The sequence below is a fragment of the Petromyzon marinus genome, chromosome 9 (genome assembly GCF_048934315.1).
Source record: "Petromyzon marinus isolate PM22_M1 ecotype Great Lakes invasive population chromosome 9, UKy_Petmar_22M1.pri1.0, whole genome shotgun sequence".
In the NCBI taxonomy this organism is placed as follows: domain Eukaryota; kingdom Metazoa; phylum Chordata; class Hyperoartia; order Petromyzontiformes; family Petromyzontidae; genus Petromyzon; species Petromyzon marinus.
The window spans coordinates 1585111-1655683 of record NC_133675.1 but is presented as its reverse complement, the minus strand read 5'-3'; the positions used below and the strand labels follow the sequence as shown (position 1 = coordinate 1655683).

General features: G+C 51.1%; 1 protein-coding gene across 1 annotated transcript; it reads left to right on the top strand.

Moving 5' to 3' along the window:
* The first annotated feature begins 21083 nt into the window (after window positions 1–21083).
* NKX1-1 (NK1 homeobox 1) lies at window positions 21084–34619 on the top strand. Its single transcript, XM_032950895.2, has 2 exons — window positions 21084–25082; window positions 32435–34619. The coding sequence occupies exons 1-2, from the start codon at window positions 24599–24601 to the stop codon at window positions 33163–33165; spliced, it is 1215 nt and encodes a 404-aa protein (XP_032806786.1). The 5' UTR covers window positions 21084–24598; the 3' UTR covers window positions 33166–34619.
* The last annotated feature ends 35954 nt before the right edge of the window (window positions 34620–70573 follow it).

The following is a 70573-nucleotide window of genomic DNA, read 5'->3' as shown; positions in this document are numbered from 1 at the left end:
GCTGTAGATACGGCTGTAGGTACAGACAGAGCTGTAGGTACAGCTGTAGTGTTGGTACAGCTGTAGGTACGGCTGTAGGTACAGCTGTAGGTACAGCTGTAGTGTTGGTACGGCTGTAGGTACAGACAGAGCTCTATGTACAGCTGTAGTGTAGGTACAGCTGTAGATACGGCTGTAGGTACAGACAGAGCTGTAGGTACAGCTGTAGTGTTGGTACAGCTGTAGGTACGGCTGTAGGTACAGCTGTAGGTACAGCTGTAGTGTTGGTACGGCTGTAGGTACATCTGTAGTGTTGGTACAGCTGTAGGTACGGCTGTAGGTACAACTGTAGGTACAGCTGTAGTGTTGGTACGGCTGTAGGTACAGCTGTAGTGTTGGTACAGCTGTAGGTACAGCTGTAGGTACATCTGTAGTGTAGGTACAGCTTTCGGTACAGACAGAGCTGTAGGTACATCTTTAGTCTAGATACGGCTGTAGGTACAGACAGAGCTGTAGGTACAGCTGTAGTGTTGGTACAGCTGTAGGTACATCTGTAGTGTTGGTACAGCTGTAGGTACATCTGTAGTGTAGGTACAGCTGTAGGTACATCTGTAGTGCTGGTACAGCTGTAGGTACATCTGTAGTGTAGGTACAACTGTAAGTACAGCTGTAGGTACATATGTAGTGTAGATACGGCTGTAGGTACGGCTGTAGGTACAGAGCTGTAGGTACAGCTGTAGTGTAGGTACAGCTGTAGTGTTGGTACGGCTGTAGGTACATCTGTAGTGTTGGTACAGCTGTAGGTACGGCTGTAGGTACAGCTGTAGGTACAGACAGAGCTGTAGGTACAGTTGTAGGTACAGACAGAGCTATAGCTGTATGGACACTAACCCCCAAAACCCGCTCGGTGTAGGAGGCGCCTCATCCAGCAGTGGAGAACCACCACTGTATGTGTATACTGTAACGAACGTGTACTGTATGTGTATACTGTATGTGTATACTGTAACGAACGTATACTGTATGTGTATACTGTATTGTATACTGCAAGTGTGCACTGTATGTGTATACTGTATGTGTATACTGTATGCGTATACTGTATGTGTATACTGTATGTGTTTACTGTATGTGTATGCTGTAATTGTGTATACTGTAAGTGTATACTGTATGTGTATATTGTAAGTGTATACTGTATGTGTATACTGTATGTGTATACTGTCTGTAAAGAGAGTACTCGCGGCTTCACGGTTTAATGAACCCGGTGTAGACACTCACTGCTCCATCATCATCAGCAGCATCATCACCATCATCATCAGCACCATCAACATCATCATCACCACCATCAACATCATCAGCAGCATCATCATCACCTTCAACATCATCAGCAGCACCATCAACATTATCATCACCATCAACATCATCAGCATCATCAGCAGCACCATCAACATCATCATCACCATCAACATCATCAGCAGCACCATCAACATCATCAGCAGCATCATCATCACCATCAACATCATCAGCAGCACCATCAACATCATCAGCAGCACCATCAACATCATCAGCAGCATCATCATCACCATCATCAGCAGCATCATCGCCATCATCATCAGCCTCATCATCATCCCCATCATCATCACCATCATCACCATCATTACCATCATCAGCCTCATCATCATCGCCATCATCATCACCATCATCACCATCATTACCATCATCAGCCTCATCATCATCACCATCATCAGCCTCATCATCATCGCCATCATCACCATCACGCCTCCTCTAGGCGGCGCTGTGGGGCGAAATTAGTTCACTTGGTGTGCCGCGTGTCTCCCATCTCACACTCACACATCTCACACTCACACATCTCACACTCACACATCTCACACTCACACATCTCACACTCACACATCTCACACTCACACATCTCACACACATCTCACACTCACACATCTCACACACACACATCTCACACTCACACAGCTCACATTCACACATCTCACACATCTCACACTCACACATCTCACACTCACACATCTCACACTCACACATCTCACACTCACACATCTCACACTCACACATCTCACACACATCTCACACTCAAACATCTCACACACATCTCACACACTCACACATCTCACACATCTCACACACATCTCACACTCACACATCTCACATCACACACATCTCACACATCTCACATCTCACACACACACATCCCACACTCACACATCTCACACTCACACATCTCACACTCACACATCTCACACTCACACATCTTACACTCACACATCTCACACTCACACATCTCACACTCACACATCTCACACTCACACATCTTACACTCACACATCTCACACACACACATCTCACACTCACACATCTCACACTCACACATCTCACACTCACACATCTCACACACATCTCACACTCACACATCTCACACACACACATCTCACACTCACACAGCTCACATTCACACATCTCACACTCACACATCTCACACACATCTCACACTCACACATCTCACACTCACACATCTCACACTCACACATCTCACACTCACACATCTCACACTCACACATCTCACACTCACACACACATCTCACACTCACACATCTCACGCTCACACATCTCACACACATCTCACACTCACACATCTCACACACTCACACAACTCACACATCTCACACTCAAACATCTCACACACATCTCACACACTCACACATCTCACACATCTCACACACATCTCACACTCACACATCTCACATCACACACATCTCACACATCTCACATCTCACACACACACATCCCACACTCACACATCTCACACTCACACATCTCACACTCACACATCTCACACTCACACATCTTACACTCACACATCTCACACTCACACATCTCACACTCACACATCTCACACTCACACATCTCACACATCTCACACTCACACATCTCACACTCACACATCTCACACTCACACATCACACACACATCTCACACTCACACATCTCACGCTCACACATCTCACACACATCTCACACTCACACATCTCACACACTCACACAACTCACACATCTCACACTAAAACATCTCACACACATCTCACACACTCACACATCTCACACATCTCACACACATCTCACACTCACACATCTCACATCACACACATCTCACATCTCACACACACACATCCCACACTCACACATCTCACACTCACACATCTCACACTCACACATCTCACACATCTTACACTCACACAAATCACACTCACACATCTCACACTCACACATCTCACACACATCTCACACTCACACATCTCACACATCTCACACACACACGTCTCACACATCTCAGACTCACACATCTCACACTCACACAACTCACACACATCTCACACACTCACACAACTCACACTCACACATCTCACACTCACACATCTCACACACATCTCACACACTCACACATCTCACACACACACATCTCACACACCTCACACACCTCACACATCTCACATCACACACATCTCACACACACATCTCACACACATCTCACACACTCACACATCTCACACTCACACATCTCACACTCTCACATTTCACACATCTCACACCTCACACTCACACATCTCACACTCACACATCTCACACCTCACACTCACACATCTCACACTCACACATCACACACACACATCTCACACACACAGCTCACACACATCTCACACTCACACATCTCACTCACCCACATCTCAAACTCACACATCTCACACCTCACACTCACACATCTCACACTCACACATCTCACACCTCACACTCACACATCTCACACTCACACATCTCACACTCACACATCTCACACACATCTGACACACACATCTCACACTCACACATCTCACACACACACACGTCTCACACACTCACACAACTCACACTCACACATCTAACACTCACACATCTCACACACTCACACATCTCACACTCACACATCTCACACACATCTCACACACTCACACATCTCACACATCTCACACACTCACACATCTCACACACACATCTCACACACTCACACATCTCACACTCACACATCTCACACATCTCACACACATCTCACACATCTCACACTCACACATCTCACACACTCACACAACTCACACAAACATCTCACACACTCACACAACTCACACTCACACATCTCACACTCACACATCTCACACATGTCACACATCTCACACTCACACATCTCACACTCACACATCTCACACACACACATCTCACACATCTCACACTCACACATCTCACACACATCTCACACATGTCACACTCACACATCTCACACACTCACACAACTCACACACACATCTCACACACTCACACAACTCACACTCACACATCTCACACTCACACATCTCACACACATCTCACACACTCACACATCTCACACATCTCACACTCACACATCTCTCACACACACATCTCACACACACGTCTCACACACTCACACATCTCACACTCACACATCTCACACACACGTCTCACACACTCACACATCTCACACACACACATCTCACACATCTCACACTCACACATCTCACACACTCACACAACTCACACACACACATCTCACACACTCACACATCTCACACTCACACATCTGACACACTCACACAACTCACACACACACACATCTCACACACTCACACAACTCTCACTCACACAGCTCCAACTCACACATCTCACACACATCTCACACACTCACACATCTCACACTCACACATCTCACACACATCTCACACACTCACACATCTCACACTCACACATCTCACACACATCTCACACATCTCACACTCACACATCTCACACACATCTCACACACTCACACATCTCACACACACATCTCACACTCACACACGTCTCACACACTCACACATCTCACACACACATCTCACACATCTCACACACTCACACATCTCACACACACACAGCTCCAACTCACACATCTCACACACACATCTCACACACTCACACATCTCACACTCACACATCTCACACACATCTCACACACTCACACATCTCACACTCACACATCTCACACACATCTCACACATCTCACACTCACACATCTCACACACATCTCACACACTCACACATCTCACACACACATCTCACACTCACACACGTCTCACACACTCACACATCTCACACACACATCTCACACATCTCACACACTCACACATCTCACACTCACACATCTCACACACACACACATCTCACACTAACACATCTCACACACACACACATCTCACACTCACACACGTCTCACACACTCACACATCTCACACACACACATCTCACACATCTCACACACTCACACATCTCACACTCACACATCTCACACACACACATCTCACACTAACACATCTCACACACACACATCTCACACTCACACATCTCACACACACATCTCACACACTCACACATCTTACACACACACATCTCACACATCTCACACACTCACACATCTCACACACTCACACATCTCACACTCACACATCTCACACTCACACATCTCACACACACACATCTCACACTAACACATCTCACACACACACACATCTCACACTCACACAGCTCACACACACACACATCTCACACACTCACACAACTCACACACACATCTCACACACTCACACATCTCACACACCTCACACATCTCACACACTCACACATCTCACATCACATACATCTCACACATCTCACACACATCTCACACACTCACACATCTCACACTCACACATCTCACACTCACACATCTCACACTCACACATCTCACACACTTACACATCTCACACACACACATCTCACACATCTCACACATCTCACACAATAACTACACATCTCACACAATCTCACACATGTCACACTCACACATCTCACACACTCACACAACTCACACACACATCTCACACACTCACACAACTCACACTCACACATCTCACACTCACACAGCTCACACACATCTCACACACTCACAGATCTCACACATCTCACACTCACACATCTCTCACACACACATCTCACACACACACACGTCTCACACACTCACACATCTCACACTCACACATCTCACACACACACGTCTCACACACTCACACATCTCACACACACACACATCTCACACATCTCACATCTCACACATCTCACACTCACACATCTCACACACTCACACAACTCACACTCACACATCTCACACTCACACATCTCACACACATCTCACACACTCACACATCTCACACATCTCACACTCACACATCTCTCACACACACATCTCACACACACGTCTCACACACTCACACATCTCACACTCACACATCTCACACACACACGTCTCACACACTCACACATCTCACACACACACAGCTCCAACTCACACATCTCACACACATCTCACACACTCACACATCTCACACTCACACATCTCACACACATCTCACACACTCACACATCTCACACTCACACATCTCACACACATCTCACACATCTCACACTCACACATCTCACACACATCTCACACACTCACACATCTCACACACACATCTCACACTCACACACGTCTCACACACTCACACATCTCACACACACATCTCACACATCTCACACACTCACACATCTCACACTCACACATCTCACACACACACATCTCACACTAACACATCTCACACACACACACATCTCACACTCACACACGTCTCACACACTCACACATCTCACACACACACATCTCACACATCTCACACACTCACACATCTCACACTCACACATCTCACACACACACATCTCACACTAACACATCTCACACACACACATCTCACACTCACACATCTCACACACACATCTCACACACTCACACATCTTACACACACACATCTCACACATCTCACACACTCACACATCTCACACACTCACACATCTCACACTCACACATCTCACACTCACACATCTCACACACACACATCTCACACTAACACATCTCACACACACACACATCTCACACTCACACAGCTCACACACACACACATCTCACACACTCACACAACTCACACACACATCTCACACACTCACACATCTCACACACCTCACACATCTCACACACTCACACATCTCACATCACATACATCTCACACATCTCACACACATCTCACACACTCACACATCTCACACTCACACATCTCACACTCACACATTTCACACTCACACATCTCACACACTTACACATCTCACACACACACATCTCACACATCTCACACATCTCACACTCACACATCTCACACATCTCACACATCTCACACACACATCTCACACATCTCACACTCACACATCTCACACACATCTCACACATGTCACACTCACACATCTCACACACTCACACAACTCACACACACATCTCACACACTCACACAACTCACACTCACACATCTCACACTCACACATCTCACACACATCTCACACACTCGCACATCTCACACATCTCACACTCACACATCTCTCACACACACATCTCACACACACACGTCTCACACACTCACACATCTCACACTCACACATCTCACACACACACGTCTCACACACTCACACATCTCACCACACCCCCCACACACCCCTCCCCCCTCACACTCACCCATCTCACACCCCCCCCCACATCACCCCCACCCCTCACTCACAAACACCACACCCACCACCACACATCCACACACCCACATCACACACCCCTCACTCACACTCACACACCCACACAACACCACCACACTCTCACCACATCACACATCTCACACTCACACATCTCACACACACTCACACCTCACACATCTCACCACACACTCACACTCACACACTTCACACTCACACATCTCACACACACACATCTCACACACTCACACTCACACATCACACACACACACATCTCACACACTCACACATCTCACACTCACACATCTCACACACACATCTCACACACACACATCTCACACTCACACACTCTCACACACACTCTCACACACTCACACATCTCACACATCTCACACATCTCACACACTCACACATCTCACACACTCACACATCTCACACTCACACATCTCACACTCTCACACATCTCACACACACACATCTCACACTCACACATCTCACACACATCCACACATCTCACACTCACACATCTCACACACACACATCTCACACACTCACACATCTCACACACACACATCTCACACATCTCACACATCTCACACACATCTCACACACTCACACATCTCACACTCACACATCTCACACACTCACACATCTCACACATCACACACCTCACACACACACATCTCACACTCACACATCTCACACCACACCACAGCTCACACACACACACATCTCACACCCTCACACACTCACACACACATCTCACACACTCACACATCTCACCCACACCACCTCACACATCTCACACATCTCACTCAAATCAACACTACACATCTCACACTCACACATCTCACACCTCACACTCACACATCTCACACTCACACATCTCACACCTCACACTCACACATCTCACACTCACACATCACACACACATCTCACACCACCATCTCACACACATCTCACACTCACACATCTCACTCACCCACATCTCACACTCACACATCTCACACCTCACACTCACACATCTCACATCCACATCTCCACACTCCTCACACTCACATCTCACACTCACACATCTCACACATCTCACACACACATCTCACACACTCTGACACACACATCTCACACTCACACATCTCACACACATCTCACACTCACACATCTCACACACATCTCACACTCACACATCTCACACTCACACCATCTCACACACACACACACTCCACACACTCACACACTCACACTCACACATCTCACACTCACACACATCTCACACACTCACACATCTCACACTCACACATCCACACACATCTCACACACTCACACATCTCCACACATCTCACACATCACACTCACACACACACACTCTCACCCACCACACATCTCACACTCACACATCTCACACTCACACACGTCTCACACACTCACACATCTCACACACACACATCTCACACATCTCACACACTCACACATCTCACACTCACACATCTCACACTCACACATCTCACACACACACATCTCACACTAACACATCTCACACACACACATCTCACACTCACACATCTCACACACACATCTCACACACTCACACATCTTACACACACACATCTCACACATCTCACACACTCACACATCTCACACACTCACACATCTCACACTCACACATCTCACACTCACACATCGCACACACACACATCTCACACTAACACATCTCACACACACACACATCTCACACTCACACAGCTCACACACACACACACATCTCACACCCTCACACAACTCACACACACATCTCACACACTCACACATCTCACACACCTCACACATCTCACACATCTCACACTCACACATCTCACACTCACACATTTCACACATCTCACACCTCACACTCACACATCTCACACTCACACATCTCACACCTCACACTCACACATCTCACACTCACACATCACACACACACATCTCACATCTCACACACACATCTCACACACATCTCACACTCACACATCTCACTCACCCACATCTCACACTCACACATCTCACACCTCACACTCACACATCTCACACTCACACATCTCACACCTCACACTCACACATCTCACACTCACACATCTCACACATCTCACACTCACACATCTCACACACATCTGACACACACATCTCACACTCACACATCTCACACACATCTCACACTCACACATCTCACACACATCTCACACTCACACATCTCACACTCACACATCTCACACACACACACGTCTCACACACTCACACAACTCACACTCACACATCTCACACTCACACATCTCACACACTCACACATCTCACACTCACACATCTCACACACATCTCACACACTCACACATCTCACACATCTCACACATCTCACACACACATCTCACACACTCACACATCTCACACATCTCACACACATCTCACACATCTCAAACTCACACATCTCACACACTCACACAACTCACACAAACATCTCACACACTCACACAACTCACACTCACACATCTCACACTCACACATCTCACACATGTCACACATCTCACACTCACACATCTCACACATGTCACACCTTCCCCGCACGTATATCTCCCTCTACACACACCCCCACCACCCCCCACACCCTCTCACACCTCTCACACATCCACACACTCACAACTCACACATCTCACCACACACACACATCTCCACACAACTCACACACACTCACACACACACTCACACACTCACACACACTCACACACTCACACACTCACACACATCTCACACTCACACATCTCTCACACACACAGCTCACACACACGTCTCACACACTCACACATCTCACACACACACATCACACACACACACGTCTCAACACACTCACACATCTCACACACAACAACTCACACACATCTCACACTCACACATCACACACACACACACACTCACACACACACATCTCACACACTCACACATCTCACACTCACACATCTCACACACTCACACAACTCAACACACACACATCTCACACACTCACACATCTCTCACTCACACAGCTCAAACTCACACATCTCACACACATCTCACACACTCACACATCTCACACATCTCACACACATCTCACACACTCACACATCTCACACATCTCACACTCACACATCTCACACACTTCTCACACATCTCACACTCACACATCTCACACACATCTCACACACTCACACATCTCACACTCACACATCTCACACTCACACACGTCTCACACACTCACACATCTCACACACACACATCTCACACATCTCACACACTCACACATCTCACACTCACACATCTCACACATCTCACACACACACATCTCACACTAACACATCTCACACACACACATCTCACACTCACACATCTCACACACACATCTCACACACTCACACATCTTACACACACACATCTCACACATCTCACACACTCACACATCTCACACACTCACACATCTCACACTCACACATCTCACACTCACACATCTCACACACACACATCTCACACTAACACATCTCACACACACACATCTCACACTCACACAGCTCACACACACACACATCTCACACACTCACACAACTCACACACACATCTCACACACTCACACATCTCACACACCTCACACATCTCACACACTCACACATCTCACATCACATACATCTCACACATCTCACACACATCTCACACACTCACACATCTCACACTCACACATCTCACACTCACACATCTCACACTCACACATCTCACACACTTACACATCTCACACACACACACATCTCACACATCTCACACATCTCACACTCACACATCTCACACATCTCACACATCTCACACATCACACATCTCACACTCACACATCTCACACACATCTCACACTCACACATCTCACACATTTCACACTCACACATCTCACACTCACACGCCCACACCTCGCCCTGGGCTTGAACATTGTGTGGTTGGCGTTGTGGTTGTGACGGTGGTTGTAGTTATCGCGGTTTCCATAGTTGTGGCCACGGTTGTTGTGATGATTGAAGTTGTCGTTAAGGATTTGTTTAAGAATTTGTTGAGCCCCAAGACGACTTTGAACGAGGGTGCTGCTACATTAGGGATGTTGTGGCCAATTCCTCTTTGATCGACGTTTTTTTTGCCGATGGAGGAAACTGGAATTCCTCTGCACAAAGCCCCGGAGGGGAATGCTCAGAGAACCGCACAGACGGGTTCACGAACCCGCTTGCTGTAGCGCCATCTCCAGGCCACCTCGCGTGTGGCCTGGCGCGCTATTGTAGTGGCTGTGGATATCAAGGTGGTGGCGGCGGTGGTGCTTTGTTGTTGATCTGTCTGTGGTGGTAGTTGCGGTAGCTGTAGCTATGGTGGTGGTACGTGGTGGTGGTGGTTGTTGTTGTTGTTGTTGCTGCGAAAGTTCCTGCAGATGTCGTGGTTGCGGTTGTTGCTATGGTTGCTTATGTGGTTGTTTTATCTGTAGCGGTTGGTGGTGGTGGTGGTTGGAGTAGCTGCACGTGCAACTATAACTGCGGTGGTTGCCGCGGTTGTTACTGTTACGGTGTCTTTAGCCGTGGTTGTGGTGATTGTGGTGGCTACGGGGTGCGGGATCTGGCCTCCTCCCCCCACCCCTCCCCCCACCCCTCCCCCCACCCCTCCCCACACCACCTCCCCCCACCCCGGGGGACCCCGTCCTTTCGCGGGGCAATCACCGCCCCTCGCCCCGTGCAAATGACATCTGATTGTTTTGCCGATCCCTTCACAAAACTTTAATTTTTGCCTTGGAAAGGATCATTGCCTCCGGTAATTGCTCAGCCCCGTCCTTGGCCAGAGCTCCCCCTCTACAGCTGAGCTGAGCCCCCGGTCCACGGCGGAGGGAGGAGGAGGAGGGGTGGGGGGCACAGGGAAGGGGGCGGTGCAGCTGCACCGCATCCCGAGTGCCCCCTGCGTCCGTCTCCGTTTAATTGAAACGTAGCTCCAATACAGTGGCGTGTGACGGGAGGGGGGTGATGGGGCGTGAGATGGAGGTGTGTGTATGATGGGTGATGGGGCGTGTGATGGAGGTGTGTGATGGGTGTGCGATGGGTCATGGGTGTGCGTGATGTGTGTGTGTGTGTGCGACCAAGTGATGGCCACGTGCGACGTGTTTGTGTGACGCGCGTGTGAGCGTGGTGCGTGTGATGAGTGATGGGGCGTGTGATGGATGATGGCTTTGTGTGTGTGATCGCTGCTGTCGGTGCCACGCTGCGTGGCGGGTGTGGTACCGTGTGGCGCTCGGTGACATTTCTCTGGCAACCTCGTGGGGCATTCGGAGTGGGGAAATCGGAATGGCCCTCGACCCCGCGTCCGTCCGGGAATTCCCCCCTCCCATCTCCTCCCCCCCCCTTCGCTCACGTATCCTGCTCCATCTGGGCCACTTGCAGCCCTAGCGGGAGTCCCTGTCAGAGCCCCCCCATCCTCAAGCCCACGTCTTTAGTTCATTGCTGTGGCTGTCCTTCCACTCCTCTGACTCTCCCCGCACCCCCCCCCCCTCTCTCTCTCTCCTCTCCTCCGTTGCTCGTCTCTGACCTCTCTCCTTGCCCTCCTCTGCCTCACTCTCGTTCCTCTCTCCACTTGCTCCACCATCTCTAACCTCGCCTCTCTCTCGTTTCTCTCCCCACATTCCACATCTCCCTGCGCTCTCTCCAGTTTCTCCCCTTCTGTCTGCCCCCTGCTTCTCCATTCTCTCCCCAATCCTCCCGTCTCAACTCCCCCCTCTCCTCTCGCTCATCACGCCGTTTCCTCGTCTTCTCCACCCCCTACGAATTCTCAAACGTTTCCCCCAAATGCCACGCCGCAGGCTATCGGCGCCGTGCCATGCGGAGCTCTCTCGCAGGGCGAGTGAGCGGCCCGTGGAAGTTGTTATCACAGAGCTACGTCTGAGATCGGCTCAAGCTACCTCTGTTCTACGTAGTAAGGGGCAGCACTTTCACCACAGCCACGTTAGCGCCTCTCTCTCCCCACCACTCCGTTCCTCTGCTCTGTCGCCACGCACCCCACGTCGCCTGCGTTCGCTCCCCCCCGCCAACCCTCGTAGCTTTGACTCCTCGCGATGTGGGGGCGCGCAGGCAGTGCTGATGATCACCAACAGCGGGACTCCTGCTCGCGTGTCCGTGCGCGGAACGTCGCTGGGTCTGGGTCTGAGACGCCGCCACCCACGAAGCCTCCTCGAGTGCTCTCGTTGTTATTGTTGTTGTCGCGTGTTGTTGACGCGTGTTGTTGTTGCGTAGTGTTGTTGTTGTGCCTTGTAGTTGTTGTCACGTGTTGTTGTTGTGCCTTGTAGTTGTCACGTGTTGTTGTGTCGTGTAGTTGTTGTCACGTGTTGTTGTGGTGTCTTGTAGTTGTTGTCACGTGTTGTTGTTGTGTCTTGTAGTTGTTGTCACGTGTTGTTGTTGTGTCTTGTGGTTGTTGTCACGTGTTGTTGTTGTGTCTTGTAGTTGTTGTCACGTGTTGTTGTTGTCACGTGTTGTTGACGCGTGTTGTTGTTGTTGCGTAGTGTTGTTGTTGTGCCTTGTAGTTGTTGTCACGTGTTGTTGTTGTGCCTTGTAGTTGTTGTCACGTGTTGTTGTTGTGTCGTGTAGTTGTTGTCACGTGTTGTTGTGGTGTCTTGTAGTTGTTGTCACGTGTTGTTGTTGTGTCTTGTAGTTGTTGTCACGTGTTGTTGTTGTGTCTTGTGGTTGTTGTCACGTGTTGTTGTGTCTTGTGGTTGTTGTCACGTGTTGTTGTCGTGCCTTGTAGTTGTTGTCACGTGTTGTTGTTGTGTCTTGTAGTTGTTGTCACGTGTTGTTGTTGTGTCTTGTAATTGTTGTCACGTGTTGTTGTCGCGCGTGTTGTCACGTGTTGTTGTTGTTGTTGTGTCTTGTGGTTTTTGTCACGTGTTGTTGTTGTGTCTTGTGGTTGTTGTCACGTGTTGTTGTGTCTTGTAGTTGTCACGTGTTGTTGTTGTGTCTTGTAGTTGTTGTCACGTGTTGTTGTTGTGTCTTGTAGTTGTTGCCACGTGTTGTTGTTGTGCCTTGTAGTTGTTGTCACGTGTTGTTGTTGTGTCTTGTGGTTGTTGTCACGTGTTGTTGTTGTGTCTTGTAATTGTTGTCACGTGTTGTTGTCGCGCGTGTTGTCACGTGTTGTTGTTGTTGTGCCTTGTGGTTGTTGTCCCGTATTGTTGTGCCTTGTAGTTGTTGTTATTGTTGTTGTCGCGTGTTGTAGTTGTTGTTGTCGCGTGTTGTAGTTGTTGTTGTTGGTGTGCGTGTTGTACTCTACACAGAAGGTGCTGGCGCTGTGATGTTGATTCTCATCTCAGCCTCTCGCTCGCTCCGCGGGGATTCGCCCGGGACCCTGGGGACTCGAAGCGCAGCGACTCCGCGTGTCTGTGTGTGAGTGCGACTGTGTGTGTGTCTGTGTGTCTGTGTGTGTGTGTCTGTGTGTGTGTGTGTGTCTGTGTGTCTGTGTGTGAGTGCGACTGTGTGTGTGTGTCTGTGTGTGTGTGTCTGTGTGTGTGTGTCTGTGTGTGTGTGTTTGTGTGTGTGAGTGTGTCTGTGTGTGTGTGTGTCTGTGTGTGAGTGCGACTGTGTGTGTCTGTGTGTGTCTGTGTGTGTGTGTCTGTGTGTGTGTCTGTGTGTGTGTGAGTGTGTCTGTGTGTGCGTGCGACTGTGTGTGTGTCTGTGTGTGTGTCTGTGTGTGTCTGTGTGTGTGTGTGTCTGTGTGTGTGTCTGTGTGTGTGTGTCTGTGTGTGAGTGCGACTGTGTGTGTGTGTCTGTGTGTGTGTGTGTGTCTGTGTGTGTGTGTGTCTGTGTGTGTGTCTGTGTGTGTGTGAGTGTGTGTGTGTGTCTGTGTGTGAGTGCGACTGTGTGTGTGTGTCTGTGTGTTTGTATGTCTGTGTGTGTGTGTGAGTGTGTGTCTGTGTGTGTGTGTGAGTGTGTGTGTGAGTGCGACTGTGTGTGTGTCTGTGTGTGTGTCTGTGTGTGTGTGTCTGTGTGTGTGTGTCTGTGTGTGTGTGAGTGTGTGTGTGAGTATGACTGTGTGTGTGTGAGTGTGTCTGTGTGTGAGTGCGACTGTGTGTGTCTGTGTGTGTGACTGTGTGTGTGAGTGTGTGACTGTGTGTGTGTGACTGTGTGTGTGTGAGTGCGACTGTGTGTGTCTGTGTGTGTAAGTGACTGTGTGTGTCTGTGTGTGTGTGACTGTGTGTGTCTGTGTCTGTGTGTGTGTCTGTGTGTGTGTGTCTGTGTGTGTGTGTCTGTGTGTGTGTGTGAGTGTGTGTGAGTGTGTGTGAGTATGACTGTGTGTGTGTGAGTGTGTGACTGTGTGTGTGTGACTGTGTGTGTGTGTGAGTGCGACTGTGTGTCTGTGTGTGTGAGTGCGACTGTGTGTGTCTGTGTCTGTGTGTGTGACTGTGTGTGTGTGAGTGTTGTGTGAGTGCGACTGTGTGTGTCTGTGTGTGTGTGACTGTGTGTGTCTGTGTGTGTGTGACTGTGTGTGTGTGAGTGTGTGTGTGAGTGAGTATGACTGTGTGTGTGTGTGTGCGACTGTGTGTGTGAGTGAGTATGACTGTATGTGTGTGTGAGTGCGACTGTGTGTGTCTGTGTGTGTGTGACTGTATGTGTCTGTGTCTGTGTGTGAGTGCGACTGTGTGTGTGCGACTGTGAGTGTGACTGTGTCTGTGTGTGAGTGCGACTGTGTGTGTGTGAGTGCGACTGTGTGTGTGTGTGAGTGCGACTGTGTGTGTGTGAGTGTGTGTGCGACTGTGTGTGTGAGTGCGACTGTGAGTGTGTGTGAGTGCGACTGTGTGTTCGACTGTGTGTGAGTGCGACTGTGTGTGCGACTGTGTGTGTGTGCGACTGTGTGTGTGAGTGCGACTGTGCGTGTGTGTGTGCGACTGTGTGTGTCTGTGTGTGTGTCTGTGTCTGTGTGACTGTGTGTGTGTGAGTGTGTGTGTGAGTGAGTATGACTGTGTGTGTGCGACTGTGTGTGTGAGTGAGTATGACTGTATGTGTGTGTGAGTGCGACTGTGTGTGTCTGTGTGTGTGTGACTGTGTGTGTCTGTGTCTGTGTGTGAGTGTGACTGTGTGTGTGTGAGTGCGACTGTGTGTGTGAGTGTGTGTGTGCGACTGTGTGTGCGACTGTGTGTGTGAGTGCGACTGTGTGTGCGACTGTGTGTGAGTGCGACTGTGACTGACTGTGTGTGTGTGCGACTGTGTGTGCGACTGTGTGTGTGAGTGCGACTGTGTGTGTGAGTGCAACTGTGTGTGTGTGTGTGACTGTGTGTGTGAGTGCGACTGTGCGTGTGAGTGTCTCTGTCAGTGAGACTGTGTGTGTGTGTTTGTGTGAGTGCGAGTGTGTGTGTGTGAGTATGACTGTGTGTGAGTGTGACTGTGTGTGTGAGTGCAACTGCGTGTGTGTGTGAGTGTGACTGTGTGTGTGAGTGCGACTGTGTGTGTGTGTGAGTGCGACTGTGTGTGTGTGAGTGCGACTGTGTGTGTGTGAGTGTGACTGTGTGTGCCGGCCTGCATAGGTGCTACTCGCTAACAGCACTTGCCCCAACATTAAGGCTATACGGAGTTTATGAGTGTGTGTGAGTTTATGAGTGTGTTAGTGTGTGTGTGAGTATGTGAGCGTGTGTGTGTGAGTATGTGAGTGTGTGTGATTATGTGAGTGTGTGTGAGTATGTGAGTGTGTGTGAGTACGTGAGTGTGTGTGTGTGTGAGTTTGTGAATATGTGTGTGTGAGTTTGTGAGTATGTGAGTGTGTGTGTGACTTTGTGAGTGTGTGTGAGTTTGCGAGTGTGTGTGTGTGAGTTTGTGAGTATGTGAGTGTGTGTGTGTGAGTTTGTGAGTGTGTGTGTGAGTTTGTGAGTGTGTGAGTGTGTGTGAGTTTGTGAGTGTGTGAGTATGTGAGTGTGTATGTGAGTGTGTGTATGTGAGTATGTGTGTGTGTGAGAGTGTGTGAGTGTGAGTATGTGAGTGTGTGTGTGTGTGTTTGTGAGTGTGTGTGTGTGAGTTTGTGAGTGTGTGAGTGTGTGTGTGTGAGTATGTGAGTGTGTGAGTATGTGAGTGTGTGAGTATGTGAGTGTGTGAGTGTGTGTATGTGAGTATGTGTGTGTGTGAGTGTGTGAGTGTATGTGAGTGTATGAGTATGTGAGTGTGTGTATGTGAGTGTGTGAGTTTGTGAGTGTGTGTGAGTTTGTGAGTGTGTGTGAGTGTGTGAGTGTGTGTGAGTTTGTGAGTGTGTGTGAGTTTGTGAGTGTGTGTGAGTTTGTGAGTGTGGGTATGTGTGTGTGTGAGTGTGAGTATGTGAGTGTGTGAGTGTGAGTATGTGAGTGTGTGAGTTTGTGAGTGTGTGTGAGTATGTGAGTGTGTGTGAGTGTGTGAGTTTGTGAGTGTGTGTGAGTATGTGTGAGTATGTGTGAGTTTGTGAGTGTGTGTGAGTTTTTGAGTGTGTGTAAGTTTGTGAGTGTGTGTGAGCTTGTGAGTGTGTGTGAGTATGTGTGTGTGTGAGTGTGGGGAGCGGTAGTGTAGCGGTTAGCGCGCTGCGCTGTGAACCTGGCGACCCGGGTTCGATTCCCGCTCACGGCCAACACCAGTGACGATTATCTGAACCGGTCCCGGGCCTCCCCTAGGTCGACTCAGCCTCAAATGAGTACCTGGTGCGGTGTGTAAACATTGCCACTGGGGAGACAAAGGCGGTCGGGCGTGGTGCTGGCCACCCACCCCCTCGTGTACCGTTCCGGCCTTCATAGGTGCTCGCTAACAGCACTTGCCCCTACAGTCTGTTGAGGCTATACGGGGGATCTTTGGATCTTTGTATCTTTGTATCTTTGTGTGAGTGTGTGAGTATGTGAGTGTGTGTAAGTTTGTGAGTGTGTGTGTATCAGGGCCGGCGCTAGGCGAGTACTGGTATGGGCCCTGTCGCCCCACACGTCCCTTTTGGCTACCCAGGTTCACGCCCCTGAGTGGTACAGCTCTGTGATGATGGCCCCCCCTCGCCCTCATCCGGGAAGAGCTGGAGCCAGGACCGCGATGCATGCGTCTCTCTGTGCCTGTGTGTATGCGGCTGTGGGTACCTGTGTCTGTGTGTGCGGCTGTGGGTACCTGTGTCTGTGTGTGTGCGGCTGTGGGCACGTGTGTCTGTGTGTGCGGCTGTGGGCACGTGTGTCTGTGTGAGGGCGGCTGTGGGTATCTGTGTCTGTGTGTGTGCGGCTGTGGGTACCTGTGTCTGTGTGTGTGCGGCTGTGGGCACGTGTGTCTGTGTGTGTGCGGCTGTGGGCACGTGTGTCTGTGTGTGTGCGGCTGTGGGTACCTGTGTCTGTGTGTGTGCGGCTGTGGGCACGTGTGTCTGTGTGTGTGCGGCTGTGGGCACGTGTGTCTGTGTGTGTGTGTGAGTTTGTGGGCAGCGGTAGTGGAGTGGTTCAATTCCCCTTCACGGCCAACACCGGTCACAATTAATTAATTGAACCGGTCCTGGGCCATTCCCTAGGTCGACTCAACCTCAAATGAGTAGCTGGTGCAGTGTGTAAACATCGCCACTGGGGAGACAAAGGCGGCCGGGCGTGGTGTTGACCACCCACCCCCCCCCCCGTGTGCCATTCCGGCCTTCATAGGTGCTCGCTAACAGCGCTTGCCCCAACAGTCTGTTAAGGCTATACGGGGGATCTTTGTCTTTGTGTGTAGGTGTAGCGAACCGGCGGTTGTTGTTGTATCGGGCCGAATATGTAAATGCTGTGTGTGTATGTAACTCTATGTGTGTGTGTAACTGTGTGTGTGTATGTAACTGTGGGGAGCGATAGTGTAGCGGTTAGCGCGCTGCGCTATGAACATTACCGTATATATGTGAATGTCCATGCACGTGTGTGTTTGTATCATGGGGAGCGGTGGTGTAGCGGTTAGCGCTACGCTGCGCTACGAACCCAGCCACCCGAGTTCGATTCCCGCTCACGGCCACCACCGGTGACGATGATGAAAACCCGGTCCTGGGCCTCCTCCCCTAGGTCAACTCAGCCTCAAATGAGTACCTGGTGCGGTGTGTAAACACTTGCCCCAACAGTCTGTTAAAGCCTTGCGGTGGTGGTGGGGGGGTCTTTGTGTATGTATATATGTATGTATATGTGTATGTATATTTGTATGTATATGTGTACGATTGTATGTGCTGTGTTATGTCACCCCACGTGCGCATGCTGCAGCGACTCCACACGCTCCTGCGTCATCCTCCCCCGGTCTATTCCGCGGCGTGCCACTTTTGTGTTGCCTTTGGCTTCATTTTGTGTTCACCTTGTGGTCGTTTTGTGCTCGCTTTGTGTGGACCGAAATTCAATTAAATTATTGAGTCATTATCAGCCGGCGCGGCAATAGGGTGGAGGAGAGGGAGAGAAATTTAACACAAAATACAACTCGCCAATTTGTCTCCAAGTTCCATGCCACACAACATATATATAGAGAAAGATCCCCCGTGTAGCCTTTAACAGACTGTTAGGGCAAGTGCTGTTAGCGAGCAGCTATGAAGGCCGGCACGGCACACGACGGGCTGGGTGGCCAGACACATCCATACTGAGACACGTAGACACACCATGCACACTGCCACACACAAGGAGACACACACATTGATCAAACACTCCGCTCGTTGTGTTCAGTTTGTTGTCCTTCCTCAGCACCTCCGATTAGCGCGGTTGGCTGCGTACGGTGCGAAAGAAGTCCAACAACATACACACACACTCTCATACACAGAGAAACACACGTACACATGGAGACAAAGATTCCCCGAATAGCCTTGACAGACTTTTGGGGCAAGTGCTGTTTGCGAGCACACATACACAAAGAGACGCATACATACTGACGTACATAAACACATACACAATGACACACACACACGGAGATATACACATACATACACAATGACATATATAGACACACTGACATACACATAGCGACACAACACAAACAAGACAAAGATCCCCCATATAGCCTGTGTAAGGAAGCTCCTATCAAGGCCCGCATGAACACGAGGGAGTGGGTAGCCACCACCATGCCCGGCCGCCTTTGTCTCCCCAGTGGTGATGTTTAACGCACCTTACCAAATACTGTACTCGTTTAAGAATAAGTAGTCCTATGAACTTACACACACATATACACAAAGACAAAGATGCCTCGTAAAGCCTTAACAGATTGTAGGGGCAAGTGCTGTTAGCGAGCCCCTATGAAGGCCGGCACGGCACACGAGGGGGTGGGTGGCCGGCACCACGCCCGACCGCCTTTGTCTCCCTAGTGGCGACGTTTACTCTACACCGCACCAGGTGCTCATTTGAGGCTGAGTCTACCTAGGGGAGGTCCAGGAATGGTTCAAATAATCATCACTGGCGGTGTTGACCGTGAGCGAGAATCGAACTCGGGTCGCCGGGTTCATAGCGCAGGGCGCTACCGACGACACTACCGCTCCCCACACAAACATATATACACACATGCAGCAGATACAGCGAGACGGATATGCGTACACACTGAAATAGATACAAATCCTGCCTAGACAAATACATAGGTACACACATGCGTGCGCACAGTGAGACATACAAAGACATACAGACAGACGTACAGACACAGGGGGACACGCAGAGGCGCGTACAGACACATGAGTCATACATGGAGACATTTAGCACACCTACTTACGCAAATAGTGAGCTGCAGACACACATATAGATATACAGACACCCGCAAAGAAACGCAGACACACGCGGACACACACAAAATACAAAGATCCCCCATATAGCCTTAACAGACTGTTCGGACAAGTGCTGTTAGCGAGCACCTATGAAGGCCCGCACGGCACACGAGGAGGTGGATGGCCAGCACCACGCCCGGCCGCCTTTGCCTGCCTCGTGGCAATGTGTTTGCACATCGCACTAGGTACTTATTTGAGGCTGAGTCGACCTAGAGGAGCCCCAGAACCGGTTCAGATAATAGCCACTGTTGTTGGCCGCGAGCAGGAATTGAACTCGGCTCGCCGGGTTTGTAGCGCAGCGCGCTAACCACTACACTACCGCTCCCCACAGTAGCACTTACACAGACACACAGAGAGACACACACAGACACACACACAGACACACACACAGACACACACAGACACACATCAACTAATAGTCGTCGTCTCGCTAGGGAGGTGAAGTCGCTGTCTTGGTTCGTGAAGACTTCGCCGCAAAATTGTGTAAGAAACACCAACTATGATGTGTTAGCCGGGTGTTTTTGGCTCAGCGAGAAGGACAAATACACGTAGTCGGAGTATCGTTTAAAAGAAGCCAGGAAGGACGCACACAGGATCTAGCCACAGCAGTTAACCAACCACAGCAGTGATGCAGCCAACAGCAGTGAGTCAGCCCCATCAGCTGTCATTCAGCACAGCAGTCATCATCGTCATAATCGATGTTAAACGATGCATCCCCCGGGAAGGAGTTGATAACGGGAGGCGCCAGAGGTTGTGCTGATGCCTGGCTTGGTGTGAAAGCACCCTCTGTCCGAGTGAGTGAGTGATTGAGTGGGTGAGTGTCTGTCTGAGTGAGTGTGTGATTGAGTGGGTGAGTGTCTGAGTGAGTGTGTGATTGAGTGGGTGAGTGTCTGAGTGAGTGTGTCATTGAGTGGGTGAGTGTCTGAGTGAGTGTGTGATTGAGTGGCTGAGTGTCTGTCCGAGTGAGTTATTGAGTGGGTGAGTGTCTGAGTGAGTGTGAGTGTGTGATTGAGTGGGTTAGTGTCTGTCCGAGTGAGTGAGTGATTGAGTGGGTGAGTGTCTGAGTGAGTGTGTGGTTGAGTGGGTGAGTGTCTGAGTGAGTGTGTGAATGAGTGTGTTAGTGTGCAAGTCTGTGTGTAGCGTGTATGTGTGAGTGAGTGTGTAAGTGTGTCAGTGTGCAGTGTGTATTCGTCTTTGTGTAAGTGTGTGCAGTGTGGACACATGTGCATAATTGTGTACATATACACACGTGGGTATTTATGCAAATAATGTGGTGTAAAAGTGTGTTTCGTAACTTGTAAATATATGTGTATATGTAACGTGTGTGTTGTGAATTGTTCATATATTGGGTGTGCGATGTGTGTATATGTACGCTTACGCAAACACACTCACCCATTCACACAAACGCATAAGTGAACACCCATCCATAGACAAAGATCCCCCGTATAGCCTTTAACAGACTGTTGGGGTAACCTCTGAAGGCCGACACGGCACACGAAGGGGTGGGTGGCCAACGCTACCCCTGGCCGCCTTTGTCTCCCCAGTGATCACGTTTTATAAAACGCACCCGGTACTAGGGGAGGCCCAGAACCAGCTGATAATTCGTCACTGTTATTGTTGGTGAGCCGGAATCCAACCAAGGTCGCCGGGTTCGTAGCGCAGGGAGCTAACATCCGCGCCACCGCTCCCCACACGCACACACACGCGCGCACACACGCAGACACACACACGGACACACACGGACACGCATTCACACAAACACGTCCGCGCATACATAAACAACCATTTATCCACACACACACACCCATCCAGACACCCATCCAGACACCGATTCATACACGCACGCGCACACGAATACATCCACACCTCCATCCATCTACACACACGCACGTGGACGAGCACACACGCACATGCTTGAACACACACACAGACGCACAAACACACACGCGCATATACAATCACACACGCGCGCACACACACGACGACACCCAGACACACGGACACACACGCGCGCACACACGCAGACACACACACGGACACACACGCAGACACACACACGGACACGCGCGCGCGGCTAAAGTTGCTGCTGATACCCGGGCCGCTGCGCGGGGAGTCGCGCGTCGCCGGGACGAGAAGGAGCGACACGGGGAGAAGCAGCAGCGGCAGCAGCAGCAGTCGTCACCTTGGCGAGCCGAACCGATCGCTCGCTCTCTCTCTCTCCCCCTCTCTCTAGCGCGCTCTCTCTCTCCCTCTTTCTCGCCTCCCTCTCTCGCTCGCCTCTCCAGCAAACAAGCGAGTAAATAATAAATAAATAACGTCGCGGGCCAGGTGGATCAAGAGGCGCCCACCGCCTCCTCCACACTCCCGCGTCCACCTCCCCGCGGACAGGAGCGGCGGCGCTCAGCCACCGACCGCCTCCTCGGCGGCCTCCCCCGCGGAGCGTTCAGCGCCGCGCGCAGAGATGGGCGGCTCCGGGCCAATTACCGAGACGCGGGACCAATCGCGAATTCATAAATAATCGGCGCGCGGGCCCCGCGGGGAGACGCGGCGACGACGACGAACGGGAGGAGGAGGAGGAGTAGGGAGAGGAGTAGGGAGAGGAGGAGGGAGAGGAGGAGGGAGAGGAGGCGTCCCGGATCAGCTGAGTTTCGCGATCTCTCGTGGTGAGCGCCGTTCGGCCGCTGCCGCCCGCCTCCTTTTGGAACGTCAAAGTTCAGAATCCTCACCGGGGGACTCGGACGAGGCGCCTCGTGGCCCCGACACGGAACAATTCCGTCGTTCGACTTTATTTCTTTATTTAGAAGTTAAGAAATTAATAGAAATAAAACGGGATTTTTATTTGTTGGGGGGGGGGGGGGTGGTGGTCGGTCGGTGGAGCACGTGGCGTCGCGAGTGGGCTCTCCGGGACCAAGGAGGTGAGGCTCACGGCGCAGAAGGAGCAGGAGGGAGAGGCGGAACGCGAAGGAGTAACGGGAGAAGAATCGTGAGAGGAGGAGGTGGGAGAGCAGCAGCAGCAGCAGCCAGAGGAGGTAGAGACGAAGAGCGAGAGAAGGAAGAGGAGGGTGTGAGCAGGAGCAAAAGGAGGGGGAGGAGGAGGTGGAGAAGGAGGAATTGTAGGGACAGGCAGCGGAGGAGGAGGAGGACGAGGAGGAGGAGCAGCAGTCTCGGCGCGGCGCGGCGGAATGAGCTCGCACCGCGAGGACGCGCTGCCGCTCGCCTGCGAGGCCACGCTGCCCGCCGCGGTGCCGGGGAAGCTGCCGCCCCCGCTGCAGGCGTTGCCACTGCTTCAGGCCGGGGCCCGCGACGGGCTGCCCCTGCTGCCCGCCGAGCCCGAGCCCACGGCCTGCAGCGGGGGCAGCCCGGGGCGCTCCCCGCCGCCGGCCGCGGCCCGGCCGGACGCGCAACTCGCCGCGAACGCGCACCGCACCACCTCCTTCTCCGTGCTCGACATCCTGGACCCCAACAAATTCACGGGCCGCGTCCGCGCCCTGCAGCAGCAGCAGCAGATGCAGCAGCAGCAGCAGCAGGCGTCCCTGCTGGAGCCCCTGCTGCAGGGAGAGCCCGAGGCGCGGAGCCCACGCAGCGCAGAGCGAGACGCGGGCGCGGACGGCGCCGCCGATTCGGGGAGTGCGCAGCTCCGCGAGAGATCCGGGCCGGCAGAGACAGGTACCAGGCTCGCCGCGCTCGCGCTGGTGGCGGGGGCAGTGGTGGTGGTGGTGGTGACATTCCGATAGTGGTGCTGGTGGTCATATTGCTGGTGCTGATGTTCGTTGTAGTGGGGGCTTTGGAAATAGTGAATTTGGAGATTGTTTACATGGCGTAAGTGGCAGAGGTGGTCACGGTGTGAACATTGGTGAACGTGGTTGGTCACATAAGATGTGGTGGTGGTAGTGGTGGTGGTGGTAAAGATGTCATTCACCGCAGCGGGGATGGAACAAGAGTGTACCGAGTGATGGTGTTCGTGGTGGAGGTGATGGCACAGATGCGTACGGTGGTGAACGTGGTTCATGTTGTAACCCACTTCGTTGAGCTGTCACCTGTGACGAGGTCGCTTCTGAAAAAGAGCTACTCAGCTCAGTGGGCCTTACCTGGTAACATAAATGAAATATCGTTTCGCTTTTAGTTTAGTTTGGTGCTGGTGGCGGTAGGGATGGACGTAGTCGGTGATATATTTGTGTGTGGCAGTGAAGACTCTGCTGAGTAGTGGTACTCGTGACAGGGGAGGTGGTGTTGGTGGTAGCGGTGGTGGTGGTGGTGGTGCCACTGCAGGTGGTGGTGTTGGTGGTAGCGGTGGTGGTGGTAGTGGTGGTAGAGGTGGTAGAGGTGGTGGTGGTAGTGGTGAAGAGGTGGTGGTAGTGGTAGTGGTGGTAGAGGTGGTGGTGGTAGAGGTGGTGGTGGTAGTGGTAGTGGTGGTAGAGGTGGTGGTGGTGGTGGCACTTCAGGTGGTGGTAGAGGTGGTGGGGTCGATCGTCGCATAGAGGCAGTGAGGATTTTGCGCGAACTTCAACGTGGACATCACGCACGTCATTTCACTACACAGGTGTGATTCCAAAGAATCGACGACGACGACGACGATGATATCTGCCCAAGAGTCATCGCACTCATCACGCCATGAAACCGTTCGTGTGGCCCCAGTCTGGGCCCGGCGCGCTCCGCGCGGCCCCCCTGGCGACTCCACGGGGCCGAGCGAGAGACGACGCCGAGACGTGGACAGAGCCCGAGACAGAGAAGACGCAGAAGAGACAGAGAGAGAGAGAGAGACATATGAACAGGGGCTCAGAGGGAGACGTAGAGGTCAACGATAAACATCGGATGATCTAGAGACGGAGACGCTACAGGGGAAGACGGAAGAGACACAGACACAGACGGCGAGACAAATCATTAATCAGGCATCAAAACAAAAACGTTACAGAGAGAACAACGAGAGACGGGCCTAGACATCGCTAGAGAAAGAGAGACATGCAGAGGGAACAGAGGAAGAGACAGCGAATCAAAAAGAGGGACAAAACACAGAGAGACTCACACACGTTAAGACTCGTGCACAGCGATACTCGTGCACAGAGAGACCCACACATATACACTCATACACAGAGACTCATATCCAGGCAGGCACAGAGATTCATATAAGACTCACATGCAGAGAGACACAGAGACTCACATGCAGAGAGACACAGATACTCATATACAGAGACTCGCGCACAGAGGCTCGCATAGAGACTCACACAGAGACTCGTACACAGAGAGACATAGAGACGCATTCAGAGAGACTCATACACAGAGAGACACAGAGACACACAGAGACTCACAGAGACACACAGAGACTCACAGAGACACACAGAGACTCACAGAGAGACACAGAGGAAGGCGGAGACAGAGACAGAGCGACAGAGAGACGACATCCATAAGTCTCGGGCGCCGGGGAGACGTCCCGCCCGCCCGCCCGCCCGGAACTCCGTGGCCTCGAGTCCAAGAGTTCCTGAGCCACGGTTCAATTCCAGATTCATTTGTGGTGCAGGAAAGGTCTGGGGGGGGGCGAGCTCTCCACTCCGCGAGGCCTCGACAGCAGCAGCAGCGGGGGACTGCCCGGGGAGCCTCATTACTCGCCGTGACACATCCAATTTTCTCCTTATCTCCCCGTTATTCAAAGCGAATCGGACTAATTGTACTAAAGTGGGGGGTTATCTCGCAAAAATTAACAGCCTCTCCGGTGCGTTTAGAGCAGCGGCGGCGGCGGCGGCGGCTCGGAGCCGTGGCGGTGACACCGCCTCGGAGTGGCAGGCGCAGATTCTCGGATCGATATCCCATTATCGACTTCCCCGTATCTCCTTCCTGCAGCTTGCAAACACTCCTCCAACGTCTAAATTATAAGATCAGGAATCAGATAATTGCCCGATTAAAACTTATTAGAGTTATTAGCGGGGGTATTGATCTGGGCTACCTTTCGACCCGCGCTCCTAATCACGCCTCTCTCGCGGCCACTGTAAATTAAAAAGGGACTTTAATGAGAAATGAAGGTTAATCCATCTAAACAAACATCAGCAGAAAAGCGCCGCGCTCCGCTAATGGACCCCCCCCCCGGCCCCCCACAACGCTCTCCCCACTCGCGATAACCGAGCTGGGAGACGCTGCCCCCCCCCCTCACAGGGAATTGTAATTGGGGAGGGGGGGGCAATTAAATGACGATCAGATGGGGAGGTTTTTTTTTTGTGTGTCCGGGTGTTTGAGTGCCATTACGCGGGCGAGAATGAGGGGATATGTGAGCGTGTGAGTGGATGAGCGTGTGAGAGAGTGAATGAGTGTGAGAGAGTGAATGAGTGTGTGAGAGAGTGAATGAGTGTGAGAGTGAATGAGTGTGTGAGAGAGTGAATGAGTGTGTGAGAAAGTGAATGAGCGTGAGTGGATGAGCGTGAGAGTCAAGTGAATGAGTGAGTGAGAGAGTGAATGAGTGTGAGAGTGAATGAGTGAGTGAGAGAGTGAATGAGTGAGTGAGAGAGTGAATGAGTGTGTGAGAGAGTGAATGAGTGTGTGAGAGAGTGATAGTGCGTGTGAGAGGGCGAGTGGGCCTGGACCTCCCCTAAGTCGACTCAGCCTTAACAATGAGTACCTGGAGCGGTGTGTAAACATCGCCCTGGGGAGACAAAGGTGGCCGGGCGTGGTGCTGGCCACCCACCCCTTCGTGTGCCGTGTCGGCCTTCATAGGCGCTCTCCAACTGCACTTGCCTCAACAGTCTGTTCAAGGCTTTTCTGGGGGTCTTTGTCTTTGTGTGTGAACTCATGAGTGTCTGTGAGCGTTTGGATGTTAGTGATTGTTAATTGGCCTTGTGATGGAGTCGGCGCAAGATTCCTCTCTTGCCAAGCTCTGCTGTCCTATATATATCGAGGCGTTATCGGCCATTTAACGAGAGATGTTTTTTGTTATATATATGGGAGATAAACCGCAGCGACCGGAGAAAACCCGCGCATGCATGCGAGGGTGCAACGCTCTATCCCGTACAAACAGAGCAGGTGGAATTCATAAACTCCTGGCGAGACCGAGAACGACTCCTCCTCGACGCCCGCGGCAAGCGAGTCGTCTCCCCCATCTTTATGTGACCCACCAACCCTCGCCTCCAAAATGTCACCACCACCACCCGAGTGTGCGTGATGTTCGGTGTGAGTTTGAGTGTAGGTGCATGTCCACCGAGTGTATTCATGTGCGAGTGTGTGAGTGGTGTTGAGCGGTGGTACAGCGGTTAGCGCGGGCCTCCTCTAGGTCGACTCGGCCTTAGATGAGTTCCTGGTGGTGCCGTGTGTACAAAACATCACTGGGAGACAAAGGCGGCCGTGCGTGGTGTTACCAACACCACCCCAATGCACAGTGCCATCCAGCATTAATAGGTGCTCGCTAACAGCACTTGCCCCAACAGCCTGTTATAAACTATACGGGGGATCTTTGTGTTTGGGTGAATGTTTGTGTGTGCATGTGCGTGTATGTGAACATCAGTGTGTATGTATGTGTGTGTATGTGTGTGTATGTGTGTGTATGTGTGTGTCGCAAGCGGGACAGCGCTTTCACCAACAGTCTGTTCAGACTGTAGAGGGGATCTTTGTCGGTAGTGAGCGCACTGCGCTACGAGTCCGTCCTAGAGCCTCTCCATAAACGAGTCCCTGGTGCGATGTGTATAAAACATCGGCAATGGAGAGATAAAGGAGGCCGGGCGTGGTGCTGGCCACCCACCCCCTCGTGCGCCGTGTCAGCACTTGTTTGTTAAGGCTGCAACGGGGGATCTTTGTCTTTGGTGAGAATTGCGATCTCTAAGTGCAGAGCGGAGACGTCGCGGTTTAGAGCCGCGGGCGACTGGCCCAGAGTTGAGACGCGAATCCTTTACACAAAGATCCCCCGTGTAGCATTTACAGACTGTTGGGGCAAGTGCAGTGAGCGGACACCTATGAAGGCCGGAACGGCACACGAGGGGAAAGGGTGGCCAGCACCACGCCCGGCCGCCTTTGTCTCCCCAGTGCTGTTTCCACGCCGCATCAGATACTCATTTGAGGCTGAGTCGACTTAGGGGAGGCCCACGACCGGCTCAAATAATGGTCACTGGTCTTGGCCGTGAGCAGAACTAGAACTCTGGTCGCCGGATTCGTATCGCGCAGCTCACCGCGACACATCAGACACACACCAAGCACTCACGGAGATGCACACAGACGCGCACACAAGGATTGTGATTACGCACCATTATTTATTTTTCAGTTTCGTCACCTCCGACATCAATGACCTTAGAGCAATAGCAGTTGACCTCAGGGGCTCACGTTCGAGCTGACACGCAGAGTGACACATTAACTAACAGGTATTGTGACACACGGACTAACACGCAGAGTGGCACAGACTGACACGCAGGGTGGCACACGGACTAAAACGCAGGGTGGCACACGGGCTGACACGCAGGGTGGCACACGGACACGGGCTATGGCATCGATTCTCCGCGCGGTGCCCAGACCCCAATGTCCAACGCCTCGCGCCAAAACCTATCGACGCCTCTGTTCCAATAATGAACACACACACCACCAGCACAACCCCGTGTCTACACACACACACACACCACCAGCACAACCCCGTGTCTACACACACACCACCAGCACAACACCATGTCTACACACACACACCACCAGGACAACCCCGTGTCTACACACACACACCACCAGCACAACCCCGTGTCTACACACACACACACACCACCAGCACAACCCCGTGTCTATACACACACACACACACCACCAGCACAACCCCGTGTCTACACACACACACCACCAGCACAACCCCGTGTCTACACACACACCACCAGCACAACACCGTGTCTACACACACACACCACCAGCACAACCCCATGTCTAAACACACACCACCAGGACAACCCCGTGTCTAAACACACACACACCACCAGCACAACACCGTGTCTACACACACACCACCAGCACAACACCATGTCTACACACACACACCCATGTCTACACACACACCCGTGTCTACACACACGCACACGCACGTGTCTACACGCACACGCACGTGTCTACACGCACACGCACGTGTCTACACGCACACGCACGTGTCTACACGCACACGCACGTGTCTACACGCACACGCACGTGTCTACACACACACGCACGTGTCTACACACACACGCACGCACGTGTCTACACACACACGCACGTGTCTACACACACACGCACGTGTCTACACACACACGCACGTGTCTACACACACACGCACGTGTCTACACACACACACCCACGTGTCTACACACACACACCCACGTGTCTACACACACACACACACACACGTGTCTACACACACACACACACGTGTCTACACACACACACACGTGTCTACACACACATGTCTACACACCCGTGTCTACACACACCGTGTCTACACACACCGTGTCTACACACACACATGTCTACACACACACACACACGTCTCTACACACACACACACGTGTCTACACACACACACACGTGTCTACACACACACCGTGTCTACACACACACACCGTGTCTACACACACACACCGTGTCTACACACACACCGTGTCTACACACACACATGTCTACATACACACACGTCTCTACACACACACCGTGTCTACACACACACACACACACGTGTCTACACACACACATGTCTACACACACACACATGTCTACACACACACACACACATGTCTACACACACACACATGTCTACACACACACACACACATGTCTACACACACACACACACGTCTCTACACACACACCGTGTCTACACACACACACACCGTGTCTACACACACACCGTGTCTACACACACACACACCGTGTCTACACACACACCGTGTCTACACACACACATGTCTACATACACACACACACGTCTCTACACACACACACCGTGTCTACACACACACACACGTCTCTACACACACACACCGTGTCTACACACACACACCGTGTCTACACACACACACCGTGTCTACACACACACACACGTCTCTACACACACACACGTCTACACACACACACGTGTCTACACACACACACACGTGTCTACACACACACACACACGTGTATACACACACACACACACACGTGTCTACACACACACACGTGTCTACACACACACACATGTCTACACACACACACGTCTCTACACACACACACCGTGTCTTCACACACACACCGTGTCTACACACACACACCGTGTCTACACACACACACCGTGTCTACACACACACACACCGTGTCTACACACACACACACCGTGTCTACACACACACACACCGTGTCTACACACACACACACCGTGTCTACACACACACACACCGTGTCTACACACACACACCGTGTCTACACACACACACCGTGTCTACACACACACACCGTGTATACACACACATGTCTACATACACACACATGTCTACATACACACACATGTCTACATACACACACATGTCTACATACACACACATGTCTACATACACACACATGTCTACATACACACACATGTCTACATACACACACATGTCTACATACACACACGTGTCTACACACACACACGTGTCTACACACACACACACGTGTCTACACACACACACACGTGTCTACACACACACACACGTGTCTACACACACACACACGTGTCTACACACACACACACACGTGTCTACACACACACACGTGTCTACACACACACACGTGTCTATACACACACACACACGTGTCTACACACACACACACACGTGTCTACACACACACACACACGTGTCTACACACACACACGTGTCTACACACACACACCGTGTCTACACACACACACGCGCGCCCTGTGGTGTTCACCCGCAGCACCGAGGTGCGCTTCAAGACGACGACGGCACCGGGGCCACTCGCGGAGCTCTTTTTGTCGTCACCGAGTGACACCGCTCCGCGCTCACGAGAGTCGCTGCCCTTCTTTGCCCCCCCCCGCTCCTCCGTTGGGCCCCCGTGCCCGCGCTTCTCAGGGTTTCAGCTCCACGACGACTCGGAGCCCGAGGGACGCGGGCTCTGCGCGGGGACCGGCCGGGACTGCGCTCCCGAGGAGGATCGCGGCGCCGAGGCAGCGGTGGCGGCGCGGGACAAATCGTGCGGCAGAGACGGCGCCGGGGCGGACGGGGATGATCGAGGCGGCGGAGGCGGCGGAGGCGGCGGTGGCGGCGGCGACGGCGGCTCCGAGGATGGAGGAGGCGGCGGCGGCGGTGGGATCAAGGGGAGTGGGGACGGCACCGGGGGCGGCGCGCAGAAGCAGAAGCGCAAACGGTGCTCGTCCGAAGCCAAGTCGGGGAAGCCGCGCAGGGCGCGCACGGCGTTCACCTACGAGCAGCTGGTGGCGCTGGAGAATAAGTTCAAGTCGACGCGATACCTCTCCGTGTGCGAGCGCCTCAACCTGGCGCTGTCGCTCAGCCTCACGGAGACGCAGGTGAAGATCTGGTTCCAGAACCGGCGAACCAAGTGGAAGAAACAGAACCCCGGAGCCGACACGAGCTGCCCCGCGGGAGGGGGGCTCGGATCGGGGTCGATCTCCCCGCCGATGCCGCACCCCCTCTCCATGGGCCCCCCCCACTACTCGGGCCCCGCGGGCCTCGTGTGCGCCGCCGCGCAGCTGCCCTTCATGTCCTCGCACTCGGTGCTGCCCCCGTTCCTTCTCAACTCGCCCGCGTACGGCGGGGCGCACTCCTTCTATCCGCACATGTGAGGGACCCCCCCCCCCCCACGCCTTCTGTACACCCCGAAGAGACCCCCGAGGAGTCCCCCCGCCCCCCAAAGGAGACTCCCTCATCGCTGCACTCCTCCATTCTTCACGTCCCCCATATCGGGTTCCGGACCCGGGTGGCTCCTCTGACCTCCCACCTTGACCCCCTTACCTTCCACCTTGACCCCCTTACCTCCCTCCCCCTTCCCTGCCCCCCCCGGCCCCTTTGGACGTGAGGCCCCCTCTACGATTACTTGAACGCGGCGCGGGCGGTGGAGCCGCGCAGACTCAGGGAAGAAGAAGATGAGGAAGAGGAGGAGGAGGTGGTAGAGGAGGTGGCAGAGGAGGAAGAACCGCGGGAGTCGCGCGGAGTCGCGCCGCACGCGGGCACCGCCGCACACATCGAGGGAAGGGCGGAGGAGGAAGTTCAGTCGGCGCTCAGGAGTTTGAGGAGTCCGCGCTTCTTCTCGATGGAGAGCGATGAAGAGGGACGAGGAACGCACGTGGCGTCTGTGAACTCACACACCACACGTGCGCACGCGCTGTGTCCACACACTTGTACATTGTCTATACACCCAGGTGCACATGTACACATGCGCGCTCGCACACACACGTGTACACGAGTGTACGTGCTCTGTGCGTAAACACGTGCAACTTGCTGTCTACATGTGCACACACGCACGCACAGAGTTCACGCCATGTACACACACACGTGTACCCACGAGTACACACTCTGTACATATCACACTCGCGTGCATGACCGCGCCGCCGCCGCGAGGATGAGGAGGAACAGCTTCGTCTCCGTCGCCCGCGAGTTGAATCTTCACCGAGTTCGGGTCCGGAGCGAGGCGCCCTCTCTGCTGTTGCTGCTGTCCGTGTGCGATTCTCTGCTCTCCGTGTACAGATCCGTGAGCGAGCGAGTACGTGAGTGAGTCAGTGCTTGAGTGAGTGCGTGAGTGAGTGAGCGCATGAGGGACTGTGTGAGTGCGTGTGAGTGCGTGATTGAATGACTGTGTGCGTGCGTAAGTGCGTGCGTGTGTGAGTGCGTGAGTGAGTGCATGAGTGAGTGCGTGAATGAGGGACTGTGCGAGTGTGTGAGTGCGTGAGTTTGTGAGCGCGTGAGTTTGTGAGCGAGTGCGTGTGTGACTGTGTGAGTGTGTAAGTGCGTGAGTGTGTGAGTGTGTAAGTGCGTGAGTGTGTGAGTGCGTGTGTAAGTATGTGAGTCTGTGAGTGCGTGTGTAAGTATGTGAGTGAGTCTGTGAGTGCGTGAGTGACTGTGTGACTGAGTGTGTGTGAGTGAGTGTGTGAGTGAGTGTGTAAGTGTGTGAGTGAGTGTGTGAGTGTGTGAGTGAGTGTGTGTATAAGTGTGTGAGTGAGTGTGTGAATGCGTGAGTATAAATAAACGCGTCGCGATGCACGCTGTAAGATAATCACCCCGCATTAAATTTTTAACTCCTTGCGCTCGTCCCTCGTTTGTATTTGACGCGTGGCGGACTCGGGCGCCGATTAACTCCGTGGGGGTTGGAGGGGTGGGGGGAGTGAGGGCAGCGCCCCAGGGCGAGCGGAAACAATCAATTAGCGACGTCACTTAATTGCGCACAAACAGCCGAGGCGCTGTTTCCCCTCGGCGAAGAGCGGAGAGGGAGCGGGGAGCGGGTGGGTGAGGGGTGGGTGAGGGGTGGGTGAGGGGTGGATGAGGGGTGGGTGGGGGGGTGGGGGGGTGGGTGGGGAGGTGGGTGAGGGGGTGGGTGGGGAGGTGGGTGAGGGGGTGGGTGAGGGGGTGGGTGAGGGGGTGGGTGAGGGGGTGGGTGAGGGGGTGGGTGGGGGAGTGGGGGATTGGTGAGGGGGTGTGTGGGGAGCGGGTGGGTGGGGGGATGGGTGAGGGGGTGGGGGGATGGGTGAGGGGGTGGGGGGATGGGTGAGGGGGTGGGGGGATGGGTGAGGGAGTGGGGGGATGGGTGAGGGGGTGGGGGGATGGGTGAGGGGGTGGAGAGCGGGTGGGTGAGGGGGTGGATGAGCGGGTGGGTGAGGGGGTGGGTGAGGGGGTGGATGAGCGGGTGGGGGGATGGGTGAGGGGGTGGGTGAGGGGGTGTGTGGGGAGCGGGTGGGGGGTGCGAACCGGTTCCGCCTTCACCGCCCCCAGCGCCCCCCGCACTGTTTGATTCCTGGCCGCGAGTCGAGGAGTGTTGAAGGTTTGTGCTGGAGGGCCGCTGAAACGAGATGGTGTTTCTCGTAGTCCCATTGCCACCTCGAGAATCTTCTGCGTGGAGACCTGGGGTGGAATTTGTGCAGGTGATAGTGGTGATGATCATGGTTGTAATGGTGATGTTGGTGGTTGTGGTGATGATGGTAATATTGACGATGATGATGGTAATATTGACGATGATGATGGTAATATTGACGATGATGATGGTGCTGATAGTGATCATGATCATTTTAATGATTACAATGATGGTGGTGGTGATGAGTGACGATATTGGTGATGATGATACTGTTGTGGTGCTTGTGTATACTGTATGTGTATACTGTATGTGTATACTGTATGTGTATACTGTATGTGTATACTGTATGTGTATACTGTATGTAAAAAACTGCAAGCAGCGACTGCGATTTTGCATCGGCGTTTCGGCAAAATGAATTGATCAGATCGATCAGAATCGATTTTGGTAATCAGAGCATCGCACGCACAGAGGACGAAGCTACCCGAGACCCCCTCGTTTAGACCCCTTCACTCGGGGGTCCTGGGTCCCCTTCGTATTTCGCGGGGGTGAATGTGGGATACGCTCCACGTACATCGCTGGCGCCCATCGTCTAACGCTCGTAGCGTGTACATATATACTTACATACTTACTAAGATTGCCCGTGTAGCCTGTAACTTACGCGCAGGGCAAGGCGGAGCCGACCTAGGAGAAACCCGGGATGGGTTCAGACCTTTTTGGCAGTGAGAGTGTCGTGCAGCGCGCGTGCCACGACCACCGCTCCCCACACACACACAAAGATCCCCCGTATAGCCTTTAACAAACTATTAGGGGAAGTGATGTTAGCGAGCACCTATGAAGATCGGCACGGCACACGAGGGGGTGGTGTGGTCGGCACCACTCTCGGCCGCCTTTGTCTCCCTTGTGGCGATGTTTACTACACACCGCACCAGGTACTCATTTGAGACTGAGTCAGCCTCCAGAAGCCCAGGACCGGTTCAGATCATCGTCGCTGGTGTTGGCCGTGAGCAGGACTCAAACTCGGGTCGCCAGGTTCGAAGCGCATCGCACTGTCCGCTCCGCTACTGCTCCCCACAGACACACAGACACACAGACACACATACACACATACTCACAGACACACATACTCACAGACACACAGACTCACAGACACACAGACTCACAGACACACATACTCACAGACACACATACACACATACACACATACTCACAGACACACATACTCACAGACACACAGACTCACAGACACACAGACTCACAGACACACATACTCACAGACACACATACTCACATACACACAGACACACATGCACACATACACACAGACACACATACTCACAGACACACATACTCACAGACACACAGACACACAGACACACAGACACACATACACACATACACACAGACACACAGACACACAGACACACAGACACACATACACACAGACACACATACACACAGACACACAGACACACATACTCACAGACACATTCTCACAGACACACATACTCACAGACACACATACACACATACACACATACTCACAGACACACATACTCACAGACACACAGACTCACAGACACACAGACTCACAGACACACATACTCACAGACACACATACTCACATACACACAGACACACATACACACATACACACAGACACACAGACACACAGACACACATACTCACAGACACACATACTCACAGACACACATACTCACAGACACACAGACACACAGACACACATACACACAGACACACAGACACACAGACACACAGACACATATACTCACAGACACACATACTCACAGACACACATACTCACAGACACACATACTCACAGACACACATACATACTCACAGACACACATACTCACAGACACACATACACACAGACACACATACTCACAGACACACATACTCACAGACACACAGACACACAGACACACATACACACATACACACAGACACACATACACACAGAAACACCGACACACAGACACACCGACACACAGACACACATACTCACAGACACACATTCTCACAGACACACATTCTCACAGACACACATACTCACAGACACACATACTCACAGACACACATACACATACTCACAGACACACATACACACAGACACACATACTCACAGAAACACATACTCACAGACACACATACTCACAGACACACAGACACACATACACACATACACACAGACACACATACACACATACTCACAGACACACATACTCACAGACACACATACTCACAGACACACATACTCACAGACACACATACTCACAGACACACATACTCACAGACACACATACTCACAGACACACATACTCACAGACACACATACTCACAGACACACATAGACACATACACACATACTCACAGACACACATACTCACAGACACACATACTCACAGACACACATACTCACAGACACACACATACACACAGACACACATACTCACATACATACACACATACTCACAGACACACATACACACAGACACACAGACACATACTCACAGACACAGATACTCACAGACACAGATACTCACAGACACACATACTCACAGACACACATACTCACAGACACACATACTCACATACACAAATACTCACAGACACACATACTCACAGACACACTGACACACATACTCATGCATACACACAGACACATGCATACACACAGACACATGCATACACACAGACCCACATACATACACACAGACACACATACATACACACAGACACACATACTCATGCATACACACAGACACATGCATACACACATACACATAGACACACATACTCATGCATAGACATACATACACACATACTCATGCATACACACAGACACACATACACACATACTCATGCATAGACACACATACACACATACTCATGCATACACACATACTCATGCATACACACAGACACATGCATACACACATACTCACATACATACGCATGCATACATACACACATACTCATGCATAGACATACATACTCATGCATAGACATACACACATACACACATACTCATGCATACACACAGACACACATACACACATATTCATGCATAGACACACATACTCATGCATACACATATACTAATGCATACACACATACTCATGCATACACACATACTCATGCATAGACACACATACTCATGCATACACATACTAATGCATACACACATACTCATGCACACACACATACTCATGCATAGACACACATACTCACATACACATGCAGACACACATACACACATACACATGCAGGCACACATACACACAGACCCACATACATACACACAGACACACATACTCATGCATACACACAGACACATGCATACACACAGACACACATACACATAGACACACATACTCATGCATAGACATACATACTCATGCATACACACAGACACACATACACACATACTCATGCATAGACACACATACACATACTCATGCATACACACATACTCATGCATACACACAGACACATGCATACACACAGACACACATACACACATACTCACATACATACGCATGCATACATACACACATACTCATGCATAGACATACATACTCATGCATAGACATACACACATACACACATACTCATGCATACACACAGATACACATACACACATATTCATGCATAGACACACATACTCATGCATACACATATACTAATGCATACACACATACTCATGCATACACATACTCATGCATAGATACACATACTCATGCATACACATACTAATGCATACACACATACTCATGCATACACACATACTAATGCATAGACACACATACTCACATACACATGCAGACACACATACACACATACACATGCAGGCACACATACACATGCACACACACAGACACACACACGCACACACACATACTCAAGCATACATACATACACATACACACAAATATACATACACATACACAGACACATACACACACACACTCATGCATACACACAGACACACATACTCATGCATACACACAGACACGCATACACACATACTCATGCATAGACACACACAGACACACATACACACATACTCATGCATACACACAGACACGTCCTTGCACATTACGCGCAACGTGCATTCCGTATCGACATGCGCAATTACACACGTGACCACGTACACACGTCGTGCATGCAACACATACACAACGTGCGTATTGCATCAGCAGCGACTGCCTATCCACTGCTGGATGAAGGCCTCCCCAAGCCGACGAAATCTCGAACGTCCTGCGAAGTACCGATCTACTGACACCCAAGCAGTGGACGATTTCAATGCTCCGTCTCCGCAGTGGACGAGCGCCTACCCATCCGTTGGCTGCCGCTCCGACGTTAGTCTCGATCACCGGGAACCCTCTCTTCTGGCCGTCACGCATCCTGCCCAAGCCTCGCTTCACTTTTCGTGCCCGCGAATGCGATGTTCATCTCGACCTGCGCGCGCCTTCTCCACCGCGCGCGCTCCTCTGCCTCGGCGTTAAGTGCAGCACGCGCCCCTCCACGCTACCCCGAGCACTCTTTAGATTTTACTCCGTTGGATTCCCGAGCTCCCACGGTCCATGTACCGGTTGCAGGTTGTGTGCACCGATCTCACGTTGTTGCCTTGTCGCGATCAACCTCAAGTTGCCCCCCAAAGCGCTCTCGTCTGCTCTCGTCTGTCGGTGCTTTGCTCCCGGTTCGCCTTCAACAACTGCCCGAGGTCCACACGCGGTTCTACTGAGCTCCCCATAATGCGTCTCCCCTTGGGCAGATGTCTGCAATCGTCGTTGCCTTGAGCCCAACCTCGCAAGCCGCATTCGTGAAGTTTCTTCAACAATTCCCCCGCAGTGAATTCCCCCGCCGCTTAGTAGGAAGCGCCCTGTCCCCTCGCACCTCCGAGGTGGCTCCTCGCGTGCCGCGATTCTCTCCGCCCGTGCCGCCCTCCGCATTCTGTCTCCCCGAGGCAATCTGCGATCGGCGGCCTCGTGGCCTGACTGCCCCCCCCCACACCCCTTTCCCGTGTGCGTCGTGTTCCATTGTTGGAAAATTGTTTCCAAAATGTTCATCAACTTTGTAATTGATGTTTGTGAGATGTTGTCGATGGCTGTGTCCATTTCCACCGAGTCTGCTCCCAGGGTTAGAGAACTGCGTGCTTGTTGTTGGTGTTGTTGTTTAGTTTATCTTCCCCCGCACCTCCGATTTCAGCACGGTTGGCTACGTACGGGTACGAAAGAAGCTCAAGGTACATACATTGGTGATGAGTATTCATTGGTCTATTGCGTAACAAGATTTGTGGTAGAGAAACCTTTACCAAACCACGCTCGCGGCCCGTGATTGGTTGTTCTCTGCGTGTTCCGCTGTTCCGTTCATGAAGGATCTTGCTGAATAAGAAATGGGGGGGGGGGGGGGGGGGAAACATCAGGGAATGATGTCTCAATCATTCTTATCTCCAGCAAGGGAAATACGACTGACAAAAGGGATTGTATGCACATTGGCATCAAAGATAAAGATCCCCGTATAGCCTTAACATATTTCTGGGGCAAGTGCTGTGAGCAAGCATCTATGAAAGGTGGCACGGTACACGAGGGTGGCCAACACCACGCCCAGCGGCATTTGTCTCCCCAACGTTCACGTTTACACAGCGCACCAGGTACTCATTTTAGGCCGAGTAGACCTAGGAGAGGCCCAGGACCGGTACAGATAATCCGTCACTGGTGTTGGCCGTGAGCGGGAATCGACCTTGGGTCGCCGGGTTCGCAGCACAAGGCGCTCACGGCTATACCACCGCTCCCCACGTACACACACACACACACAGATTATCCCGCATACACACAGATGGACAATTGACCTTCATTTAAACCCACATAGGAATAATAGCTGCGGACACACACGCGCACGGACACACACGGACACACACACACGGACACACACACACGGACACACACACACGGACACACACACACGGACACACACACGGACACGTGCGCGCTGTATAATCTTCACCATCTGTGGCTGTCGATCGGGACTCGTGTGGCCCATGTGGACGACTTCCCCTCCTCTCCTGCAGTCAACTCTGCGTGACGGCGGGTTCCACGGATTCGCCACGAACGAACACTGCCTCGCGGGGAAATCGCGCACGCGGCACGGAGACGTTTCGGGCTAGGACCCTTGAGCACGGGAAAATGGGTAGCCGCCTATGGGGCCAAGATTAGTCGAGCAAGGTGGACGCTCACGTTTCGCGCCTTCCACGCACGGGATGAGATGTCAACACGAAGTGCAAACAGCGAATAGCCACGACAACAGAGACAACCCCATCACAACAGAGACAACCCCATCACGACAGAGACAACCCCATCACGACAGACACAACCCCATAACGACAGAGACAACCCTATCACAACAGAGACAACCCCATCACAACAGACACAACCCCATCACAACAGACACAACCCCATCACAACAGACACAACCCCATCACAACAGAGACAACCCCATCACGACAGAGACAACCCCATCACGACAGACACAACCCCATAACGACAGAGACAACCCTATCACAACAGAGACAACCCCATCACAACAGACACAACCCCATCACAACAGACACAACCCCATCACAACAGACACAACCCCATCACAACAGACACAACCCCATCACAACAGAGACAACCCTATCATAACAGACACAACCCCATCACAACAGACACAACCCCATTACAACAGAGACAACCCTATCATAACAGACACAACCCCATCACGACAGATACGACCCCATCACGACAGAGACGACCCCATCACGACAGAGACAACCCCATCACAACAGAGAACCCCATCACGACAGACACAACCCCATCACAACAGAGAGAACCCCATCACGACAGAGACAATCCCATCACAACAAACAGAACCCATCACAACACACGCGCCATCAAGACACCATCACAAGAGACACGACACGTTCACAAGAGACACGACACCTTCACAGGAGACACGACACCTTCACAGGAGACACGACACCTTCACAGGAGACACGACACCTTCACAGGAGACACGACACCTTCACAGGAGACACGACACCTTCACAGGAGACACGACACCTTCACAGGAGACACGACACCTTCACAGGAGACACGACACCTTCACAGGAGACACGACACCTTCACAGGAGACACGACACCTTCACAGGAGACACGACACCTTCACAGGAGACACGACACCTTCACAGGAGACACGACACCTTCACAGGAGACACGACACCTTCACAGGAGACACGACACCTTCACAGGAGACACGACACCTTCACAGGAGACACGACACGACACCTTCACAGGAGACACGACACGACACCTTCACAGGAGACACGACACGACACCTTCACAGGAGACACGACACGACACCTTCACAGGAGACACGACACGACACCTTCACAGGAGACACGACACACACCTTCACAGGAGACACGACACACACCTTCACAGGAGACACGACACACACCTTCACAGGAGACACGACACACACCTTCACAGGAGACACGACACACACCTTCACAGGAGACACGACACACACCTTCACAGGAGACACGACACACACCTTCACAGGAGACACGACACACACCTTCACAGGAGACACGACACACACCTTCACAGGAGACACGACACACACCTTCACAGGAGACACGACACACACCTTCACAGGAGACACGACACACACCTTCACAGGAGACACGACACACACCTTCACAGGAGACACGACACACACCTTCACAGGAGACACGACACACACCTTCACAGGAGACACGACACACACCTTCACAGGAGACACGACACACACCTTCACAGGAGACACGACACACACCTTCACAGGAGACACGACACACACCTTCACAGGAGACACGACACACACCTTCACAGGAGACACGACACACACCTTCACAGGAGACACGACACACACCTTCACAGGAGACACGACACACACCTTCACAGGAGACACGACACACACCTTCACAGGAGACACGACACACACCTTCACAGGAGACACGACACACACCTTCACAGGAGACACGACACACACCTTCACAGGAGACACGACACACACCTTCACAGGAGACACGACACACACCTTCACAGGAGACACGACACACACCTTCACAGGAGACACGACACACACCTTCACAGGAGACACGACACACACCTTCACAGGAGACACGACACACACCTTCACAGGAGACACGACACACACCTTCACAGGAGACACGACACACACCTTCACAGGAGACACGACACACACCTTCACAGGAGACACGACACACACCTTCACAGGAGACACGACACACACCTTCACAGGAGACACGACACACACCTTCACAAGGGACTCTCGCGCAGACTGACCCTGTCTCTCTCTCTCTGTGTGGCTACGAGAGAAGAGCCCCGCGCCTGGCTCCGCGCGGGGCTCTTCCCTCTGCGTCCAATGCGCAGTGGAGTCGCACGCCCACAGCCCCCCACGGCCCCCCACGACCCCCACCCCGTCACTCCACTGCTGGATGGATGAGGAGTCACCCCACTCCGCGCGGGTCATGCGGGGGTTGATCGACGCGATCTCACCACGACGGTCGGTTCGGGTTGGTTTGGATGAAGGCGGGGGGAGCATAGCCGCTTGAGCGGAGTATAGTACAACACTCGCCTCTGCGGCGCTGCCATCGACCCTCGCTGGACTCTGCGTGGCACGGAATGTCGGGGAAACCGGTTTACTCCTCCTCGTTCATCGTTTACCCGCGTTATTAATTTACCGCGAGGGAATGATTAATATTATTACTATATATTATGTTTTATCTTTGCCCTGACTCTCGCCGTTTGCCCCGGGTCCTGTAATTGGTTAATTGACTTAGGTTTAATTGACTGGCTTGGTTAAATGGCCCATGAGGCAGGTAATGAGCGCCAGGTGAGAGCGATAAAGCGGTGCAAAGACGAAGACCCTCCCCCCCACCCCCTGTCGGAGCAAGTGCTGTTAACGAGCATCACCTATGAAGGTCGACACGGCACACGAGGGTGCGGGTGGCCAGCACCACTCCCGGCCACCTTTGTCTCCCCAGTGCTGATGTTCACACACTGCACCAGATATTTCGTCACCTACGTTGGCCGTGAGCGGGAATCAAACTCGGGGAGCCCGGTTCGTGTCGCAGCAGAGAGCGAGACGCGGTGACGTCACCACGGCGCTTGTGCCAGGTTAGGTGCACTTTGAGGCCGCGTAAAGTGTGTCAGGCTCGCCGCTGGCAGGAGGTCACGGGACAGATCCAGTGGCCGTGGGTTGACTGAGATGACCGGCAGATGCATCAACCGTGCCCCCGAGACAGACAGCACTCACACACACACAGGGATATACACAGTACATACACACACAGGGATATACACAGTACATACACACAGCGATAGACACAGTACACACACACAGGGATAGACACGGTACACACACACACAGCGATAGACACAGTACACACACACAGGGATAGACACAGTACACACACACACACAGGGATATACACAGTACATACACACAGCGATAGACACAGTACACACACACGCATGGATATACACAGTACACACACAAGGATAGACACAGTACACACACACACACACAGGGATAGACATAGTACACACACAGGAATAGGCATAGTACACTCAAACAGACGCAGGGATAGACACAGTACACACATACACATTGATAGACAGAGTACCCTCCCACATACAGGGATAGACAAGGTACACTCCCACACGCAGAGATAGACACAGTACACACACACACGCAGGGATAGACACAGTATACAGACACACACAGGGCTAGACACAGTACACTCACACACACGTAGGTATATACACAGTACACACACACAGGGATAGACACAGTACACACACACATAGGGATAGACACAGTACACACACGCAGGGATATACACAGTTCACACGTAGGGATGGACACAGTACACACACGCAGGGATAGACACAGTACACGCACACACCCAGGGATAGACACAGTACACGCACACAACCAGGGATAGAAACAGTACACGCACACAACCAGGGATAGACACAGTACACGCACACACCCAGGGATAGACACAGTACACTTACTCACGCAGGGATAAGCACAGTACACACACAGGGATAGACACAGTACACTCACACACGCAGGGATAGACACAGTACACACACGCAGGGCTAGACACAGTACACTCACACACAGGGATAGACACAGTACACTCACACACACGCAGGGATATACACAGTACACACACACAGACATAGACACGGTACACTCACACACACACGCAGGGATAGACACAGTACACTTACACACGCAGGGATAAACACAGTACACACACACAGGGATAGACAGTACACTCACACACCCAGGGATAGACACAGTACACACACACACGCAGGGATAGACACAGTATACAGACATACACAGGGCTAGACACAGTACACACACACACATAGGGATAGACACAGTACACACACAGGGATAGACACAGTACACACGCAGGGATAGATACAGTACACACGCACGCAGGCATAGACACAGTACACGCACACTCCCAGGGATAGACACAGTACACGCACACTCCCAGGGATAGACACAGTACACTTACTCACGCAGGGATAAACACTGTAAACACACACAGAGATAGACACAGTACACTCACACACGCAGGGATAAACACAGTACACACACGCAGGGCTAGACACAGTACACTCACACACAGGGATAGACACAGTACACTCACACACACGCAGGGATATACACAGTACACACACACAGACATAGACACGGTACACTCACACACACACGCAGGGATAAACAGCACACACACACACACAGGGATAGACACAGTACACTTACACACGCAGGGATAAACACAGAACACACACACACGCAGGGATAGACAGTACACTCACACACGCAGGGATAGACACAGTACACTCACACAAACAGGGATAGGCACAGTACACACAAACGCAGGGAGAGACACAGTACACTCACGTACGCAGGGATAGACACAGTACACACATACACAGGGATAGACAGTACACACACACAGGGATAGACAGTACACACACCCACGCAGGGATAGACAAAGTACACACACAGGGATAGACACAGTACACACACAGGGATATACACAGTACACACACAAGGATAGACACAGTACACACACACACGGAGGGATAGACACTGTACACACACGCACAGGGATAGACAGTACACTCACATACGCAGGGATGGACACAGTACACACACAGGGATATACACAGTACACACACATACGGGGATAGACACAATACACACACACGCAGGGACATACACAGTACACACACACAGGGATAGACACAGTACACGCACACACACAGGGATAGACACAGTACACTCACACACACAGGGATAGACACAGTACACTCACACACGCAGGGATAGACACATTACACACACACGCAGGGATAGACACAGTACACACACACAGGGATAGACAGTACACAAGCACACGCAGGGTTAGACACAGTACACTCACACATGCAGGGATAGACACAGTACACACGCACGTAAGGAATAGATAATACACAGGGATATACACAGTACACACACACGCAGGGATAGACACAGTACACAAACGCAAGGATAGACACAGTACACACACGCAGGGATAGACAGTACACACACAGGGATAGACACAGTACACACACAAACACGCACAGGAATATACAGAGTACGCACACACAGGGAGAGACACAGTACACACACACGCAGGGATAGACACAGTACACACCCAAACACGCACAGGGATATACAGAGTACACACACACAGGGAGAGACACAGTACACACACACGCAGGGATAGACACAGTAGACTCACACACACGCAGGGATAGCCACATTACACACACACACAGGGATATACACAGTATACACACACAGGGATAGACACAGTACACACACAAACACGCACAGGAATATACAGAGTACACACACACAGGGATAGACACAGTACACACACACACCCGCAGAGATAGACACAGTACCCACACACACACACAGGGATAGACACAGTACACTCACACACGCACGGATAGACACAGTACACACAGACAGGGAAATACACAGTACACACACACAGGGATAGACACAGTACACACACACACGCAGGGGTAGACAGTATACACATGTAGTGTTCGATTTCACTCGGACAACTTCTGTCTTTCTTCGAACACCGCTTTATTTACAACTCTCAGCACGTTCTCAATATTTTAAAGTATCCATGTCGCCACGGCTCGCTCGCTGTGCTTCACTCGACTCGCTCACCACCTTTGTCTCTCCACTCCCCCACGATTACTTCGCTTACTCCGCCGCTAACTTCTTCGTCTCCGCTCTCCGCTATCACCGTCGCTATCCTCTCTCCACTGTTAACTGCTTCGTCTCTGTTCACCGCTATCGCCGTCACTACGCTCTCTCCACTGCTAACTGCTTCGTCTCTGTTCAGCTCCGCTATTGCTACGCTCTCTCCACTGCTAGCTGCTTCTCTTCTTCAGCTCCGCTATCGCTACGCTCTCTCCACTGCCGACTGATTCTCTTCTTCAGCTTCGCTATCGCTACGCTCTCTCCACTGCTGGCTGATTCTCTTCTTCAGCTCCGCTATCGCTACGCTGTTTCCAAGCTCCGTCTCCAACTCCGTTTCCCAAACTCTGTCCCTCCAACTCTCTGTCTCCAAGCTCTCCACACTTCAATTCCCCGCTGTTGACTCCAACTTCAATTCCCCCCTGTTCACTCCAAGCTCTCCAACTTTAACAACCTCGCTCCAATTGCCGACCTCCCCAATTCATCCCCGCTCTCATTACTCCCCAATTAATTAACCCGCGTCCCAACGGCACTCGGGAGTGACCGTACACCTGTTCCTCGCCAGACTTCAAGACGCCCCTCCAGCCTTGGCAACAGCACCAACCAATCCCAGCCGTCCTTGGCTCTCCCAGCTTAATTGCCCTAACATAACCTGTACTGTATTGCCTTCACTACAGGCTGACCCAACATAACTCGTACTGTCTGTGTTATCACGTAATCATGCTGTTTCCACTACGCACCTTCCTACTCCACTACATCACCCCCCCCCCCCCCCGATGAAAAAATCTAGCCGTCCCGGCTATGACGACACTTCGACCTCTGGGTAGTGGAGTACCTAGGACATAACAATGAACACAACATACCAACTTTGTACAAGAACCGCAACACGCAGAGTCAATGAAAGATCGTCCTCGGGAGCGAGTTCCAGCTGCCGGCCCATTTCCCCTATACAGGACACCGTGGGGCAAGGGCGGGCCACGCTCCTTCGTTAAGTCAGGGCTGCGTCTGGTCCTCGACGCACACCCGTCCCTGTCACAGCGACCATCTGCCGGCAGGACCGTCCCTCGTCCCTGCGCGGGCCGGACAGTATCTCGAGGTTGCGGCCAGTCAACCGGTGTCTGGCCAGTAAATCTGACAGAACCCCCTCGTCGAGTCAATAGGGATGGTCCTGCAGGCACACGGGAGGCAGATTTCTGAGGCGCGTACACATGCGACCGCCTCACAGGCTCGTCGGGCACATCCAATACAGGCCGCTCTGGGATGGGAGATGACGCGTCATATGGCAATATAAATTTCTTAAGGCGCGACGGGTGAACATACCATATTCGACGACCGAATCGAATCCATACACTTTGGTCCCGGAGAACGTTAACGACCTCAACGGGCCCCTGCCAGGGCCGATGGAACTTTGGAGACGTTCCCACCGGTACCATGGGGCAATGCAACCATGCTTTGTCCCCAACACACCACGGCTCTCGAGGCCGCTGCGTACCATGCAACCGTTCGTTGGTGGCTTGTCGTCGCGCCGTGTTACCCAACGAGGCCTCCCGAGCCTCTCTCAGACGGTCCAATGCCACCTGCATAGGAGCAGGCACCGTCGATGACTTCCCCTGTTTTTGCACACCCAATTTGACCAAGGCCAGCAACTCCCTGCGCGTTACACAATACTTCTGTTCAGCCGGAGACAACACCCGGCTTCCCTACGCCACAACTTTCTCAACACCATCCACCATTTGCAACAAAACCACGCCTATGCCCGTATCACTGGCATCCATGTCAAGAATAAAGGTTTTCGTAAAATCAGTTGATCCAAGCGGCGGTGCGTCCGCCAACGTGGCCCGCAACGCCTCAAACGATCATTGTTCTACGTCCCCCTACTGAAATTTCATACCCTTACCGGTGAGCATGTGCAACGGCCTCGCAATCGTGGCAAAATCCTTAACAAATCATCGGTAAAAAGACGCGAAGATCACGAAGCTACGCACCTCCCCTACCGTTTTCGGTACCGGCCACGTTCGCACGCAACTCGTCTTCTCAGGATCGGTGGCCACCCCAGACGCGCTAACAACGTGCCCCAAATATTTAACCGACGTCCTTAACAAATGGCACTTTTGGGGTTTAAATTTCAATCTAACGTGCCGCACTCGGCCAAAAACGGCACGCAACCGTTGCAAATGTTCATCAAAATCCTTACTGAAAACAATGATGTCGTCCAGATATATTAAACACGACTCTCACTCCAGTCCTGACAACACGAGTTCCATTAGTCATTGGAAGGTGGCCGGCGCAGAGTGAAGCCCCATCGGGAGTGCATTGAATTGGAACAACCCTTGTGGTGTCTGAAAAGCGGTCTTGGGTTTAAACTCCTCATCCAGGGGCAATTGCCAAAAGACCAACAACAAATCGAGGGTCGAAAAAATGTTCGCGCCGGACAGGGCATCTAGTGAATCATCAATACGTGGGAGCGGATACGCTTCCGCAACAGAAACCTTATTTAGTTTTCGGTAGTCAACACAAAATCGCATGGCCCCGTCGCGCTTTTTAACGAGTACAATAGGAGCTCCCCACGGGCTGGATGAAGGAGAAATGATCTCCTGTTCTAGCATCTCATCAACGGCTCGCCGAATACAATCTTTCTCCAGCGGACTTATACGATGGGTATTCAATCTGATTGGGGGTGCATTCCCAGTGTCAATGTGATGCCGCAACAATGACGTACGACCCACGTCATATTTACCTGAATTGAACACATCTCTGAATTCCACGAGCAACCCATGGAGACGCGACTGCTGCACAGGCGTTAGTTCGGGGTTTTGCATATTTAGATCTCGCAACCAGTCCGGATCATCTCCATCACCCGACAACATCTCACTCTGTCCCGTTGCCAAACACGCCTTCCCTTCCGGACCCGGCGCTGCCGTTGCATGCGCTAACGTGGTACCCTCCTGAATGACGACCGGTTCGTGTCCGGCGTTTACAACTTGTATGAAAGGGTCGCAATTTGCCGGTACAATAGTCAAAGCCCCTACCAAAGTGGGCATCCGTGATACAGCATTTGAGGGAGTCAGCAATATACCCTCCTGTTGCTCGTCGAAAGGCAACTGTTTTTTAAAGCGCAGCGGCACAAGCGTGGCAGGCGGAAGGCGAACAGTGCGGCTCACCACGGCCTGCACCACGGCGTTCGCAACCACGAACTTAGAAGGCGTTCCCAAAAACTTTAGCCATTTTCCCGATGGCAATTCCAAACACCCCCTCTCTATAGAAATCTTAAGCGGCATCCTTTGCAAAAAATCCGTTCCCTACAAACACGGTACCGCCAAGGCCGTGGAAACCAAAACATTCCCCGTAACGCTCACTTCCCCAATTTGAATCGTCGCGACCATACAACCCGTAATACCGAGGCTGCCACCATTTGCTGCTATACACGGCCCGTCAACCGGTTCCAGGGCCTCGGGCGAAGTTGGCAATGACCGAAAAGTTTGTAATGAGATAAGGGTCGCAGAAGCCCCCGTGTCAACAATAACCCTGACCATCACCCCTTGAATTAGTGCCATCACATCCGACGACCCCGGCGCAGCTCCCAAAACACGATGCACCAACCCGCCCCACACGTCCTAACCGTGCGCAACATACGAATGAGATGTGAATGGTTGAGATGACGCAGATGGGTGATGTGGAAAGAGCGGCCGTGTATTGAATGTATCGCGACTCACCCGGAATCCTTGGTCCTGGGGAAATCCTCGGTTGTAGCTGGTCGGCACCCATGGAAGGCCGCCCCTGCGCCGCCAGCAGTCGCGGGCGAGATGTCCTCTCTGTCCGCACTCGTAGCACGTCCGCTGCGTGCCACCTCCATACACCGCGGGGCAACGCAGCATGCCCGCGGGTGGCACCCCGGCCGCCGCTGCAATCGGCGGCGCCTCACCCACCGCCACTGCGCTCTCGGACTCGGCAGTGCTCATCAGCAGCGGCTGCGCACCCACCACCGCTGGCTCGTCGCGGAGGTCCAGGTTGACTTGGATGTTCCTGGTGATCTGTAGAGACGACATGTCATCGTCGTTGTTGCTGTCAGGAAGTGAAAGGACGACTCGTAGCTCCTTCGCCAACTGCAAAAGCTTCTCCTGCAGCAAGGAATCCAGGGCCTCCTGGTCCATTACTGGGTATGCTACTTGAAGGAGGGCCAACAGCGCACTGCAGAACGCAAGAGGGGATTCCATGCCCTCCCGCTTCCTTTGCTGGAATCTATGTATGGCGACCGACCGCGGCTCGTACACCTTTCTCATTGCCACAATTGCCCCGTCCAGCGTTGACCTGACGGCGGCAGGGAATCCATTAAATGTCGCCAAGGAATCATCATCGAGGGCCATCAGCAGTGCCCGCAGCACGGCACCCTGAGTCCACTCCAGAGATTGATAAGCTGCTCAGAACCGTCTTGTAAATGCCGTCCAATCCCCAACTTTGGCCTCGAACCGCTGCACATCAAGTCGCTGTGCTGTTCCCTACGGCGATGCTTCATCGTTGTCGGATTTCTCCAATCGCTCTGACCCCGCGGCAACATCTGCTGGTCGACTTGACACTGTCAGTTGTACCTGGTCCGATGTCACAAAGCGGTTAAACGCCTCCGTCAATGTCGCCATCCTGGCCTCCCACAGGGCCATGAGGACTCTCCAATCTTCCGACGGTCCCAGGGTCTCAGCCCCGCTCGAACCGCCGTCTCGTTCTGTAGACTCTCGTTCGACCAGACCCGCTGGGGGAGTATCGGCCACTTGGCTGGACACGGGCAGCACGTCCTCATCGTTGCTGTCGTCGGACGAGTCCACCGGCACGTTCTTCTTCTTGGCCGCCTTCTTTGACATCTCAGCGTGGTTCGTAGTCACTCTGAAACCAATTGTAGTGTTCGATTTCACTCGGACAACTTCTGTCTTTCTCCGAACACCGCTTTATTTACAACTCTCAGCATGTTCTCAATATTTTACAGTATCCATGTCGCCACGGCTCGCTCGCTGTGCTTCACTCGACTCGCTCACCACCTTTGTCTCTCCACTCCCCCACGATCACTTCGCTTACTCCACCGCTAACTTCTTCGTCTCCGCTCTCTGCTATCGCCGTCGCTATGCTCTCTCCACTGCTAATGGCTTTGTCTCTGTTCAGCTCCGCTATCGCTACGCTCTCTTCACTGCTAGCTACTTCTCTTCTTCAGCTCCACTATCGTTACGCTCTCTACACTGCTAGCTGCTTCTCTTCTTCAGCTCCGCTATCGCTACACTCTCTCCACTGCTAGCTGCTTCTCTTCTTCAGCTCCGCTATCGCTACGCTGTTTCCAAGCTCCGTCTCCAACTCCGTTTCCCAAACTCTGTCCCTCCAACTCTCTGTCCCCAAGCTCTCCACACTTCAATTCCCTGCTGTTGACTCCAACTTCAATTCCCCCCTGTTCCCTCCAAGCTCTCCAACTTCAACAACCTCGCTCCAATTGCCGACGCCCCCCCCAATTTATCCCCACTCTCATTACTCCCCAATTAATTAACCCGCGTCCCAACGGCACTCCGCATGACCATACACCTGTTCCTCGCCAGACTTCAAGACGCCCCTCCAGCCTTGGCAACAGCACCAACCAATCCCAGCCGTCCTTGGCTCTCCCAGATTAATTGCCCTAACAAAACCTGTACTGTATTTGCCTTCACTACAGGCTGACCCAACATAACTCGTACTGTCTATGTTATCACGTGATCACGCTGTTTCCACTACGCACCTTCCTACTCCACTACACACACACACGCAGGGATAGACACAGTACACACACAGGGATAGACACAGTACACAAACAGGGATAGACACAGTACACTCCCACACGCAGGGGTAGACACAGCATACACACACACAGGGATAGACATAGTACACACACACACGCAGGGATAGACACAGTACACACACACGCAGAAATAGACACAGTACACACACACACGCAGAGAAAGACACAGTACACACACACAGGGATAGACACAGTACACACACAGGGATAGACAGAGTACACACACACGAGGATATACACAGTACACAGACACACAGGGATAGACGCAGTACACTCACACACGCAGGGATAGACAGTACGCACACACAGGGATAGACACAGTACACTCACACGCAGGGATAGACACAATACACTCCAACACACGCATGGATAGACACAGTACACACACAGGGATAGCCACAGTATACTCACACATGCAGGGATAGACACAGTACACACACACACGCAGAGATAGACACAGTATATACACACACGCAGGGCTAGACACAGTACACACACAGGGATATAAACAGTACACACACACACACATGGATAGACACGGTACACTCCCACACGCAGGGATAGGCACAGTACACACACACGCAGGGATAGACACAGTACACACACACAGGGATAGACACAGTACACACACAGGGATAGACACAGGACACTCACACACACGCAGGGATATACACAGTACAACACACACAGGGATAGACACGGTACACTCAAACACGCAGGGATAGACACAGTACACACACACACACGCAGGGATAGACACAGTACACACACAGGGATATACACAGTACACTCACACACACGCAGGGATATACACAGTACACCCACACACAGGGATAGACACGGTACACTCCCACACGTAGGGATAGACACAGTACACACACACACACAGGGATAGACACAGTACACACACACAGGGATAGATACATTACACTCACACACGCAGGGATAGACACAGCACACACACACATGGATAGACACAGTACACACACAAAGGGATAGACACATTACAAACACACGAAGGGATAGCCACAGTACACACACACACAGGGATAGACACAGTACACTCACATACACGCAGGGATAGACACAGTACACACACAGGGATAGACACAGTACTCTCCCACACGCAGAGAAAGACACAGTACACACACAGGGATAGACACAGTACACACACACAGAGACACAGTATACACACACACACACACACAGGGATGGACACAGTACACACACACAGGGATAGACACAGTACACTCACACACGCAGGGATAGCACAGTACACACACAGGGATAGACACAGTACACTCACACATACGCAGCGATAGACACAGTACACACACACAGGGATAGACACAGTACACTCCCACACGCAGGGAAAGAAACAGTACACACACACGGAGAGACACAGTACACACGCACAGGGATATACACAGCACACACACACACAGGAATAGACACAGTACACACACACAGGAATAGACACAGTACACTTACACACGCAGGGATAGACACAGTACACACACACAGGGATAGACACAGTACACTCACACACGCATGGATAGACACAGTACACACACAGGGATAGCCACAGTATACTCACACATGCAGGGATAGACACAGTACACACACACACGCAGAGATAGACACAGTATATACACACACGCAGGGCTAGACACAGTACACACACAGGGATATAAACAGTACACACACACACACATGGATAGACACGGTACACTCCCACACGCAGGGATAGGCACAGTACACACACACGCAGGGATAGACACAGTACACACACACAGGGATAGACACAGTACACACACAGGGATAGACACAGGACACTCACACACACGCAGGGATATACACAGTACAACACACACAGGGATAGACACGGTACACTCAAACACGCAGGGATAGACACAGTACACACACACACACGCAGGGATAGACACAGTACACACACAGGGATATACACAGTACACTCACACACACGCAGGGATATACACAGTACACCCACACACAGGGATAGACACGGTACACTCCCACACGTAGGGATAGACACAGTACACACACACACACAGGGATAGACACAGTACACACACACAGGGATAGATACATTACACTCACACACGCAGGGATAGACACAGCACACACACACATGGATAGACACAGTACACACACAAAGGGATAGACACATTACAAACACACGAAGGGATAGCCACAGTACACACACACACAGGGATAGACACAGTACACTCACATACACGCAGGGATAGACACAGTACACACACAGGGATAGACACAGTACTCTCCCACACGCAGAGAAAGACACAGTACACACACAGGGATAGACACAGTACACACACACAGAGACACAGTATACACACACACACACACACAGGGATGGACACAGTACACACACACAGGGATAGACACAGTACACTCACACACGCAGGGATAGCACAGTACACACACAGGGATAGACACAGTACACTCACACATACGCAGCGATAGACACAGTACACACACACAGGGATAGACACAGTACACTCCCACACGCAGGGAAAGAAACAGTACACACACACGGAGAGACACAGTACACACGCACAGGGATATACACAGCACACACACACACAGGAATAGACACAGTACACACACACAGGAATAGACACAGTACACTTACACACGCAGGGATAGACACAGTACACACACACAGGGATAGACACAGTACACTCACACACGCATGGATAGACACAGTACACACACAGGGATAGATAGTACACACACACACAGGAATAGACACAGTACACACACACAGGGATAGACACAGTACACTCACACACACACATGCAGGGATAGACACAGTACACACACACAGGGATAGACACAGTACACTTACACACGCAGGGATAGACACAGTACACACACACACCAGAGATAGACACAGTACACACACACAGGGATAGACACAGTACACTCACACACATGCAGGGATAGACAGTACACACACACACAGGGATAGACACAGTACGCTTACACACGCAGGGATAGACACAGTACACACACACACATAGATAGACACAGTACACTCACACAGGGATAGATACAGTACACACACACAGGGATAGACACAGTATACACACACACGCAGGGATAGACACAGTACACACACAGGGATAGACACAGTACACACACACGCAGGGATAGACACAGTATACACACACGCAGGGATAGACACAGTACACACACAGGGATAGACACAGTACACTAACATACACGCAGGGATAGACACATTACACACACACACAGGGATAGACAAAGTACACACACGCAGATAGACACAGTATACACACAGGGATGGACACAGTACACACACAGGGATAGACACAGTACACTCACACATGCGCAGGGATAGACACAGTACACACACACAGGGATAGACACAGACAAACTCCCAAACGCAGGGAAAGACACAGTACGCACACACACGGATAGACAGTACACACACACAGGGATAGACACAGTACACACACAGGAATAGACACAGTACATACACACATGGATAGACACAGTACACTCACACACATGCAGGGATAGACACAGTACACACACACAGGGATAGACAGAGTACGCTTACACACGCAGGGATAGACACAGTACACACACACACAGGGATAGACACAGTACAGTCACACACGCATGGATAGACACAGTACAAACACACGCAGGGATAGACACAGTACACACACACACAAGGATAAACATAGTACACACACAGGGATAGACAGTACACACACACATGAATACACACAGTATACACACACAAACGCAGGGATAAACACAGTACACACATGCAGAGATAAACACAGTACACACACGCAGGGATATACACAGTACACACACACAGGGATAGACACAGTACACACACAGGGATATATACAGTACACACACAGGGATAGACACAGTACACACACGCAGGGATAGACACAGTACATACACAGGGATAGACAGTACACACATGCAGGGATAGATTCAGTATACACACACTCGCAGGGATAGACACAGTACACACACAGGGATAGACAGTACACTCACACACACGCAGGGATAGACAGAGTACACACACACACAGGGATATACACAGTACACTCCCACACGCAGGGAAAGACACAGTACACACACAGAGATAGACACAGTACACTCACACACACGCAGGGATAGACACAGTACACACACACATAGGGATAGACACAGTACACTCCCACACCCATGGAAAGACACAGTACACACACACGGATAGACACAGTACACACACAGGGATAGACACAGTACACACACAGGAATAGACACAGTACACACACAGAGATAGACACAGCACACTCACACACACATGCAGGGATAGACAGTACACACACACAGGGATAGACACAGTACGCTTACACACGCAGGGATATACACAGTACACACACACAGGGATAGACACAGTACACTCACACAGGGATAGATACAGTACACACACAGGGATAGACACAGTACACACACACGCAAGGATAAACACAGTACACACACAGGGATAGACAGTACACACACACATGGATACACACAGTATACACACAAACGCAGGAATAAACACAGTACACACACGCAGAGATAAACACAGTACACACACAGGGATATACACAGTACACACACACAGGGATAGACACAGTACACACACAGGGATAGATACAGTACACACACAGGGATAGACACAGTACACACACGCAGGGATAGACACAGTACACACACAGGGATAGACAGTACACACACACGCAGGGATAGACTCAGTATACACACACTCGCAGGGATAGACACAGTACACACACAGGGATAGACAGTACATTCACACACACGCAGGAATAGACAGAGTACACACACACACACACAGGGATAGACACAGTACACTCCCACACGCAGGGAAAGACACAGTACACACACAGGGATAAACACAGTACACACAGAGATAGACACAGTACACACACACAGGGATAGACTCATTACACACACACAGGGATAAAAAGAGTACACACACATGGATAGACACAGTACACTCACACACACGCAGGGATAGACACAGTACACACACACACACACAGGGATAGACACAGTACACTCCCACACCCAGGGAAAGACACAGTACACACACACGGATAGACACAGTACACACACAGGGATAGACACAGTACACACACAGGAATAGACATAGTACACACACAGGGATAGACACAGTACACTCACACACACATGCAGGGATAGACAGTACACATACACAGGGATAGACACAGTACGCTTACACACGTAGGGATAGACACAGTACACACACACAGGGATAGATACAGTACACACACACAGGGATAGACACAGTACACACACACGCAGGGATAGACACAGTACACACACAGGGATAGACACAGTACACTCACATACACGCAGGGATAGACACAGTACACACACACACAGGGATAGACACAGTACACTCCCACACGCAGAAAAATACACGGTACACACACAGGGATAGACACAGTACACACACACAGGGATAGACACAGTACACACACACACACAGGGATAGACACAGTACACATACACAGGGATAGACGCAGTACACTCACACACACGCAGTTGATAGACACAGTACACACACAGGGATAGAGGCAGTACACTCACGCACCAGGGATAGACAGTACGCACACACAGCGATAGACACAGTACACACACTCACGCAGGGATAGACACAGTACAGTCACACACACAGGGATAGATAGAGTAAACTCACACACGCAGGGATAGACACAGTACACACACACACAGGGATAGACACAGTACACTCACACACGCAGGTATAGACACAGTACACACACACACACATCAGGGATAGACACAGTACACACACACGCAGGGATAGTCACAGTATACACACACACAGGGTTAGACACAGTACACACACAGTGATAGACAGTACACACACAGGGATAGACACAGTACAAACACAGGGATAGACATAGTACACACACACAGGAATATACACAGTACACACACACGCAGGAAGAGACGCAGTACACACACACACACAGGGATAGACAGGGTACACACACACACGCAGGGATAGACACAGTATACACACAGACACATGGATAGACACGGAACACTCCCACACGCAGGGATAGACACAGTACACACACAAACACAGGCATAGACACAGTACACACACAGTGATAGACAGTACACATACACACAGGGATAGACACAGTACAAACACAGGGATAGACACAGTACACACACACAGGGAGAGACTCATTACACACACAGGGATAGAAAGAGTACACACACATGGATAGACACAGTACACACACGCAGGGATAGACACAGTACACACACACAGGGAAAGACATAATACACACAGGGATAGACACAGTACATACACACAGGGATAGGCACTGTACACTCACACACACATGCAGGGATAGACACAGTATACACACACAGTGATAGAGACAGAACACTTACACACGCAGGGATAGACACAGTACACACACACAGGGATAGACACAGTACACTCACAGACGCATGGATAGACACAGTGCACACACACGCAGGGATAGACACACTACACACATACACGCAAGGATAGACACAGTACACACACACAGGGATAGACACAGTACACACACACAAACGCAGGGATAGACACAGTACACATAAACGCAGGGATAGACAAAGTACACACACACACGCAGGGATAGACACAGTATACACACACGCAGGGCTAGACAGTACACACACAGGGATAGACACAGTACACTTCCACACACGCAGGGATATACACAGTACACACACAGACACATGGATAGACACGGAACACTCCCACACGCAGCGATAGGCACAGTACACACACACAGGCATAGACACAGTACACACACAGTGATAGACAGTACACACACACAGGGATAGACACAGTACAAACACAGGGATAGACATAGTACACACACACAGGAATATACACAGTACACACACACACGCAGGAATAGACACAGTGCACACATACGGGGATAGACACAGTAGACACACACGCAGGGATTTACACAGTACACACACACACGCAGGGATAGGCATAATACACACACAGGGATAGACACAGTACATACACACAGGGATAGGCACGGTACACTCACATACACATGCAGGGATAGACACAGTATACACACACACAGTGATAGAGACAGTACACTCACACACGCATGGATAGACACAGTACACACACACGCAGGGATAGACACGCTACACACATACACGCAACGATTGACACAGTACACACCCACAGCGTTAGACACAGTACACACACACACAAACGCAGGGATAGACACAGTACACACAAACGCAGGGATAGACACAGTACACACACGCAGGGATAGACACAGTACACACACAGGGATAGAAACAGTACACACATACGCAGGCATAGACACAGTTCACAAACACACAGGGATAGACACAGTTCACTCCCACATGCAGGGATAGACACAGTATACACACAGGGCTAGACACAATACACACACACAGAGATAGACAAAGTACACACATGCACGCAGGGATAGACACAGTATACACACGCAGGGATAGACACAGTACACACACAGGGATAGAAACAGTACACACATACGCAGGCATAGACACAGTTCACAAACACACAGGGATAGACACAGTTCACTCCCACATGCAGGGATAGACACAGTATACACACAGGGCTAGACACAATACACACACACAGGGATAGACACAGTATACACACACACACCAGGGATAGACATAGTACACACACAGCAGGGATAGACACAGTATACACACACAGGTATAGACACAATATATACACACACACAAAGGGATAGACACAGTACACTCACATACGCAGGGATAGACGCAGTACACACACAGGGATAGACACAGTACACACACGCAGGAATAGACACAGTATACACACACGCAGGGCTAGACACAGTACACACACAGGGATAGACACAGTACACTCACACACACGGAGGGATATACACAGTACACACACACACAGGGATAGACACAGTACACACACAGGGATAGACACAGTACACACACACAGGGATAGACACAGTACACACACAGGGTAGACATAGTACACACAGTAATATACACAGTACACACACGCAGGGATAGACACAGTACAAACACACATGGATAGACACAGTACGCATAAACACGCAGGGATAGACACAGTACACACACACATGCAGGGATAGACACAGTACACACACACACAAAGATAGACACAGTACACAAACTCAGGGATAGACACAATACACTCACACCCACATGCAGGGATAGACACAGTACACACACACACAGTCATAGACAGTACACACACACAGGGATAGACACAGTACACACACAGTGATAGACGCAGTACACACATACACGTAGCGATAGACACAGTACACACACGCACGCATAGACACAGTACACACACACGCAGGGATAGACACATTACACACACACAGGGATAAACACGGTACACACACAGGGATAGACACAGTACACACACACACAAACGCAAGGATAGACACAGTACACTCACACACGCAAGGATAGACACAGTACACACACAGGGATAGACACAGTACACTCACACACGCAGGGATAGACACAGTACACACAGACGCACGCATAGACACAGTACACACATAAGCAGGGATAGACACATTACACACACACAGGGATAGACACAGTACACACACACACAGGGATAGACACAGTACACACACACACACAAACGTAAGGATAGACACAGTACACTCACACACGCAGGGATAGACACAGTACACACACAGAGATAGACACAGTACACACACACAGGGATAGACACAGTACACACACAGGCATAAACAGTACACACACACGCAGGGATAGACACACACACACACAGGGATAGACAAAGTAGACACACACACGCAGGGATAGACACAGAATACACACACGCAGGGATAGACACAGTACACACACAGGGATAGAAACAGTACACTCACACACACGTAGGGATAGACACAGTTCACAAACACACAGGGATAGACACAGTTCACTCCCACACGCAGGGATAGACACAGTATACACACAGGGCTAGACACAATACACACACGCAGGGATAGACACAGTACACACACACACAGGGATAGACACAGTACACTCACACACGCAGGTATAGACACAGTACACACACACACACACATCAGGGATAGACACAGTACACACACACGCAGGGATAGTCACAGTATACACACACACAGGGTTAGACACAGTACACACACAGTGATAGACAGTACACACACAGGGATAGACACAGTACAAACACAGGGATAGACATAGTACACACACACAGGAATATACACAGTACACACACACGCAGGAAGAGACGCAGTACACACACACACACAGGGATAGACAGGGTACACACACACACGCAGGGATAGACACAGTATACACACACGCAGGGCTAAACACAGTACACACACAGGGATAGACAAAGTACACTCCCACACACGCAGGGATATACACAGTACACACACAGACACATGGATAGACACGGAACACTCCCACACGCAGGGATAGACACAGTACACACACAAACACAGGCATAGACACAGTACACACACAGTGATAGACAGTACACATACACACAGGGATAGACACAGTACAAACACAGGGATAGACACAGTACACACACACAGGGAGAGACTCATTACACACACAGGGATAGAAAGAGTACACACACATGGATAGACACAGTACACACACGCAGGGATAGACACAGTACACACACACAGGGAAAGACATAATACACACAGGGATAGACACAGTACATACACACAGGGATAGGCACTGTACACTCACACACACATGCAGGGATAGACACAGTATACACACACAGTGATAGAGACAGAACACTTACACACGCAGGGATAGACACAGTACACACACACAGGGATAGACACAGTACACTCACAGACGCATGGATAGACACAGTGCACACACACGCAGGGATAGACACACTACACACATACACGCAAGGATAGACACAGTACACACACACAGGGATAGACACAGTACACACACACAAACGCAGGGATAGACACAGTACACATAAACGCAGGGATAGACAAAGTACACACACACACGCAGGGATAGACACAGTATACACACACGCAGGGCTAGACAGTACACACACAGGGATAGACACAGTACACTTCCACACACGCAGGGATATACACAGTACACACACAGACACATGGATAGACACGGAACACTCCCACACGCAGCGATAGGCACAGTACACACACACAGGCATAGACACAGTACACACACAGTGATAGACAGTACACACACACAGGGATAGACACAGTACAAACACAGGGATAGACATAGTACACACACACAGGAATATACACAGTACACACACACACGCAGGAATAGACACAGTGCACACATACGGGGATAGACACAGTAGACACACACGCAGGGATTTACACAGTACACACACACACGCAGGGATAGGCATAATACACACACAGGGATAGACACAGTACATACACACAGGGATAGGCACGGTACACTCACATACACATGCAGGGATAGACACAGTATACACACACACAGTGATAGAGACAGTACACTCACACACGCATGGATAGACACAGTACACACACACGCAGGGATAGACACGCTACACACATACACGCAACGATTGACACAGTACACACCCACAGCGTTAGACACAGTACACACACACACAAACGCAGGGATAGACACAGTACACACAAACGCAGGGATAGACACAGTACACACACGCAGGGATAGACACAGTACACACACAGGGATAGAAACAGTACACACATACGCAGGCATAGACACAGTTCACAAACACACAGGGATAGACACAGTTCACTCCCACATGCAGGGATAGACACAGTATACACACAGGGCTAGACACAATACACACACACAGAGATAGACAAAGTACACACATGCACGCAGGGATAGACACAGTATACACACGCAGGGATAGACACAGTACACACACAGGGATAGAAACAGTACACACATACGCAGGCATAGACACAGTTCACAAACACACAGGGATAGACACAGTTCACTCCCACATGCAGGGATAGACACAGTATACACACAGGGCTAGACACAATACACACACACAGGGATAGACACAGTATACACACACACACACCAGGGATAGACATAGTACACACACAGCAGGGATAGACACAGTATACACACACAGCTATAGACACAATATATACACACACACAAAGGGATAGACACAGTACACTCACATACGCAGGGATAGACGCAGTACACACACAGGGATAGACACAGTACACACACGCAGGAATAGACACAGTATACACACACGCAGGGCTAGACACAGTACACACACAGGGATAGACACAGTACACTCACACACACGGAGGGATATACACAGTACACACACACACAGGGATAGACACAGTACACACACAGGGATAGACACAGTACACACACACAGGGATAGACACAGTACACACACAGGGTAGACATAGTACACACAGTAATATACACAGTACACACACGCAGGGATAGACACAGTACAAACACACATGGATAGACACAGTACGCATAAACACGCAGGGATAGACACAGTACACACACACATGCAGGGATAGACACAGTACACACACACACAAAGATAGACACAGTACACAAACTCAGGGATAGACACAATACACTCACACCCACATGCAGGGATAGACACAGTACACACACACACAGTCATAGACAGTACACACACACAGGGATAGACACAGTACACACACAGTGATAGACGCAGTACACACATACACGTAGCGATAGACACAGTACACACACGCACGCATAGACACAGTACACACACACGCAGGGATAGACACATTACACACACACAGGGATAAACACGGTACACACACAGGGATAGACACAGTACACACACACACAAACGCAAGGATAGACACAGTACACTCACACACGCAAGGATAGACACAGTACACACACAGGGATAGACACAGTACACTCACACACGCAGGGATAGACACAGTACACACAGACGCACGCATAGACACAGTACACACATAAGCAGGGATAGACACATTACACACACACAGGGATAGACACAGTACACACACACACAGGGATAGACACAGTACACACACACACACAAACGTAAGGATAGACACAGTACACTCACACACGCAGGGATAGACACAGTACACACACAGAGATAGACACAGTACACACACACAGGGATAGACACAGTACACACACAGGCATAAACAGTACACACACACGCAGGGATAGACACACACACACACAGGGATAGACAAAGTAGACACACACACGCAGGGATAGACACAGAATACACACACGCAGGGATAGACACAGTACACACACAGGGATAGAAACAGTACACTCACACACACGTAGGGATAGACACAGTTCACAAACACACAGGGATAGACACAGTTCACTCCCACACGCAGGGATAGACACAGTATACACACAGGGCTAGACACAATACACACACACAGGGATAGACACAGTATACACACACACACCAGGGATAGACATAGTACACACACAGCAGGGATAGACACAGTATACACACACAGGTATAGACACAATATATACACACACACAAAGGGATAGACACAGTACACTCACATACGCAGGGATAGACGCAGTACACACACAGGGATAGACACAGTACACACACGCAGGAATAGACACAGTATACACACACGCAGGGCTAGACACAGTACACACACAGGGATAGACACAGTACACTCACACACACGGAGGGATATACACAGTACACACACACACAGGGATAGACACAGTACACACACAGGGATAGACACAGTACACACACACACAGGGATAGACACAGTACACACACAGGGTAGACATAGTACACACAGTAATATACACAGTACACACACGCAGGGATAGACACAGTACAAACACACATGGATAGACACAGTACACATAAACACGCAGGGATAGACACAGTACACACACACATGCAGGGATAGACACAGTACACACACACACAAAGATAGACACAGTACACAAACTCAGGGATAGACACAATACACTCACACCCACATGCAGGGATAGACACAGTACACACACACACAGTCATAGACAGTACACACACACAGGGATAGACACAGTACACACACAGTGATAGACGCAGTACACACATACACGTAGCGATAGACACAGTACACACATGCACGCATAGACACAGTACACACACACGCAGGGATAGACACATTACAAACACACAGGGATAAACACGGTACACACACACAGGGATAGACACAGTACACACACACACACAAACGCAAGGATAGACACAGTACACTCACACACGCAGGGATAGACACAGTACACACACAGGGATAGACACAGTACACTCACACACGCAGGGATAGACACAGTACACACAGACGCACGCATAGACACAGTACACACATAAGCAGGGATAGACACATTACACACACACAGGGATAGACACAGTACACACACACACAGGGATAGACAGTACACACACACAAACGTAAGGATAGACACAGTACACTCACACACGCAGGGATAGACACAGTACACACACACAGGGATAGACATAATACACACAGACAGGGATCGACACGGTACACACACAGGGATAGACACAGTACACACACACGCAGGGATTGACACAGTACACACACACGCACGGAGAGACACAGTACACACACACACGCAGGGATAGACACAGTACACACACACAGGGAAAGACACAGTACAAACACACACACAGGGAAAGACATAGTACAAACACACACGCAGGGATAGACACAGTACACTCACACACACACAGGGGTAGACAGAGTACTCTCACACACGCAGGGATAGACACAGTGCACTCACACACGCAGGGATAGACACAGTACACACACACACAGGGATAGACAGAGTACACACACAGGGATAGACAATGTACACACACACATGCAGGGATAGACACAGTACAAACACAGGGATAGACACAGTACACACACACGCAGGGATAGACACAGTATACACACACATGCAGGGATAGACACAGTACACACACACACAAAGATAGACACAGTACACAAACTCAGGGATAGACACAATACACTCACACCCACATGCAGGGATAGACACAGTACACACACACACAGTCATAGACAGTACACACACACAGGGATAGACACAGTACACACACAGTGATCGACGCAGTACACACATACACGTAGCGATAGACACAGTACACACACGCACGCATAGACACAGTACACACACACGCAGGGATAGACACATTACACACACACAGGGATAAACACGGTACACACACACAGGGATAGACACAGTACACACACACACACAAACGCAAGGATAGACACAGTACACTCACACACGCAAGGATAGACACAGTACACACACAGGGATAGACACAGTACACTCACACACGCAGGGATAGACACAGTACACACAGACGCACGCATAGACACAGTACACACATAAGCAGGGATAGACACATTACACACACACAGGGATAGACACAGTACACACACACACAGGGATAGACAGTACACACACACAAACGTAAGGATAGACACAGTACACACACACGCAGGGATAGACACAGTACACACACACAGGGATAGACATAATACACACAGACAGGGATCGACACGGTACACACACAGGGATAGACACAGTACACACACACGCAGGGATTGACACAGTACACACACACGCACGGAGAGACACAGTACACACACACACGCAGGGATAGACACAGTACACACACACAGGGAAAGACACAGTACAAACACACACACAGGGAAAGACATAGTACAAACACACACGCAGGGATAGACACAGTACACTCACACACACACAGGGGTAGACAGAGTACTCTCACACACGCAGGGATAGACACAGTGCACTCACACACGCAGGGATAGACACAGTACACACACACAGGGATAGACAGAGTACACACACAGGGATAGACAATGTACACACACACATGCAGGGATAGACACAGTACAAACACAGGGATAGACACAGTACACACACACGCAGGGATAGACACAGTATACACACACGCAGGGATAGATACAGTACACACACAGGGATAGAAACAATACACTCACACACACGCAGGGATAGACACAGTTCACAAACACACAGGGATAGACACAGTTCACTCCGACATGCAGGGGTAGACACAGTACACACAGGGATAGACACAATACACACACACGCAGGGATAGACACAGTACACTAACACACACGCAGGGATAGACACAGTACACGCACAGGGATAGACACAGTACACTCTCACACGAATGGATAGACACAGTACACACACACACCAAGGATAGACACAGTATACTCACAGACGCACGGATAGACACAGTACACTCACACAGGGATAAACACAGTACACTCACACACACGCAGGGATAGACACAGTACACTAACACACACGCAGGGATAGACACAGTACACACACACAGGGATAGACACAGTACACTCGCACACGAAGGGATAGACACAGTACACACACACCAGGGATAGACACAGTACACACAAACACGCAGGGATAGACACAGTACACACACACAGGGATAGACACAGTAGACACACACGCAGGGATAGACACAGTATACACACACATGCAGGGATAGACACAGTACACACACACACAAAGATAGACACAGTACACAAACTCAGGGATAGACACAATACACTCACACCCACATGCAGGGATAGACACAGTACACACACACACAGTCATAGACAGTACACACACACAGGGATAGACACAGTACACACACAGTGATAGACGCAGTACACACATACACGTAGCGATAGACACAGTACACACACGCACGCATAGACACAGTACACACACACGCAGGGATAGACACATTACACACACACAGGGATAAACACGGTACACACACACAGGGATAGACACAGTACACACACACACACAAACGCAAGGATAGACACAGTACACTCACACACGCAGGGATAGACACAGTACACACACAGGGATAGACACAGTACACTCACACACGCAGGGATAGACACAGTACACACAGACGCACGCATAGACACAGTACACACATAAGCAGGGATAGACACATTACACACACACAGGGATAGACACAGTACACACACACACAGGGATAGACAGTACACACACACAAACGTAAGGATAGACACAGTACACTCACACACGCAGGGATAGACACAGTACACACACACAGGGATAGACATAATACACACAGACAGGGATCGACACGGTACACACACAGGGATAGACACAGTACACACACACGCAGGGATTGACACAGTACACACACACGCACGGAGAGACACAGTACACACACACACGCAGGGATAGACACAGTACACACACACAGGGAAAGACACAGTACAAACACACACACAGGGAAAGACATAGTACAAACACACACGCAGGGATAGACACAGTACACTCACACACACACAGGGGTAGACAGAGTACTCTCACACACGCAGGGATAGACACAGTGCACTCACACACGCAGGGATAGACACAGTACACACACACAGGGATAGACAGAGTACACACACAGGGATAGACAATGTACACACACACATGCAGGGATAGACACAGTACAAACACAGGGATAGACACAGTACACACACACGCAGGGATAGACACAGTATACACACACGCAGGGATAGATACAGTACACACACAGGGATAGAAACAATACACTCACACACACGCAGGGATAGACACAGTTCACAAACA

Bases quoted from the DNA above. Each gene is read 5' to 3' on its own strand.
- NKX1-1 (XM_032950895.2), top strand. From the start codon at position 24,599: ATGAGCTCGCACCGCGAGGACGCGCTGCCGCTCGCCTGCGAGGCCACG. The intron at 25,083-32,434 runs GTACCAGGCTCG...CGCGCTTCTCAG, and splicing joins ATCCGGGCCGGCAGAGACAG to GGTTTCAGCTCCACGACGAC.